The sequence below is a fragment of the Callorhinchus milii genome, unplaced genomic scaffold (assembly GCF_018977255.1).
Source record: "Callorhinchus milii isolate IMCB2004 unplaced genomic scaffold, IMCB_Cmil_1.0 Scaffold5, whole genome shotgun sequence".
Classification (NCBI taxonomy): domain Eukaryota; kingdom Metazoa; phylum Chordata; class Chondrichthyes; order Chimaeriformes; family Callorhinchidae; genus Callorhinchus; species Callorhinchus milii.
In genome coordinates, this window is record NW_024704746.1 from 39349240 (window position 1) to 39421328 (window position 72089).

At 41.4% G+C, this 72089-nt stretch overlaps 2 protein-coding genes and 1 long non-coding RNA gene across 3 annotated transcripts; all 3 read left to right on the forward strand.

Annotated features, from left to right (window-relative positions):
- The first annotated feature begins 23519 nt into the window (after positions 1-23519).
- LOC121849182 (extensin-like) lies at positions 23520-25587 on the forward strand. Its single transcript, XM_042335065.1, has 2 exons — positions 23520-23636; positions 24901-25587. The coding sequence occupies exons 1-2, from the start codon at positions 23520-23522 to the stop codon at positions 25585-25587; spliced, it is 804 nt and encodes a 267-aa protein (XP_042190999.1).
- A 202-nt stretch (positions 25588-25789) lies between these two features.
- Positions 25790-40209, forward strand: cand1 (cullin-associated and neddylation-dissociated 1). Its single transcript, XM_042335522.1, has 15 exons — positions 25790-25900; positions 29184-29327; positions 29506-29660; positions 30179-30302; positions 30748-31004; positions 31093-31198; positions 31578-31723; positions 32345-32637; positions 33215-33356; positions 33767-35260; positions 35873-35968; positions 37030-37199; positions 37333-37497; positions 38690-38797; positions 39424-40209. Exons 1-15 carry the CDS (start codon positions 25833-25835, stop codon positions 39646-39648), a joined length of 3693 nt encoding a protein of 1230 aa, XP_042191456.1. The 5' UTR covers positions 25790-25832; the 3' UTR covers positions 39649-40209.
- Positions 40210-43881: 3672 nt separating this feature from the next.
- Positions 43882-46473, forward strand: LOC103186135. Its single transcript, XR_006085172.1, has 4 exons — positions 43882-44259; positions 45156-45277; positions 45556-45646; positions 46418-46473. It is a non-coding gene; the product is annotated as an uncharacterized LOC103186135 (long non-coding RNA).
- Positions 46474-72089: the final 25616 nt, after the last annotated feature.

Consider the following 72089-nt stretch of genomic DNA (forward strand, 5'->3'; position numbering starts at 1 on the left):
GCATGCAAAAACAGATTCGAGTTTCACATTAATACTTGCACTTCCAACACCAGCCACCCTTTGGTTCTTATTGTGCAAAAATTGTACATTTCTGCAGCACCAAATTGTGGACATTTTCTGCTGCGCTTGATATAAAATTCATTTCATGTAGGACTTTTGCAGCCAGGAGACACAGGAGATTTCCATCCAATCATGGTGGATTTAGACTTGAACTCAGCAGCAAGTGATGTGCTAAGCCACTGGGTCGACCCAGTCCCGTCAAATCAAGATTCTGAGTCAAGATGCATGATGTTTTGAGATGTTTTTAATTTGAAAATCATATGAATGTTTGGATCTAAGTGTTTTATTTATTGTACAAATTCTGTGATCATTGTTGGACTTGAATTTGTTTATTTGTTCTAGATCAGTTTCAAAATACCTACTAGTCATTTTTTAAGTGATGTTTTAGGTTGGGCTATTATTCTGAGCCTAAGATTCTGGATTCTATCTACTTAACAGCATAACAAATTCAAGATGATGTGGTGGCTGTTTTGAATGTGTGTTGCAGCAGCAACAACAACAACGACTTGCATTTATATAGCGCCCTTCACGCAGGGTAGAGTTCTGGAGCGCTTCAGCAGGCATTGGTGAAGTAAGTTTCATCAATTCCTCAACAGAATCTCTTGCAGAATACTTATATTGACTAAGGTAACTATCTTACCTCAAGGGAAGGACAGCATGCATTTATATAGCACCTTTATCGGAGCACTTCACTGTACTTCACAGGGACAAGGTTGGACACCGAGCAAGGGAAGGGGGGAATTGGCAAATTGGAATTGACCCCCACGACTCCCCAAAAAAATGACACTTGTTGTTCGTCAAGAACACTTAATTTTGTCTGAATGATGAGAAATATTGATATTGCTGGTCATAAAAAATCCCACGAAGATCAAAATATTTGAGAAACCAAATAAGAAAATTCCTCACCATTCATTTCAACAGCATTGTGTAATTGGTGTAATAGGATCTAATTATTTGCAGTCTTTGTTGCAGCAGAATGGATTAACTTATGTGCGTATGAAATTTCTGATCATCCACCTGGGTAATAATAGATACAAATTTTCACAAGGGATATTAATTTGCATTCACTGTTGCTATATGTTACCACAAGGTCATCAGAATAATTTGCTGTGTGTTCAGCATTGAAAATATTTATTTTCATCTCTTGACAAAAAGCATGAATTGAAATCATGTCAATTGAAACCACGCTCTATGCTCTGCGGGATTCAATCAATTACAATGCCGGTACCGGCATTTACTGGCATTTCTCATTATTGATGAAAAGCCGGCAGTGAAAATGCACTTAGCCAGAAATTCCAGCTTGCCAGACCGGATCTCTTTCCCCACCATCCACCTATTAGTCCGGACCGCTAGCTGAAGTTTCAGTGTAGTACCTTATCACATTGTCGAGATGCTGCAAGCACTTCACGGTATTTTACTGTGAAGTGTAGTGTCTGTGCATTTATAGGCAAACACGGCAGACAATTTGCCTACAGCAATGTCCTACAAACAGCCACAAAGTGAATGACCAATGGGCTATTGTTGATCAGAACAATGAAGAAACTCCCTTTTTTTGAGAAGCTCCACAAAATCTTTAACGTCCACTTGAACAGGCAGATGGAAACTTGGTTTAACGTTTCATCTGAAGGACACTATAAACAAATCCTGGTACAAATATGTAAAAATAAAAGAGGGACCAAATGAAAAACTAATTTGAAATTAAACTGAGATGATAATCATAAGTCTTTTGCATTCATAGGAGAGTTATTTTGATGAGGCTGTAACTATGAAACAACTAATGAAGATAATTTTCTTTAGTAATATTTCAAAGAAGAGCATCGAATAAGCCCATTGTCTTGAACCAAATTTCCATGTCATGACTCTTTCATCTTGGCAGAACCATGACAAAGCAGTAGGTTAGCTGCTAAATATTATGTTACTACAGGGCCATTTAAAAAAGTAATTGAACAAAAAAGAGTTTAATGGACCTGCAGTGTAGCTCTGTAGGAAGCCACCCACAAATTGCACCAAGGACAGATTATTGGCTATGCTTCACTCAAACCGAGAAAAAAACATTGCCAAGAGTTCAATTTATTCCCAATCGTGATGAAATTGTTTGAAAGCATAGTGGAGACAAGCTCTCTAATGGTTCAGTGTTGCAATGCTAGGAATGTGCACTCCCAGGGCACAACTTGCAGAACAATCTGAATCTGCAATGTTCAATGTAGAAAAACAATCACATCCAAGATGATAAAGCAAAGTTCCATTCTTGCAACTAAGGCAATCCAAAGCAATCTCGGCAAACCAACATTGAGCATGATGGATTCTTTGTGAGGCTACAAAAATCTCAAGACTAAGTGAATCAAATGGGAATCCTTCTGTTTTTTGGTTCTTTTGGGACAATGCCAACAAGGAACTCTCTGACACAGATAGATGTGGAAATTCACAGGGGAATGCCCTTGCAAGTAGGTACACGTTCTGTGGATCCTGATAGTGTGAAAAGACTCATCTGAATCCCATTGTAATGTGTTAGTCATATCATGACCAAAACCAAAAGGGAAACACTCTGACAAAGTCCAGTTGGTTGCTGCTCCACTTTCCTGTTTTACGTAGAAGTACATTCAATCTACAGCGCCCAAACTGGCCTTTCTGCCTAACCATTCCACGCTGGTGTTTATACTCCACTTGAGCTTCTACCACTTTCGCCCTACTGTCACAATATTCTTGGATGTTGAAAAAGTTAGTGTGACAATATTAGTTGTACACTAGGCATCCACATTTAGTCTTTACATTATTCAGTGTTGAAGCTTGGCTAAAATGTGCACCAAATACATAAAATAAATTGATCTCAACCCTATTTGTGTTGATAATATTGGTTCAGCTTACTCACAGTGTTGGCACCAGGAAATCCTCTGAGCCAATATCATCAGTGATGGCATCAGAATTTATTATTTTATTACTCATCAAGAAAAAAATCAACAGAAATCAAAAGGAATATATTTTTACTTCTGATTCCCAGCCAGCTTTGTGAAGTGCCTTGAGATGCTTTCTCAATGTGGAAGGCTCAATATGAAAAACAAGTTGTATTGTACAACTTTTTTAAAAGAGGGAAGCCCTATAAGCAGCATTCACCAAGTTAGGTTCAGATCCAATTTTTAAAAAAGTTTATTCACTGCCTCAAAAGAAATATCCAAGTAAACATGTTTCCACGCCAACTGGCAATATTAATTTCAAAAATCATTTACAAATAATATTATTTTAACATGCATAGTGCTACGGTATATGAAGCAATTTGCTCGAGTGAATGATTTGTTCATCTGCAACATACATTATGGTTGCAAAAATGCATTAGGAAACAATTGATTTGGAAGAGAAATGTCAAATGACTGTCCAGCAAGTGAACACAGAACATCTGATGTCTGACAATAACTATGTAATGTCATATTGAATTAACCATAATCTATTACTGGCAGTGATTTTATTAAATCATCACAGGACTCTTCAATATAATATTTGACAGTTCCAGATAATGTTTTTCTAAGTTCAGTTGGAGGACTGATTTTGCCATTATCAAAGGCATTTTATATTGAACCAAATCCTCATGTTAATATTAGTACCAAACTACTGCCCTGAGCTATAGTCTGCATTTTGTGAAACTGCAAATGCATGTCAATGGACTAACAGTCTTTTTATATATCAGTAAAATGTGGTCATTTTTTGCAAATGTTACACAATAAAACACATTATTTGAGTGTGTAATTTGTTATCGTCTGAATGTAGTTCAATACGTTCCCCACCCCCCCCCACACACACACACATACACACAAATTTGCTGTTACTTAATGAGGTCCACAATTATGTTTTTAGAACACTTCTATCAGTGGAAACCTGGAGTTCGGATCTGACAACATTTGCGATATGAAAGCGTGAATGACAGACATAGGTTTAAAATAAACAGTGTTCAAGTGAGACGAGAGTTTGCAACATTTTTTTTCCCACAAAGTAGTGGATTATATGAAATGCTCTCCTTGCCAAAAAAGGCGCTGACTCAGTTATATCCTTCAAAAAGAAATTGAATTCTTAACTGCTTTAGAACAGTGAAAGTTCTTGGGATGGATGAGGACTGGGAGACTGAGGAGAACAAATTCTGCAAGAGATGCAATAATGTTGTGTGTGTCGGGGGGTGAGGTGGGGGAGAGAAACAATGGTGAGAAATGTTGTCCATGGATTGAAGAGGGTTCAAAGTTGAGTAATAACATTAATAATAATCCTTGCATTTTGATATACAGTAGTTCCTTATTGCATTGTCCAGACATCTCAAAGCACTTCACATGATTTTACTGTAAAGTGGTATGAGAATATGTGAGGATAGATAACAGATGAACATTCTGGCAGTATTTGATTGACGAGTGTGGGATTAGAGAGCATCTGTTCAGAACATTCCTTCAAGAGATTGAGTGAGTGGGAGGAATTTTCCAGGTAAATCTGTTTTTGAACAACATCACACAAAAAGTGTTATTATAATACAGTTTATGGTGTTCTGTAATCTTGAGCGATTTTCTACAGCTGAATTCTAAGGCTGTTGTGGGCTGATAAATGATGGCTGTCATTTGCACTGCTACAAATCTTGGTTCCTACTGATGTGCACATGGTTCAGGGATCCTGGTAATAAGATCAAGTTTTGAACAAAATACTGCATGTGTTGGTGTGAGCTGGATGGGCTGAATGTACTATTTTGTTCTTTTATTCTGAAGCATCTGAAGTAATGTGGAATAATGCAAATAAAGCTGTGTGGTTCAGAAAAATAGCTTGTTGCTTCTAAGGTTTTTATTTGAGTGCAAGAATCTAAGTGTATGGGAGAAAAATGCCAACAGCACACGTGTTACACAGGTATAATCACACAACATTAGGGAGGATTTATTGCAGGATGTTCTTGGTGACATTAATTGTCAGTTTTTATTGTCTTTTTGGTGGTTATTTTTTATGCCCAGTTCTTCTCTGCTCTGGTTATTGTCAGTGAGTTTCTTCATCTTAGATGTTTGAATAGCCGCTGATCCCTCTTCGCTATCAAATGTAATAAATGTGGCATTTCAGATTGATGGTTTCATCTGGTGACTGAGTGAGTTGATGGTCCCCATAGACCATGTTTGATTCCCTGGCCTGTGCTGAGATGTGTGGACCTCTTCAGCTCGTGTCCTCTCTCAACAGGTTTTGCGAGCCTATGAACCCCTTCCTTGCCCATATCCCTTAGCTTGGAGCCATCTGAAAAACTACTGTACATTGTTATAGTACTTCCCTGAAAATAAACATGTGCTAAGCATTTTAAATACAGTTTGCTTTTGATTACACAAAAATACCAAGTATTGCTATCTTTTTCAAATAATTTATACAATGGTCTCATGATGACTATTTTAATTTCAGGGTCTTTGTTCCTCCAAGCAAACATGTAATTTACCACGTCAAAACACATCAAATCTTCGAACATAATTAAATGTGAATTACTTTGCTTTATTTCATATCTCAATGGAGACATTTAGTTCTTACCTTTGAATTTTAATTTCCTTTCTTTTCCCTCCCCTTAACACACCACCATTCTCCAAATGCAAAGCCAGCAAGAAAGCAGTTTGCTTCCAGGGCTCTGCACATATCTCTCAGTTAACTGGCTGCTGGAGTAAAGTGTGAGTCCATGGTAGTTTCCCATTCCACTCCCTGTGGGGAAGCACTTAGCCTCAACGTGGCATCCCCCTGAGTGATATATCGGTGTTTGAAGTTTGTCATGCAGAGAATCAGCAGCATGAGTTGATGTCCTCTCTTCTAATGGCCTATCTTAGTCATAAACTATACACATCACCTTAAACCTCCTCAGTCAAATACATACTTAAAATTTACTCTGATGTAGGTGAATACTAGCACGTGGCTGAAAGTAACCGTCATAGCATTTTGTGCACAGCAAAAATACACTGTCATTACACATTACAGTATATCCTGTGAAGTGCTTTGAGACATCTTCTGATGCTATATCAAATATGATGATGATTATTATTGCGATTTTGGTTTTGGTCATTTTCCTCCTCTCCACCACTCCTTTGGCTCCCAACTCCGAGCTCAGGTACCAAGCCAGAACTGTCCTCTTGACATGAAAGACAGACACTATATAATAAATGTAAAATTGTATTGTATTGTTCATGTTTTTTGCCTTGCTACTGAAATAAAGGAATAGAAGGAATGAGGGCTGGGCTGAGCAATGTCCTATGTTCTTCCCTCTGTTTTCCCTATTTACACAGAGAGATGCTAGCCTATTTAAACACTGTAAGTTTGCCAAATGCAGATGCTGTAAATGGTGATAATGAAAAGCCATCTTGTCTGACTTTTGAGATAACAGAATTTCTCCATGTGAATAAGCATATTGTAGAAATAAAACAACATTTGGTTCTCAGCCAGACCAGGGGTTAGGTGCCATTGAAACTGCACTGGAGTGAAAATAATTCTGACTCTGAAGCTATAGAACTTAATTGTGAAAGTAAAACTCCTCTAGTGACCTACTAAATGCATTTTCGTGTAGCTACCGAAATGGTGGTGCAACCAGGAAAGTATGTTGCACAAGGAAAGGTCCTTTGCTGGCAATTCGCACAAGTACACGAAGGGTGAACAAGCTCCTTTGCCCCATTTGATCTCAACATTTCAGAACACCAAATCTACTGCCTTCCCGTTACAGTATCAAGCGGTTTCAGATATGAATCCAGTTTCCAGGCTGGTAAATCTATTGATTACCTTCTGTGTAAAAGAATACTTCCTAATATCTGTCCTACGCTTGTATTTGAACATAGTGTTTATATAAAAACAGTGGTTGCCTCACTGTAAATAGGTCTGTTACATGTATATTTCCTTTTTTTTAATAAAATATGGTAAGATATTTAAAGGATTATGTCTTAATAGATTTAAGTTTCCATTTCTATTGAAATGGCTACAGTCCAACATAAGTTGTTTCTGAGAATGAAATGTTTTGTTTATGACCACGGTAATCAATGGAAAGGAAATAGAATCCACAGATAATAGAACTCATAATTCAACCATCTGACAGAATCTAAGAATTCAACTTGCAGACAAGATAAATTGATCCAGGAAATGGTACTCTGTAATCCTCTGAGTTGCTCATCCATATGATGGCTCTCTCAAGTGCCTGGAATGTACACTCCCTCTAGTTTTTCTCCCATGGCCAAACACCACCTACAGCCGTGGGGACCAGTGAGCAGATGGAAGCCAGGGCTCTGGGATGCTGTTCTGAGCTGCCAATAAATGTATAAATGACAGCACCATAGGGAGGACTGATTTTTCATTCACTGGCTGTTCAGACACATCTGCAGCCTGAAATTATATCCAGCCTTGGCCTGTAAAATCATTTATTCTCAAAACGTAAGATCATCTTGAATTATGGAAAAATGTACATTGAGTTTGAACACTGGATGGGAGCTAACTTTCTACAGCTGAACGTCAACAAGACCGAGGTCCTCCTGATAGGCTCCCGTCAGTGCTTTCACACCTCAGGTACTGACAGCATCACCATCCAAGGTTGCACACTCCACCTCACTAAGCCAGTATGGAACCATGACATCTTGTTTGACTCTCAGCAGACCTTTCTACCCCACATCTGTACCATGACCTGCTCTGCCTTCCTGCACCTCTGCAACATCGCCTGACTCTGCCACTGTCTCATACCACAGGCCGCTGAGACACTCAAACACGCATTTATAACATCCAGGCTACTCAAACTCCCTGCTTGTCGGCCTCCCCAACTCCTCCCTCCATAGTTTGCAGATCATCCAGAAATCTTGCAGCCCATGTCCTCTCCTGCACTAGGCTCCACAACCCCATCACCCCCATCCTCGCCAACTCCATCACATAGAGGATGCAATTCAAGATCCTCATCCTCACTTTCAAAGCCCTCCATGGTCTTGCTCCGCCCTACCTCTGCAACCTCCTAACCCCCTACCAATCTGCCTGCACCCTCTGCTCAATGGGCTCCGGCCTGCTTCGCATCCCCCGCCTCACCCACCCCACCATTGGCAGGTGGGCCTTCAGCCATTCAATCCCCACCCTCTGGAACTCCATCCAGTCCCTCCGCCTTGCCCTCTCCCTTGTCTCTTTCAAGACCTGTCTCAAGACCGTTCTCTTCAACCGTCCCTTTGGTCACCATTCTCCACCCCCTGCCCTCCATCCTCCCTGATCCCAACCCTCAACTCAGATCCGAAGCACTGATTTTCCAGCACTTTGGGATGTCTTCCCGAAGTGAAAGATGCTATACAAATGTAATTTTGTTGTTGTTGTTGAGTTTTAATTTGGAAGCCAATTTTCCACAGTTCTTAAAAAGAAATTAAGATCAACTGTAAGAATTTTTCACAATTCTGCGCAATCTTTGAGAATTTTTGAGATAAAGTGATTTTACAGGGTAAGACCATGTGGATTTTCTAGCCTCTGGGTTTTTACTCAACACATTATGCTCACCCATCCATGTTCACTTAACTCATGCTGTCACTCTTTCCCACAAACATATTCAGTGTTTGTGTCTCATTTGTAATCTCGTAGAACTGCAGTTCTAATAATCTCACTTCTTTGCACACGCAGACTTAGTTCTGCCCTTTGCCCTTATCCCACTATGTTTCAGGAAGGAATCATTTATCTTCCAGACAAGCAGATCACTAACGCATAGGGAAGCACGTTAGCTCACAGCTGCAGGTGTTGCTGCTCCCACTGCTGCCAGGGTACTAAACCTTCACCCTTTATTTAAAAAAAGCAACAGAAGACTAAACACCAAAATAAATTCCACCTCCAGCCCATGAAAAATCTAAATTAAGTCTTGCAGAAGTCAAATGATCCGTGATATGCCTACATTCTACCTACATAAATACTGAATCTGGAAATGGGGAGGGCAGGATCATTTTAGAAGGTTGATCCAAAAAATCTAATGTCCAGCAACAACAATAACTTGCACTTACGTAGCACCCTCCATTTAGGGCAGCAATGTTAATGGTACATTAATGACAGGGAGCATTACACCTCCCCAACTTCTCTCTCTGTCTGCTCATAATTTGACTCAATCCCGCTATATGAGAGAGTGTGTGAAATGGAGAAGTTACCATGTGGAACTTCTCAATATATAGTAGGTAAAGGCACATTATCCCGATGCCTGCTGAGACCCAAGATAAAAAAAGTTTTAAGCAAAATGTTAGTATGTAAATATACTGCTCTCGCATTAGCATCCAATGTGGAACATTCAGAGGCTAAATGGCTTGTCGTGGCTTTCTTGATATACGAATATAAACTGTGTTGATTCCTCTCACACTGGTGTCCCTGTTTCTCTTTCCCTCACATCCACAAAAGCAAGACTAAACCACATAGGTCTGAAGGTTGTAGCTTTGAATCTCATCCTGTGTGGAGTTAGCTCATCGCAAAAACGGTCAGGCACTACACTCCGTGGGGAAAAGAGAATCAGGTATGGTTTCCACTCTTGGTTATTAATATACGGAACCCTTCTAGAATGTGTTGATGTTGTGTCAGAATGGGATTGGGTTTAGCAGTCCCCTGCAATCAAGGAGCCTACAAACACTTATTGTGTCAGTCAAGTGTCACTCTTTGCTCAGTTGTCAGCACTCTCACTTCTGAGTCAGAAGGTTGTGGTTTCAATTCCTGCGTGCGCTTCATTGTTGGAGGTGCGGCCCTTTGGATGAGACATTAATCCAATGCCCCATCTAGCTGTTCAGGTGCACATTAAAAATCCCATGGCACAATTTGAAAAGAGAAAATAATTTCTTCCAGCGTCCAAGCCAACAATCCTCCAGATAAAATTGATAATTAATTTCATGATTGTTTGTGGAATGGAATATTACCATGGGTAAATTGACTGCTACATTTTTGTCCACAAATACTTTAAAGCTCTTTAAGACATCTCAGCGATGTGTTGAGGCGCTATATCAAAAAAAGGATTATTATTGTCAAGGCTTATGCGTGAATTATAAGAACTTGGGTGAGAAACCAAAGGGTGACGGTCATCCGTGGAACTATATCTCAGTGGACAAAAAATGTCGTCAAAAGCTTTCATGAGAGTTAGGAACAGAGAGAAAATTGGAGGAGAAAACTTGGCAAAGAAAACACAATTCCACGGCTCACTTATTACTTTTTCAGTATTAACAATTTGCTGCAATAAAAATGATTAACTTCCCTGATCGATCAGTGTGATGGTCTGTGGAAATGTTCAGTTAATATTTATTTTCAGGTCAAAACTTTTTAAAATAAAAAACATGATTTTTCACAGATTTCACCGGTGGGGTTCTAAGGTTGGAGAAAATAAATCATGTCATGATGCTCCCTTAATTGAAACCATTGAATTTTGTTTTCAATTTCTAAAAATATTTCCACTAAAATATTCCCACTGGTTTTTGCTTTTACATCATTTTCTTTCCTAAGAATGGAAAGTACTCACCTCCAATAGATTATGTCTCAATATGGGGCTTGAACTCATTACTATCAACTAAGCCAAGCCATACAGTTATTTTACATTCATAACAAAATAAAGTTCCTTAATCTGTGATGTGGCCTTATCTGCTAATTAAACATGTTTTATTTACAAATGTTATTATGTAAATACACTGCTCTCCCAGCACAGGAAGGGGAGGACAAATAGTTTGTCATGGCTGCTTTGTTACACTAGCCATTACCAAACTCAGCACACAATATGGTGTTCTGATTTCTCTGGAGATGAAGCCTCTGTTTTTGTTACTTTGAATCCCACACACTCCAGATTTAAGCAGCTGAGAAGTCTGCCCAGTGTTATCATTGGCCTGAGTTCAAACCACCCGGAGTTGACAGGCTGAGGCCGCTAATGATGTTGCTGTATATGTGGTCAGAGAAAGTGACACACTCACACACACTGAACATTGAATTCCACTTTGTGTCCAAGGGGTTCTCCCGAGCTTTGGATGAAACTTGAATGGCAGCAAGTATGAGAGACTGGGGTTGAGTGAAGTGTGCTACTAAAATGCTGCTTTGTTTGTATACCCTCAACCAAAATAACTAAAAAAACAGATTATTTTGTGGTTGTGGTAAGCGGTACATAAGTGAGCGATTTTATTACATGACTGTTTGCGGGACATTGCTGTGTACAAATTGGCTGCCTTGTTTTCCTTCAAAATACATAGTAACTGTACTGTGTAGTGAAATTCTGTGAAACGCTTTAAGACATCCTCCCAAAATTAAAGGCATGACAACAAATACAAGGAGTATTAAAAGTTCTTAAACTTTAAAGTACAGTTCAAAATTCACTTACAATTACAGTTATTACACTTTACAGTAAAATCCTGTGAAGAAATTTGAAACATCTTGATGATGTGATAAGTTGCTGTATCAAATGCACAGATTATTATATGTTATTATATACTCAATGTGTGAGTGTTTCGAAATGTTTCAATGTCCAGTAATAATAATAAGGTGTTACATGAAAATCCAAGTATTATCCTGTGAGAGGAACAGAAGTATGTATGTTGGTGAGTGAGTTATATTAATATAATCTCTTGAGGTGCACTTATTTTTATCTGATTTAAAGGGAATTTGCTGCAATTTTTTCAGAAGCAAGTTACGTAATGCACAAATATCCAAAGAAAAATTGGTGAGTGAGTGATGAATGCCACTGCTAATACTCAGCACTGAGCTGGTATTTTGCTTTGGGTGGCACCTTAAGTGTATTTCATATCATGTTCAATCTTTGATACAGTTGGACAGCAGCCTGACAGCTTGATTAGTAGGTCGATTGGCTGGAAATTGTCTGTTTGTTGCAATTTGTAGTTAACCACAGAAGGATTACCTCAATTGCACACAATCTAAATTGCTAATCAGGTAATTATGTTGCAATTTTCTGTTGCTGCTCAGTTGAAACATTATGGTGGTAACACTGCAACACCGCTCCAGTTATGCAGTTTATCCACTATAAGTAGAGTTGCTGACTGAGACGCTACCCTACACTATAAGACCCTCTGAGATGCTACCCTACGCTATGCGCAGTTGGCTGCCGCGTTTCGCCCACAAATGTACAGACAATTCATTTTACAGTATATTCTGTGAAACGCTTTGAGACGTCTAGAAGACATGAAAAGCGTTATATCAAATGCAAAGATTATTATAAGTAGAAGACAGGAAACGTTTGGAAAAATGTAGGCCTGACAAATCTGCTCTTGCTTTTCTGACTGACTTCAACATCCCCTCACCCCGACCTATCTCTTTGAGGGTGTTTTGGCCATTTCCCTCACCCCACACCCTGCTAGCTAGAATTTCCAGTTATAAGGGTGAAATACTTTGATATGTCCTTCAACATGAAAGGTACTATACAATTGTAAAGTGTTGTTTGACTGCAACCCCACCTTTATTGATTCTTACCATATTTAACTCTTTCTTCTTTTTTCTTTGTTTTTTTTCTCTTGAACCAACTTGCACTCTTTGCTTTGGGCCTGCTCTTGTTTCTTATTATATTTCAAGTTCAGTTAATCTCTTTGTTGTTGGTTGCCCTTGTTCTTTTTGTTGCATAATGTCTTGTTCTTCTCAGTATTTCACGAAACACCCAGTCAATTTACTTTACCGCATATTCTGTGAAACACTTTGAGACATCTAGAAGAAGTGAAAAGGTGCTATATCAAATGCAAGGATTATTATTATAAGTAGGAGACAGGAACCGTTTGGAAAAATGTACTTCTGACATTTTATTATTATTATATGCTTTGCAACAGTGTTGTAGAATGGAATGAATCTTTCAACATTGGAGAAATGTGCTTTCACTGTTACGCAAAGACAAATGGAAAATATTCTTGCTTTATTCATAAGGCTGGCGTTAAGTCTCCATCTTCTGGGATATAGCATTAGTTTTAAAGAATTGGACTACAATCACACTGGCATGTCTCCTGATAAAAATAGTACCAATTTGTGCAATCTTCCTATCCTGTCATGACAAATCACTGTTAACGTCAGCAAAACTGAAGATGTCATCATCAGAAAGTAAAGCAAAGCTTTAACTTACTGTATGTTTTTATCAGAATGAAGCTGAATGCCACATGCTCTTTCAACAGCAACAACAACAACAATAACTTGCACTCCTGCAGGGTAGCGTCTCAGAGAGCATAACGGTGGCAGAGCCTGACTCTGAGCTGGGGGTGGGGGAGAGATGGCAGGAAGCACGGTTGAAGAGGAAGGTTTTCAGGTGGGACTTGAAAAAGGGAAGAGAGAGGGGGCAAGGTGGAGGAATTGAGCGAGAGTAACCTCATGAGATTGAGGGAGATTTCTCATGAGGGGCCCAAATTATTTGGGATTCTCATGAAAAATCTCAATAAGACCATTTAATCTTTAATTCCCTCTTTCCTTTAAAGCATTGGGGACCAACCTTCATATGGTTGGCCAACAAAATACATTTTTTTGATTGAATTTTTCTTGATTTATGCCATACTTCTTGATGGACGTGCGGACCACTTCTCACCCATGAATCACAGGTTGGCCACCACTGCTCTAAAGTCTTATAATACCACTTGTAAAGACTACACACAGAGGGTAAGCAACAGTTTCATTGAGTTTTCAGAAAGGGTGGTTGAGGCCAGAATACTGGACTTATTTAAGAAACAGCTTATTGAGGCAATGAGAAGATGGCAGGTTGGGTGTTATAATAATATAATTATTCTCACATTTGATATTTTATTATTATTCATTATTTCACATTGGGCGATGTCTCAAAGTACTTCAAGGGATTTACTGTAAGGGGTAGTGACTGTGTTTTTTATAGGTAAATGCAGCAATCAGTTTGTGCACAGCAATGTCCCTCAAACAGCCATGAAGTGAATTGATAATTTTATTTGGTTTTGTTTTGGTTCTGGAAGAATGAGAACAAATTGGCTGAAGGGCTTTTTTCGCCTGAACCTCTCTTCTGTTCTTGTAATATCTCAATATCCAATACCCAAACCAATGCCATATTTGGTAGTAAACAGAACAGTTTCTGGAATGAAATGCACTATACAGATGTAAATTGTTGTTGGTGGTTAACACTCCCTTCCCCAAACATACACATTTCTACATTCTATCCGCTCTCTCTCCCACTCTTTCCCTTGTCAACTTGCACAATGAAAGAAAGTGAAACAATGGCAGGGTTCATGAATTCAATGATTCCGATAGTATATTAAAATTATCCTTGTTAACTCCAATGTTGAAAAGCAGCACTTAATTTGTCATGTACTAAAAGGCAACTCAAGCTTTGTTACATTTAAGTGGTATTTAGAATTCAAAGTGAGCGTATTTAAAACAATTGGTTAATAATTATTTCAATGCCAGTGTACCAGAAAATGAGCTGAGATGCTCATAAAAATGACAGCTAACTTGGCATTGTGAGCCATTGTGAGCCTTCTGTACTATTGATAATAAAGTGATGATAATCTTATGTTACATAATTTTGGATTATGTGGTCAATGATTATGAGAGACATTCAAATCCTGACAATTTCTGCTTATTGTAAGAGTTTCTCCCTGTGTTTTGGGGTCTGACAGTCCCCCAACGTAAATGTGGTCATTCACTTCATGGTCATTTGTGAGACATTGCTGTGGACAAATGAATTGTTGCATTCACCTATAAATTACACAGTTGCTCCACTGCACAGTAAAATCCTGTGACACATACTCCTGACATGAAAGATACTATACCAATGCAAGGATTACTATTATTATTTTATTATTATTGCAATTTAGATCACTCTGTAGAGATAGTTTTGAAGTGTTTTTCAGTGATTGGTCAGCCAGACCAATAACACTGCCATGTTACACTTTAATTGATGTTGCTTTTCTTCTTCTTAATAATGGCGTAGAGCTGTTTTTTAAAAAANTACGAGATGATAAATGCCTTAATTGCACCTTTCATTCTGTGTTTCTGGTAACAAAGAATCAAACATAATTAAATCTTCTTCCAAGTCTTGCAGGTTGTCTGCGATGGTTCACAGAACTAGCTATATGATTTGCCTATTTTTACTTAAAATAAAATATTCTCTTGAAAATACCTTGACATCGTGCTCGCCACCTGAAAGACAATATTAAATAATAAATAATCTGACTGGGAAAGTATATATTTTGCTCTTTGAAAAATGAGTACAGAGTGCTACAATATGTCAGTATTACTGTATAAATAGGAGCAGGTGCTTTTAAAATCTTTTTTTAAACATAAACTGTAGTCTGCCTTGTTTGCTTGAAGGCATTGATTCATTCTGGGTTAAGATCCATGAGCATTGGTTCCCCTTCAGTGCATTTCTAAGTGGCAAGATTTTACATATTGTACTTACATATTGGGCTCCCACTTTGTCTCTGCAAAGAGCTTTGAGAATTTAACTATGTGAAGGGCCCTATATAAACGAAATGTGTTGCTGTAGATAAGAACATAAGAATTTGCTCGGCTAAAGAAGACCAAGGTCCATCTAGTTCACCTTCCAGCATCCTGGCAGTCTCTTGACATGTCATTTCCCAAACTATATACTGTATCCTGAGATATTATTTTCTAATAAATATAATAAATGCTAGGTTTGTTGTTGGACAATGTAGAGGAGTGTTATCGTCACGGAGTCCAATCTTGCCTTCACACGGAGAGGGAAGATGAAACAACACACAAATTAACTAAGTCAAATATTCTCACTCTTAACAGCATATTTTTAATTTATTTTGTTCTGAGCACTACAATGTGTTTCTTTTAATTGTAATAGGTAGAGATGAAATTAGTTTCCCAAACTGAAAATCTATCATTGTTTTCAAATATGTATTTTATGGAATCCTGTAGCTCAGTGGTTAGAGCACTCGCTTTGCAAGCGAGAGACCTGAGTTCAATTCCAGGCAGAAGGCGAAACCTTGGACAAGTTTCCTTACTCCACACAGAGCCTAATAATAATCCCTCCAAAACCAAAAACAATAATAAATTGGTCATTTTCAATCTACGACTGTTTGTGGGACATTGCTGTGCGCAATTGGCTGCCGCGTTCACCCACAAATATACAGTCAATTCAGTTTACAGTGTGTTCTGTGAAGCGCTTTGGGATGTCCTCCCAACTTCTGTGAAAAGCGCTATATCAAATGCAAGGATTATTATTATTATTATTATTGTTTATATGTAATGTTCTCAATCTTCTGTTCCAAATATTTGTATTGCTACATTGGTACTTTAATTGAAAAAAGCTTTAAATGAGATTAAAACCTGAAATAGATGCCAGTAAGTCTTGAAGTAGACAGCAATTGTGGTCTCATAAAACAGAATATTCCATAGTGGATTAATTAAACATAAGTATATGTCATTAACATGTGGAATACAAAATATAAGTGGCTTGAATCTGGTGAAACAAATACTGCAGTTCGTTTTTATTTTCAGTCTGGCTCTTAAATACTAGCTTATGTGGTCAGATATCACATAAGAATCATTAGTTGAATCGCCTTTAAGAACATTTAGCTCTAGAGAAAATATTTTGTTTTGTGATACTATGTTATAAATCATAATAACTGAAGAACCGCAACAATAATTGTTGATCCGAGGTTCTGTTGGATTGGTAATATCCAGTCCAGGGGGTAGTGGACTAATATCCCTTAACTCAAAAATGTTAAAAGTCTGAATCTCAATAATTGTTTCAACAAACAAATACAGAATTATCTAGTATTGTAGTTTGCCACCTGCTCTTTTGTATGAATCATATTGCCTCCTGCAAAATCTGGGGTAACCATTTGACATCTGGCAGACAATTTGCAATAGGGCTTGCTAAACGTCAGGTGAATGACTCTGTTTACTAGGAATAGGTGTGCCCTTTTGTGCGCTGCTCAGGGAAGCAGAACGCAATCAGTGGTAGCAGATTCATAATAATATTAATAATAAACCTTGCATTTCTTATAGCATTTATCACGTCATTGAGACCTCTCAAAGCGCTTCACAGAATGATACTGTAGAGTGGATTGATTACATTTTGTGGGCAAAACATTTCAAAATATATATTTTAAAAATTTGCTTTGAGGTAATAACAGCATCATGTAGAATTATACTGACCCAACTGTCCCAGCGCCTTGGGACCTCCTCCCGACGTGAAAGGCGCTATATAAATGGAATCTTGTTGTTGTTGGTGTACTGCATATTTATTGAAGTCATCTAAATTGTCATCTAAGAGTGTATCAGCTCCATCAATTGCACACATGGCAAAGTGTGCTCAGGTATCAGCCTCAGCCTGTGGGTCTATTTGCTTCTAATCCTTAGCAGTAAGAGTGCTGACACCTCCAGATGAGAACGGGGAATTGCACCAGAAAACATTCAGATATTTACAGTTGTGTCTGCTTAATGTTATATTCTGTCGGAGCAGACAAAATTATATTATTCTTACTATAACAAAAGTGGTATTTCCCTTATATACACTTGCAATCACTTCCAGACTGTTCTAACGGAACTTACAAATTCAAGGATAAGAAACAAATGTTTAAAATCCAATATTTTACTTTAGTTTCACTGTAATGAAGGTTTATAAAAAAATAAAGTCAGTTATTTTTGACTGTTTTACCTTGGAAATCGAATCACAAAAAATAACAGCTGCAATGGAAGCTAAAATACTATACTGTAACAACCTCTATTCAATGGGCCATCCACCTTCCATCAACTCAGCCTGTGCTCTCATTTGACCATCTTCGTTCCAGGTTTCAGGTGTCGGAGTTGTGCTCTAGCAGCACTACACTACATTATTATTATTCAATCTTTTGTTAATCGGGATTGCAAATTTGCATAGCATTAGATGAATGATAACATTGTACGGCCAAAACAATTCCCAAACTCAAATATGTAGAATATATACCAAGCATGGCCTAGACCAGCCATCAGTGTAACATTATGCGTATTATAACAATAGATGACTTAACATTATGGGAACTCAACTGTACATTAATAACTGGGATTGTCAACAAACACATTGAGGGTGCGCCACACTCTGGATTTCTATTGTTAATATTAGCCTTGCATTGGAAGTTTCCTTGATCAGTGTCAAGCAAACATGTTCAACAGGTGCTAACTTTGGGAGGGTTTGCTGTTTCAGGTGTGGTGTAGAAAGGCATTTTGAGTGAAGTTAATACAGATTATATTTAGAGGCAGAGAATCCATCTGGCATTTTATGTCATATTCTCTAATCTAATCACACTGAAAATTCTCTTGTAGCAAAGTCAAGCCTTCCAGTTTCATTTATTTGTTCGCATTTAACAGAAGGTAAACCGAGGTCCTGTGTGCCTGTTCAGATGGATGTTAGAGATCTCATGGCACTATTTGAAAAGAGAAGGGAGTATCCTGGCCAATAAATCCCCCAAATGAAATTGGTTGCATATTGGCTGCCACATTTCACCCACAAAATACACAGTGAATCCACCTTACATTACATCTGTGATGCTCTTTGAGACGCCTTGATAAAGTGATAAGGCACAATATCAAAAGCAAAGATTACTATTATTATAACCAAAACACCTGACAAATGCAAAGAACAGTTTTCATGTCATTCTCTACAGGCAGTAAAAGGGCAGAAATTGGTGTTCAAATAAGAGGTACAGAAGAAATCAAATTCCCCATCCTATTAGGACTAGTTGAGTCCTGTAGCTCAGTGGTAAGGCACTCGCCTCACAAGCAAGAGACCTGGGTTTGATTCCCAGCAAGGCAAAACCTTGGGCAAGTTTCCTTATTTCACACGCCTGATAATAATCCCTCAAGATAAAAAATCACAATAAATCAGTCACTTCAATACACGACTGTTTGTGGGACACTGCTGTGTGCATTGGCTGCTGCATTTCACCCACAAATATGCAGTCAATTCACTTCACAGTATATTCTGTGAAGCGCTTTGGTATGTCTAGAAGACGTGGAAAGCGCTATATCAAAATGCAAGGATTATTATTATTATTCATTCTATTCAAGGTCCTGGTGAAACAATTCATTAAATTATTAAAATATGCTTCTATATATAAAAAACTGCAAACATTGGCTGCCAAATGTGGAGGCAAATGGTTGCTAAAAATAAAGATAATGAAATGCCTAAAGTCACCAGATTGTGAAGGTCTGACACATAGAATAATTAATTATCTCCTAATGTTGCAAAGCAAAATGGCCACATAACAAAGCAGGCAGTGGATTTGACCCTTTTTCTTTACAAACTCTTTGCGAAAATGCCTTCGAGCTCAAAAATGTGAATCTGTTTGCAGTTGCGCTATGTTCCAAACAAACTAATTGTTTTATTTTTTATAAAGTATAACAAATTACAGTACTTTAAAATAAACATTTATTTCAAACAGCGAACTCATGGGAAATAAAGGATTTCCTTCCAGGCAATTGAGAAACATGAAATTAACCAAGCTTATTTTAAAACAAAATGTTTCACTCACTGTCCTATCCAAATCATTGTGTGGACAATATTATTTTCAGTTGGAAACTCACCTTGCAATCTTTTATGCACTCTATATATAACTGGAGTGAAAGAGGAGTGAAACTGGAGTGAAAAATCCCCAAATAAAAATTGATCAGTCACTCCTTGGCTGTGTGTGGAACATTGCTGTGCGCAAAGTGCCTCATTTCAACCACAAAATACATAGTGAATCTACTTTAAAGTATATCCTGTGAAGCTATTTGAGACATCTCGATGATGTGATGTGAAATGCAAGGATTATTATTATTAACAATGGTCATGGGTTTTTAATGCGTTGTCATGTGGAAAATCAGGTTATTACTGCACAATTTTCTTTATTGTTTGACTAATCCTGACTGACTAGTTGGGCTGAAGGGCCTATTTCCATGCAGTAAAAAATCTGTTTGTGCTGAACTCATTTTTTTAAGTCTCTCTGTTACTGTAAATTGTAACATTTCAAAATGAACAATAAAAAAATGACAACATAAATTATACTTGTATAGTGTCCTTCACGTCGGAAAGATGTCCCAGGGCGCTGGGCAATCAGGGGTTTTGGTCCTGAAGGGACAACCGAAGACGAAGGTCTTCAGACAGGGCTTGAAGGCGGTAAAAGAGTGGGTGAGGAGGAGGGATTGTAGGATAGAGTTCCAGAGTGTGGGGACAGAGATGGTGAATGCCCGACTGCCAATGATGGGACGGGAAATGCGGGGGACCTGAAGTAGGCCGGTGTCGGCCGAGCGGAGGGCGTAGACAGGCTAATATCGGGTTATGATGTCGGAGAGGTAGGGGGGGAGCAATACGGTGGAGGTCCTTGAAGGTAACTGTGTTCTGCCCAAAAATGTTCTTTCCCACCCTTTCAGTAAACATCTGCCCTGTGTTCTGCATTCGCTCTGATAGAACTGCTTAGAATGGGAGCTCATTAAGTGTACAGGAGTCACTTCAACTTTATAAGTGTACAAGGAAGTAACAATTTTGCTACATATAGATTAATAATTCCCCTCCCACACACACAAACATACATCTACACAGACTCAAACTAAAACCTGAATCTGAACCACTGAATGTAAAGAGTCAGAGTTATTAATAATAATCCTTCTATTTGATATAATGTTGGAGGACATCTGGGAGATTGTTGGCCAGAAGACCAGGAGAAACTCTCTTTTTTTGAGTCATGCCATGTGTTCTTTTTGCCCACAAAATACACAGTCAATCCACTTTACAATATATTTCTGTGAAGCACTTTCTCAACGACGTCTCAATCAAATGCAAGTATTCTTATTCTTCTTATTATTCTTTAATATCCACCAGAACAGGGAGACAGGATCTTGGTTTAATGTCTTATCTGAAGAACGACGCCTCTAAAGATACAGTTCTCCTGAACACTGCACTGGAGCATCAGCCTAGACTGTGTGAGTTCAAAGTCCCCCAAATTCTATAATGTGACTGAAAGCACATTAACCCAGCCAGTTACTGAATGGGGTTATTGTGCCTTGGTCCCTATGTGCAGCCAATCGTTTGATATGGGCTTTTCGATAGGAAGTCCCATTCTATTCACTACATTGAAAGATCGGCTACACACAGTGAACATAGAATAACTCCCAATGTGAGCAAAATGCATCACTGCTACAGAATTTTTAAACTCACTTGGAAGTTCTCACCTCGAAGATACAACAGAAGAGTTATCTTCAAGGATGTGACACAACTATAATATTCCTTTCAACTACATTTGTAACATATCACAACATTGTTATAGAGCTAGCATGGTTCTACAGTTCAAGATCAATCAGTTCCAAAAATGACTAATACTTAGTGTGAATCAACAGAATGTAAATCATCACAAGCACCACAATTACACTGACACAGCACTAGCTGTGATTAAATTAACACAGCATGACAGCTACCACCTGAATTAAAGTTCAGTTCTGCAGTCTATAATAACAAGATCACAATCCTAACCTTCGACATTTATCTCACAAAAATGTGACTTTAAATACACACAACCCCTTTAGAGAAACAATTGATATCATAGAATATTTCAGTACAGTATATGCTTATGATCATTCCAGCCTCTGCTGGTATAAATGTCTCTCTTGAGTGACTATACAATCAATTCAAGGCAATGTTGATTTTTTAAATGAATGACATTTTTCATAGGTTGCTTTTGCCATTCACATATCTTCTTTTTTCTTGTGAATCCTACCTCCATTACAAGTACAACTAAAACATTACCTCTGGAAATTTGATCGATCAGTCAAATATCTTTTGTTCTTCTGCCAGATGGCCCATTAAACTGAGGTCCTGCCTGCTTGATCTGGTGATTTAGGTGAACACTGAAGATCTCACACACTATTATGTGTTAACTTGCTATTCTGGCCATTATTTCTTTGTTGTCCAAATTCATCCAAAAAGAATAATTTTAAACATTCATCTTATCGCTGTCTCTGGGACATTGCCTGTACAGCATATCTTCTGCATTTTGCTGAGGAAAAAACTCACTGCATTTCAAAGCAGTTCATTGTGTAGAGTGCTTCAGAATGATGGGATAAGGCACCATAACAAATGTATTCGTTTTTATTATCCTTTTTCAAGATTTTTCAAATATCTGAAATAATATTGTGCAGTATTTCTCACAAATTGTAACTCTCCAGTTGACTTTATTTCACCGACACAATCCAGTGGCCCTCTGGTATTGTTTGCTGACAAAGTACACAGTCACTACACTCTACTGTAAATCATGTGAAGCATTGTGAAGTATTGTGAGACATCCTCCTGACATGATAATCCCCATTATCAAATGCAAGTATGATTATTGCTATAACTCATGTATTTTTCATTTTGGCAATTTAACTGATAATACTGTCTCAAGGAGTTGAAATCCTTTTCAGTCAATCAAACAACCTGCTCGTTACATCTGTTTAGTACAACTTCAGTATTGTTATTCACTGTGAAGTTTGGATTTGGAAGAAATAGCTTCATAGTTTGAATAGTTCCTACAACATTGAGGAATTCAGATCAGGAAGATTTACATCCCTGTTTGTAATTAGATTGTTGAATTCAACCAGGGTACAATGACTCAAGAACCTCTGGCTCATTAGGGGGAAAATTAACCAGATTTTCCAATCCAGCTCACTATTAAGAGACCTGCTAGAAAGTGCACTTGGATGAAGGACACATGAGGAAATATCCTGTGGTTAAATAGTCTGACAGCACTTGAAGTTGAGGATTACATGTGAAGAACGACCATCTGGGCAAGATATCAGAGGGCCAGTGAAGTGTGTGAAATAATACCCCAGAAAAAATAGCACATTTTGGACAGATGTAAAACAATGAGAATTTTGAAAAAGGCATCTGTACAAATTAGCTTAGGTTTCTTATGTCCACTTTATATTACAACAACAAAATTACATTTGTATAGCGCGTTTCACGTCAGGAGGATGTCCCAAGGCGTTGGACAGTCAGAGTTTCGGACCCGAGCTGGGGGTTGGGATCTGGGAGGGTGGAAGGCGGGGGGGAAGCAGGGTGATTGAAAGCACAGTGGAAGAGGAGGGTCTTGAAATGGATTTTGAAGGAGGCAAGGGAGGGGGTGAGGCAGAGGGGCTGTGGGATGGAGTTCCACAGGATGGGGGCAGAGTGGCAGAAGGCCGCCCGCCAATAGTGGGGCGAGCGAGGCAGGGGACGTGAAGCAGGCTGGAGCCCACTGATCGGAGGGAGTGAGCAGGATGGCAGGGGTTTAGGAGGTCGCAGAGGTAGGGGGGAGCAAGACCATGGAGGGCTTTGAAGGTGAGGACCAGGATCTTGAACTGTATCTTCTGAGTGATGAGAAGCCAGTGGAGTTGGGCGAAGATGGGGGTGATAGGGTCATGGAGTGTGGTGCGGGAGATGACACGGGCTGCAGAGTTCTGGATATTATACTTTTAATGCTGATTTAATGTAATTTCCATGGTTCAGCAATGGTTTAGGTGTAGTGCAACTTCAATATTAGACTATTGATTTGATATTAAGTCCTGCTCCACAAATCCCTTTCTCAATGGCTGAAAACACTGGCACTTGCCAGAGTCTGGTTTGCCTGAATGTCAGCTGTCCTCTGGCACCTTGCCACTATGCCAACTCTTCATACAGAATTCTAGATGGTGAATATCGGAGAGTGATTTCCTGACGTACCTACAGATGTACTTTTTGCTGCAGGAAGGCTGGTTGTTGTTTATTACCCTCTCTATTTTGTTTTTTGTAAAGTTAATTAGTTGTATTGCTGTTACTGGTAGCTTGACATAGATCAGCTAACTTACAAGACAAAGACCAGATTTAAGCTTGGTCTATACAATTGAATTGTCACACAATCTGATGCATGTTTTCTGAGGAAAGAAAGAGTTTGCAGCACCAAGAGGGATCTCAAGAGTGTAGTGGCAGAAGAATGTTCCTGGGATTCATTTTGGTTAGCCGGTGTCTGACACATGTGGAAAACCGTCACCATGCTTAGGAATATCCAAACCACACAGAAGTCCATTTATGTCTTGCATAGAAATTCCCGTGTCTGGAATGAAATATGCACTCTCTCCCTGGAGGGTTGCACCCTACTTAGCTAATTCCAGTGAGTATTAGCTACAGGTTGGCAAGAGCTAAGCCTTGGGGAATCCCAGATTGTGCGTTGGGATACTGCTGGAGTTTAATCATCTCAAGAGAATGACATGATGCAAGCCTTTTTAAAATGTTGAGAAGCGGAAGGTGATGCAGATGAAAGCAGTCCAGTGAGTTTGAATAGGAGCACAGAACAAGAGGACATGGGTTTCAAACTAACAATCTTCATATGAGATGATGAATAAGAATTGGCTGTGGGGGGCACAATATGCCAGTTATGGGAAACAAGAATCTCGACAAAAAGGATTTGTTCCTATATTGATTGCACACAGCAGTGTACCAACAAACAGTTGTGGATCGTTTGTGGGACCCTGTTGTGCGCAATTGGCAGCCGCGTTTTGCCCACAAACTGCACAGTCAATCTAAGTTACGGTATTTTTTGTGAAGCGCTTTGAGACGTCTGGAAGACGTAATAAGGCACTATATCAAATGCAAGGATTATTATTATTATTATATGTAATATATAATATTATTACATAATAATAATCCTTGCATTTGATATAGTGCTTTTCACATCTTTTAGATGTCTCAAAGCGATTTCATAGAATATGCTGTAAAGCGAATTGACCGTATATTTGTGGGCGGAACGCGGCAGCCAATTGCGCACAGCAGTGTCCCACATACAGTCGTGGATTGAAAATGAATAATTTATTATTGTTTTTTGTTTTGGAGGGATTTTTTTGGGAGGGAATAATTATTTTTATTGACTATAATAATAATAATAATCCTTGCAATTTGGTATAACACTACAGACACCCGCCACCCGCCCCCAGCCACTAGCCACAGGCACCCGTGACCCGCAGACACCCACCAACCGCCCCCAGCCACAGACACGCGCCACCGACCCAGCCACAGACACCCGCCCCCAGCCACAGATATCCACCCGCCACAGACATCCGCCCCCAGCCACAGACATCCGCCACCCGCCCCCAGCCAGACATCTGCCACCCGCCCCCAGCCACAGACGCCCACCACCCGCCCCCAGCCACAGACGCCAGCCCCCAGACGCCCGCCCTCAGCCGCAGACGCCCGCCCCCAGCCGCAGACGCCCGCCGTCAGCCGCAGAGGCCCGCCCCCAGCCGCAGAGGCCCGCCCCCAGCCGCAGAGGCCCGCCCCCAGCCGCAGACGCCCGCCCCAGCCGCAGACGCCCGCCCCCAGCCGCAGACGCCCGCCCCCAGCCGCAGAGGCCCGCCCCCAGCCGCAGACGCCCGCCCCCAGCCACAGACGCCCACCACCCGCCCCCAGACACAGACGCCCACCACCCGCCCCCAGCCGCAGACGCCCGCCCCCAGCCGCAGACGCCCGCCCCCAGCCGCAGACGCCCGCCCCCAGCCGCAGACGCCCGACCCCAGCCTCAGACGCCCAACCTCAGCCCCAGACGCCCGACCTCAGCCGCAGACGCCCGACCTCAGCCGCAGACGCCCGACCCCTTCCAAACACGAGCCACCAACACCCGCTAATACCCATCTCACCCCCAGCCCTCAAACCCCAGCTCCCCACCCCACCCCCACCCCACCCCGGGCACAGACACCTCCCCTCCCCCTCCACCCCGCAACAGATACTTGCCCCACCCCCCACTCCCAGTCATAAACACCCCCCCCCCCCCCCACACCCCCCCCGAGGGAGGGACTGTCTGTGCGCTCCGCCTCGAGCCCCGCCCCCACGGCCCGGGCTCCCACGAGCTGCGGGACTGACGGCCGCGGCCATGGCGAGCGCCTCGTATCACATCTCCAACCTCCTGGAGAAGATGACCTCGAGCGACAAGGACTTCAGGTGAGACCGGGAGAGAGAGAGAGAGAGAGGCCGGGGATGAGGGGGAGAGAGGCCGGGGATGAGGGGGAGAGAGGCCGGGGATGAGGGGGAGAGAGAGGCCGGGGATGAGGGGGGAGAGGCCGGGGATGAGGGGGAGAGGCCGGGGATGAGGGGGAGAGAGAGGCCGGGGATGAGGGGGAGAGAGGCCGGGGATGAGGGGGGGAGAGACCGGGGATGAGGGGCAGAGAGGCCGGGGATGAGGGGGAGAGAGAGGGCCGGGGATGAGGGGAGAGAGGCCGGGGATGAGGGAGAGAGAGAGGTCGGGGATGAGGGAGAGAGAGAGGCCGGGGATGAGGGGGGAGAGGCCGGGGATGAGGGAGAGAGGCCGAGGATGAGGGAGAGAGAGGCCGAGGATGAGGGAGAGAGAGGCCGGGGATGAGGGGGGGGAGAGGCCGGGGATGAGGGAGAGAGAGGCCGGGGATGAGGGAGAGAGAGAGGCCGGGGATGAGGGAGAGAGAGAGGCCGGGGATGAGGGGGAGAGAGGCCGGGGATGAGGGGGAGAGAGAGGCCGAGGATGAGGGGAGAGAGAGAGGCCGGGGATGAGGGGGAGGGAGAAGAGAGGCCGGGGATGAGGGGGAGAGAGAGAGGTCGGGGATGAGGGGGAGTTAGAGAGAGGTCGGGGATGAGGGAGGGAGAGAGGCCGAGGATGAGGGAGAGAGAGGCCGGGGATGAGGGGGAGAGAGAGAGAGGCCGGGGATGAGGGAGAGAGAGAGGTCGGGGATGAGGGGGAGAGAGAGAGAGGTCGGGGATGAGGGGGGGAGAGGCCGAGGCCCGGACCTGACCTGTTGTCGAGCGCGGTCCTGTTGTGAAACGGTTCGAGGCGCTGCCTTGGCACCTTTTTGTTAGTCTCAGGCCTGGTTGGAGCCGCGGGAGAGGGTGAGGCCTGGGGAGCGGGTGAGGGAGAGGCCGGGGCCTGGGGAGCGGGTGAGGCCTGGGGAGAGGGTGAGGGAGAGGCCGGGGCCTGGGGAGCGGGTGAGGCCTGGGGAGAGGGTGAGGCCTGGGGAGCGGGTGAGGCCGAGGCCTGGGGAGAGGGTTGGGGGGGTGGTTGCAGGTTGGGGGGCGGGGGAGCCGGGAAAGGTGTGTGTGTGTGGTGGGGGGTTGGTGGTGGGGAGGGGGGGTTGGTTGGTGGTGGGGGAGGGGGGGTTGGTTGGTGGTGGGAGGGTTGGTTGGGGAGGGGGGGGTTGGTTGGTGGTGGGGAGGGGGGGTTGGTTGGTGGTGGGGAGGGGGGGGGGGGGGGGGGGGGGTTGGTTGGTGGTGGGGGAGGGGGGGTTGGTTGGTGGTGGGGAGGGGGTTGGTTGGTGGTGGGGAGGGTTGGTTGGTGGTGGGGAGAGGGGGTTGGGTTGGTGGGGAGGGGTTGGTTGGTGGTGGGGAGGGGTTGGTTGGTGGTGGGGAGGGGGGTTGGTTGGTGGTGGGGGGTTGGTTGGTGGTGGGGGAGGGTTGGTTGGTGGTGGGTGGGGTTGGTTGGTGGTGGGTGGGGTTGGTTGGTGGTGGGGAGGGGGGGGTGGTTGGTGGTGGGGGTGGTTGGTTGGTGGTGGGGGGGGTTGGTTGGTGGTGGAGAGAGGCCTGAGGTCAGACTGAGTTTTGATCAGCCACAGCCTTTCACACTCCGGCTCTTGGGGTAAATAATAATATTTTTATATTGTGTTGATGGGTCACTTCACGGCTGTTTTGGGCGGCCGGTGCGGTGCGGTGCACAAACTGGACCCCACACATGCCTACGAAATCCACCAGTCAATGCAGTTGATGGTAAATCCTGTTGAAAGCTCCTTGAGAAGTCCGCTCCCTTCTTCACCCCCCCCCTCCCCCCAAACCACACCCAACTAGAATCATTTTATTTTGAGCTTCGTTAGATTTTATTCCCCCCTCCCCCCCCCCACGCCTGGCTCTACGGGTTGCCTTCATGCTCTTCCCTCGTGTGCGCCTACAGCACTCCAGGTCACTGCCAAGTCTGGGTCATCGGCAAGACTTGGAGGATCACTGCGGACAGGAGTTCTTCCCAGGCGACTCCTGTTAATTCTGCTAGCGAAAGCATTAACAGGTGATCCTAGCCGGACGAACAGCAGAAAACTACCCAGTGATTGAACTGTAGCAGTACCCCCATCCCTCCCATCCACTCTGGGATACCTAAGCTTTGGTACAATAGAATTTACATTTAAGCCTGGAGGATGACTCCAAGCGCTTAAATATTGCCAAACAAACTGCGCCTAATTCAGACTGTCAATCGGGGGAGAGAATGTACAACAGCAACAGCTTTATTTATATAGCGGGCTTCACACGGGTTAGTGTAGCGGAGTGAATACCCTGTATAGAGAAACAATACATAAGTGGAATTCTCTGTAGTTTGGTCTCGGGACTCTTAAGCTTGGGATCTTTAATGGATTGGTGTGAGCTACTTGGTTAGCCTCCCATATCAAGCTTATTCTATGTATGTGTGTAATTAGACAATAAGCATTAGCAAGATATTTGACTACAGAAACATTGCAAGATTAAACTTGTTTTTGCCTCTACATATACAAGAGGTCAAGGTAAGGCTTGGTGTCAGCCTGGCTCAATTGGTAGGACTCTCCCCTCTGAATCACGAGATCGTGGATTCAAGGATTTAACGAGAAACTTCCTCTCTTTTTGAATTGTGTTACGGATTCTTTGAAATCCACTCAAAACAATCGGAGGAGATCTCAGTTTAACATTCCATCCAAATGACTGCACCTCTGACAACACAGCACTCCTCCAACACTGCACTGGCGTCCCCAACGTGGGATTTGAACGCACAGCTTTCTAACTCTACGTTTTCATCTTAACAGAGGCAATAATTGGTAACTGCATCAGTGTCCCCAAGATTGATAGGGAATAAAACAGCCCGGACCAGGATTTCTGCTCTTGATCAATATGCATTGATTCACTGCTGGAAGCTTGTTTAGTTGGTTTTGGAGTGAAGGGAAGATTAAACTTGATTCTGTTATCAATGCTTGTTGATGCATTCTTTGAATTGTTGTGTAAAGCTAACTAGGAAAATGTACTGCCAATGGGACTATACTCCAATAGTGCACAGGGGCGAGAGGATTGAGGAGAGAAAGCTGGATGATCCTGCGAGTATACTGTTGGAATAATGGCTAAATGTGTGATGTGAATATGAAGTGAAAAATGTATTGTCAGAATTGTACTTGAGCTGGACTAGTTCTTCAGCACTGAAGAAGTTAACTGGAATTGTTTTGTATATTAATCCCCTTTCATTTGTAATTTGCAGGTTTATGGCTACCAATGACTTGATGACAGAATTGCAGAAAGACTCGATTAAGTTGGATGATGACAGTGAACGAAAGGTGGTGAAGATGATCCTGAAATTGTTAGAAGATAAAAATGGTGAAGTGCAGAATCTGGCTGTTAAATGGTAAGAGAAAGAGAAGGCTTGACACCATGTATCATAGCAGCAGCATAACTCCTGATGGAAAAAGGTTTTCTTTAGTATAGTAAATGCATCCAATTTATATTATTTATAAATGTATCTGATGCCTTTTAGTGCTTTTATGTTCAGTTGTAAGTGTGTCTGTTGAACATTTATATTTCAGCCTTGGTCCACTGGTTAGCAAAGTGAAGGAATATCAGGTGGAAACTATTGTGGACACCCTGTGTACTAACATGCTGTCGGACAAAGAACAGTTACGAGATATTTCCAGCATTGGACTGAAAACTGTAATTGGAGAGCTACCTCCAGCCTCCAGTGGTAAGCTATAAGGAATTCTCACCATTTAAAGAATGATCTGTTGATAAAATACTGAAGATAGTGCCAAATTATCATCAGTGCAATAGAAATAGTGTTTGAAGCACAATGATTTAATAAAATAATAATTATCCTTGCATTTGATGTAACGCCTTATCACATTATTGAGTCGCCTCAAAGCGCTTCACAAGATATACTGTAAAGTGTAGTGACTGTGTGTTTTGTGGGTAAAACTCTGGGGTGAGGCATCCACTTTGAGATTGTTTTTGCCAAGACACTGAATGGCATTAAGTGTATTTGTAGGGTGTGTGAATATATTTGCCCCCTGGTCAAAATTAGTACAGTAGTTTGACTTAGTTGTACATAGGTGAGTAAGTCAAGTTTATTTTTAAGACTCGGCATTTAGCACTCTGAGTTCTTCTGATCTGGGAACGCAGTAGCTATGGACAAAAGGTTAGTACTATATTAGAAATGTTTTAATTTATCAGTGACCTAAATGGAGATTGGGTTTTCTTTTCTAGGATCTGCTTTAGCAGCCAATGTTTGTAAAAAGATAACAGGACGTCTCACTAGTGCCATAGCCAAACAAGAAGATGTCTCTGTTCAGTTAGAAGCACTGGACATAATGGCAGATATGCTAAGCAGGTAGGTAAGCTAGCACGTGTTAGCACCATGCATTTCAGGTAGGCGTTTAACTCCATGCACTTTAAAAGGTGCAACCTGCACTCGTATTTGTACTCTTTACCTACTGGTGACGAGGGAAAGTTGCCATTAGATGATAAAGTGTAACTTATAATTCTTGGGACGTTTAAGTAAGTAACATTTTTGGAGTTCTATTAATGTTAGCTAACTGCATTCATGGTCGATCAGACTATTAAATGGTAGTTATGCTATTGCAATTCTCAGTTAACTACAGCATATAAAACCATTCGTTAAATGTGGACTTAGCATTTGTTCATATAGCAGTATTTACCTCTATTCCCATTCACTGATATTTTGTCAAGTGCTTCAAGACCTTTTTATTTTACATAAAAGGTGCTACATAAATACAAGTTGTTATAACTTTGGAATTCTTTTTACTTTTTATTAGGCAAGGAGGTCTGCTGGTTAATTTCCACCCGTCTATTCTGAACTGTCTCCTTCCTCAGCTGACCAGTCCACGGCTAGCTGTTCGGAAGAGAACCATCATCGCTCTTGGTCACCTTGTCATGAGCTGTGGAAATCTGGTTTTCATTGACCTAATTGAGCATCTATTGGCTGAACTTGCCAAAAATGATTCTATGTCTACAACTCGGACCTATATTCAATGCATTGCAGCTATTAGTAGACAAGCAGGGCACCGAATAGGTAAAGCAAAACTGCATTTATTTTCCCTTCAAATGTTTTCTGCTTAAATTTTGGAATTTCTAAATCTTTCAACTTGTCTGTTGTTCAGGGGAGTACCTGGAGAAAATCATTCCATTAGTCGTTAAGTTCTGTAGTGTAGAGGATGACGAATTGAGAGAATACTGCATTCAAGCCTTTGAATCCTTTGTGAGAAGGTAAGGTACAGTATATGGATTTCTTGGTGTTAAAAAGTACTGCAGACAGAAATGTTAGTTGTAAAATAATGTTTTTCTTAACTGATCTTTCATTCCAGTTTAATACTTGTGTACTTAATCTCAAATCTTAAATTAGTAACAATCTTGCTATGTTATGTAGTGTTTCCCTTTGTAGCCAGGGACGTTTATTATGACTCATTGGTTAACTGAGTACTTACCAGGATAAACCTGCAACCTGCTGGCTTGTAATGCTTAACTGTCACACTAGGCCTTTGGGATGTGGGGGGAAGGAGAAGCCCCAGTGACCATCTTTTAGATGCCACTCTCAGTAATGACAACACTCATTGGGATACGTTTACCAGTTGTCATAATTTTGCAGGTGTCCAAAAGAAGTATTTCCTCACGTCACAACTGTTATTAACCTGTGCCTGAAGTACTTGACTTATGATCCGAATTACAATTACGATGATGACGATGAGGATGAAAGTGCAATGGAATCTGAAGGTGGAGATGATGATGATCAAGGTATATAATTTTGAATGCCCCAATGTGTTTACAACCCGGAATATTTAAAGATTGCACTCACCCTAGTGAATAGGGAGGACTAACCAAATTAAGGGAAGAATCTCATTCACAACTGCTTTAACGTTGCATTTGACTAAACATTTTCCCCCTCTCCTGAAGATGCCCACATGTGGTGGGTGTATACTTCCATCAGTAGTGACTATTCTGCATACATGAACTCAGACTGCGAATGATGCACTGGGGAGAGGAAGTTCATTATATCCTGGTACAACAGCAGCAACTTGCATATATATGGCGCCCACTACACAGGTTAGCATAACAGAGTGATTGGCAGTGGCGGAGCACAACTCCGAGCCAGGGGAAGGGGGAAGTGACCATGGGCACGGTCAAATACTAAGGTCTTCAAACGGGACCTAAAAAAGGGGAAGGAAGTGGCCAGGCAGAGGAATAGAGGAAGAGTGTTTCAGAGGGTAGTGGTTGAAAGCGTGTTCAGTACGGATCGATGGAAAGTGATCAGAGGAGGAATGCTCTTTCCTCACTTCCTAGTACAGAGAAATGTAACCTGTTTGAATTCTAGTCTTAATTATCTACCCCCCCCCCCCATTTATTCCTTGTTTGTAGGAAGTGATGATGAGTATAGTGATGACGATGATATGAGCTGGAAGGTACGACGTGCTGCCGCCAAGTGTTTAGATGGGGTGGTCAGCACTCGACATGAAATGCTACCAGAGTTTTATAAAACTGTGTCTCCTGCACTGATTGCCAGATTTAAGGAACGTGAAGAGAATGTTAAAGCAGATGTTTTCCATGCATATCTCTCACTGCTGAAACAGACCAGGCCAGCTCAGAGCTGGCATCTTGACCCAGATGCAATGGAACAGGAAGAAACTCCTTTGACCATGCTTCAGAATCAAGTAAGCTTGAATGCGTTTTCATATTACTATTATTAGAACTGATTTTTATTAGATTTGAAATTAGTTTGCCTATCTTTTGTCATTTGTATGCTATCTAAAAGAGGGGTCTCTCTTTTAGATCCAGCTTCTTTTCAATCCCTTGAACTGAATGAAAGCTCTGCTGAAATAGTTTTGGTTTTAATGCTTAGTTCATATTCCGTGCTGAATGCATAATGTTAAGACCAGGTATTGTTTGCAAAATAGTTTTCTCTTAATCTGATCCAAATGAGGGGAAAGAATCATTTATGAAATATTACACTCTTGTGAAGCACCAAATGATATGTATGTAATGTGAACATCCTGTGACCGGAAAAGCTTTGCATTTTGTGAACCAAATGTGAATTTGTTTCCACCTGGCTAATTTCAAGGAATTTGGAAATGTTCCCAGACCTGGTGGTATATAAGAAGCTAAGTACTTTACTGAATGTTTTGCGTTACTTCCAGAATCTTATTTGAATCTAAATGTAACTCTTGAGGCATAGGGATGATGAATAGCAATGTAACTCTACTCAAACTTATTTTCTTTTAAAATCAAAAGGTTCCCAACATTGTCAAAGCTTTGCACAAGCAGATGAAGGAGAAAAGTGTGAAGACCCGCCAATGCTGCTTTCACATGCTGACTGAACTGGTGAATGTGTTGCCTGGGGCTTTAACGCAGCATGTGCCAGTTCTTGTGCCGGGTAATTGAAGTAGTTCTAGTTTTCTATTTCTAACTGTTTTCTAATGCATGCTTTTAAATCTATCCTGTGTATTTTCTGCTTGAATTGGATAGAATTTTGACGGAACGTATCTTGTATCATTTTTTACAGAAGGTAATGTGTAGTTTGTCAAGGTAGAGCTTTAAAAGTGAGGAAATGACACTTTATTTTGGTCAGTAAATGCATTAACTGCCTAATCTACCGATATTTACAATCAGTTACGTGTTCTTTACTGATGCTTTGAAATTGCCTTTTTTGGGTTAATCTAATGGGCTAGAATTGCTACTAGCCAAATAATGTTCTCTAGGATTTTTTTGATATAACATATTGACAAAATATAAAGAGAATGTTTAAACTGAGCCATTGCAACCAATTCTATTTTTTTCTTCCAGGAATAATATTTTCATTGAATGATAAATCCAGCTCATCCAACCTGAAGATTGATGCACTCTCGTGCTTGTATGTCGTCCTGTGTAATCACTCACCTCAGGTCTTCCATTCTCATGTGGAGGTTTTAGTCTTGCCTGTTGTAGCCTGCGTCGGTGATCCTTTCTACAAGATCACTTCAGAAGCTCTTCTGGTTACTCAACAGCTTGTAAAAGTGATACGGCCAGTAGATCATCAGTGTTCTTTTGATGCTGCTCCATACATTAAGGATTTATTCACTTGTACAGTGAAGCGCTTGAAAGCTGCTGACATTGATCAAGAAGTGAAAGAGCGAGCTATCTCTTGTATGGGACAAATCATTTGTAATCTTGGAGACCATTTAGGCAGTGACTTACCAAACACCCTACAGATTTTCTTGGAAAGACTGAAGAATGAAATTACTAGGCTTACAACAGTGAAAGCCTTGACTTTAATTGCTGGATCTTCTCTCAAGATCGATCTACGTCCAGTCCTAGGTGAAGGAGTTCCAATCTTGGCCTCTTTTCTGAGAAAGAACCAGCGAGCGCTGAAGCTAAGCACCCTTTTGGCTTTAGATATCGTGATAAAGAACTACAGTGACAGTTTAACACCTGCCATGATCGAAGCTGTTCTAGTGGAACTCCCACCTCTTATTAGTGAAAGCGATATGCATGTGTCACAGATGGCCATAAGCTTTCTTACCACCTTAGCCAAAGTGCATCCATCTTCCCTTTCAAAGGTCAGTGGTTCTATACTCACTGAGCTTATTGGACTTGTACGGTCACCGTTGCTTCAAGGAGGAGCCCTCAGTGCAATGCTAGACTTCTTCCAAGCTCTAGTTGGGACTGGAACTGCAAACCTAGGTTACATGGAATTGCTGCGTATGTTGACTGGTCCAGTTTATTCTCAAAGCAATGCATTGACCCACAAGCAGTCCTATTACTCAATTGCTAAGTGTGTAGCAGCCCTTACCCGAGCCTGCCCGAAAGAAGGACCTGCTGTAGTTGGACAGTTTATCCAGGATGTGAAGAATTCTAGATCAACTGATTCTATTCGACTCCTAGCTTTACTGTCGCTTGGAGAGGTTGGACACCATATTGATTTAAGTGGGCAGGCTGAACTTAAATCTGTAATCCTTGAAGCTTTCTCTTCCCCAAGTGAAGAGGTTAAATCTGCAGCCTCCTATGCCCTTGGAAGCATTAGTGTTGGGAACCTTCCTGAGTATCTGCCTTTTGTTCTGCAAGAAATAAGTAGCCAGCCAAGAAGACAATACCTCCTCCTGCACTCCTTGAAAGAAATTATTAGCTCTTCCTCAGTTGAAGGCCTTAAACCATATGTAGAAAATATTTGGACTTTGTTGCTGAAACATTGTGAATGTGCGGAAGAGGGAACTCGGAATGTTGTTGCCGAATGCCTGGGCAAGCTTACTTTGATAGATCCAGAAACATTGCTACCGCGACTTAAGGGGTACTTGGAGTCAGGTAGGTGTTTGCTTATAATGTCTTTATAAAATTTGTTTTTTATCATTGGTGTAAAATCCAGTATGATAAATAAGGTTTTAATAACTTACTCTGCTTAATCAAAAAGCTGCTGCTGCAGGGGAAATTATAACATTTCACAGAGTTTGTAATTAAAAATCTAGCTTCATCACATTGTATTGTAACCAGTTACTGTCACTGTTTGGTGATGTAAACATGTATTTACTGCTTTTCACAGTATGCAGTTTGGTACAGTGGGTGGGGAGAGGGAAAAGTATGTACCAATGATTAGAAAAAGTTAAAGGAGCAAAGTGGGTAAGAAAAAAAAATTGTGAAGATTGGGGGAATGAATAAAATGGAGATTTGAAATTATTGGTCCTGAACCTCAACATGGTTTTAAATTATTTAAATACAAATTTAAGCAGTTTCCTTTTGATTCTTGCCCTCGCAAATGGATGACTATAATAGAAGATAAAGGTGTTTTTACTTAATAACTGAAAATCAATGGAACAAATATCAGTAACGTTAATAGATGAACTTTATATGGTGTTGTAACAAAGTATGGCTAGTTTTCTTTACACCAGATAATGCTTTAATATTCTTGTTTTTTTACAGGATCTTCCTATGCTCGAAGCTCTGTGGTTACAGCTGTGAAATTTACCATTTCTGATCACCCACAGCCAATAGACCCTCTGTTGAAGAACTGCATTGGTAAAGTTGTTTTTCACCCTTTGGAATTTTTTTATATTAAAAGTGGTTAGTAGTTTTATAAGAAGTTTCTCAAGTTTTATAAAAAGATTAGAACGTTTATAGTGTGTCAGCCTGATTGGTAGCACTCTTGCCTCTGAGTCAGAGGCTTGTACAGTACTTTACTTTTTCTGTACATTCTTTCTGTTACGAGAATAAAGGTAGAGCACCCTCAATTCCAAGACCACTGCTTGTCCTCACAGACGGACATCAAATCTGGATGGGAGCTAATTTCCTGCAGTTGAATGTCAACAAGACCGAGACCCTTCTGCTTGACTCCCGGCCTCCATACCTCGGCGCTGACAGTATTTCCCTCCATGGATGCACTCTATATCTCATGGAGTCAATACGGAACCTCGGCGTCCTCTTCAACTATCCTTTCTACCTCACATCCATGCCATGACCCGCAGCGCCTTTCCCCACCTCTGCAACATCACTCAGCTCCACCGCTGTCCCACACCACAGGCTGCCAAGACCCTCATGTGGGTTCATAACATCCATTCTCCAATACACAAACTCCCTGCTTGTTGGCCTCCCCAACTCTTCCATCCACAGACTGCAGATCATTCAGAACTCTGCAGCCCGTGTCCTCTCCCGCACGGGCCCCGCCTCGCCCACCCCACCTCCTGACGTGAAAGGCACTGTACAAATGTAATTTTGTTGTCGTCGTAGAGCAGAAATCAGTTGGTCGGTGATCATGAAGGTATCAAATTAAATACAGCTTAAAGATGATTCATTTACATTCTGCTTTTGTGCACTACCGTTTTGTCAGCCGGGTGTCTGGCACACGCAGAATCTCATCACCATGCTTGAGTATCCAATCCAAACCATGCATGCCCTTACACATGGAAATTCCTGTGTACCACCTAGAAATTTAATTAATGCCTAGAAACTTAGGAAGTACCTTGGAACATGTCTGCTTCTCCTAAATTGGGGAATGATATGCAACACTTTAGAGATTTTAAAATGAGGAATAAAACTGTACAAATGATTGATTTTTTTTCTTCCACAAATGACTGTTTCAGGTGATTTCCTGAAAACTTTGGAAGATCCAGATCTCAATGTGAGAAGAGTGGCATTAGTTACTTTCAATTCAGCTGCACACAATAAACCATCGCTCATCAGGGACCTTTTAGATACTGTTCTTCCACATCTCTATAATGAAACAAAAGTTCGAAAGGAATTGATCAGAGAGGTCTGTATGCTTTGTTATATATTAATAAGATCTGTCTTTGCTTCTAAATGTCTTTATTTGGCATCTTATTGTAAAATCTGCATTTTAAACATGAGTTTCAAGGTGTTGCTTGATTCTCCCCTTTGATTGTTAGGTGGAAATGGGACCATTCAAGCATACTGTGGATGATGGCTTGGATATCAGGAAAGCAGCTTTTGAATGCATGTATACACTCCTAGACAGCTGTCTTGATAGACTAGACATTTTTGAATTCCTAAACCACGTTGAAGATGGACTTAAGGACCATTATGACATCAAGGTACTATATTGAATGTAGAGCATTTCATTTATGATGAGATATGGTTTTGGTTTGTTTAGTCATCTTTTAAATCACCCCTGAAAGCCACCTACCAAGTTCATATCAAGTTGTGATTACGCATAAGAAAATGTTGACTAAAAGGAGTCCGCATAGACAATAGTGCTTCTAGTTTGCTGTGTTCCATGTTGCATGTTAAACCGCATGTATTCAATGTGAATGTTGTATGGTAGAACATTTTATTTGTATTGGGAACATAGGAACAGTACTAGGCCATTCAGCCCTTCAAGCCTGTTCTGCCATTCAATTAGATCATGGCTGATCTGCATCTCAACTACTCCTGTCAATTCCAATTTCCTGCTTTTTCCCCATATCCCTTGATACCCTGACTTACCAAAAATCTTCTCAACCTCACTCTTGAAGATGTGGATGGATCCAATATCCACAGCCTTTTGAGGGAGATCGTTCCAGATTTCTACCACTCTTTGAGTGGAAAAAATGCTTCCTGATTTCACTTTTAAATGGCATGGTTCTAATTTTAAGAGTATGCCCCCTTTCATTTTAAGACCATGCTCCTTATTATTGTCTTGACACATGGAAACCCATCACCATGCTTAAGAGTATCCAAATCCAAGAGAGTACCAAGCATGCCACCTATAAATGAAAATTCCTGTGTTGGGAATGGAATATGCACTCTCCCTGGAGGTTTGCACCCTGCTTTCCTAATTCCAGAGAGTATTAGGCCTTGGTTGGTAAGAGCCAAGGCTTGGGGACCCCGGGATGTGGTTTGGGTACTGATGGAGTTTGACCAGCTAAAACTGCAAAGCTTACCAATGTGTCAGCCTGGTTCAAATAGTAGCAGTCACGTCTCTGAGTTAAACATTTAACTCACATAATCTGGGCTGACAGTCCAGTCTGGTGCTGGGGGTCTGTTGCATTATTGAAACACTCAGATGAGATGTTAAACCGAAGTCCCCTCTGCCTGTTTAGTTGTATGTTAAAGATCCCATAGTAATATTCGAAAAGTGAATGGAGTTTCCCCTGGTTTCCTCACCAGCAATCCTCCAAATAAAATTGGTCATTCAACTTCATCCAACGAAGCAAACCCAAAGTTGTAATGTACAGTAATTAGTACAGCACTTCAGAAAACGTAATAGTAATTTAATGTCCAAACTTTCTTCTCTACATTTAACAGATGCTGACCTTCCTGATGTTAGTCCGACTTTCGACCCTTTGTCCAAGTGCAGTTCTACAACGATTGGACAGGCTGGTGGAACCTTTGCGGGCTACCTGTACAACCAAGGTATGCAATTCTGCATTGCCTTTATCTAAGTGCATATTTATTGGAACAAAAGGGGAACCTGGATGTATAACTGTTATACATGTTAATTTACCAGAGTTTCTGTACACTCTTTTTCTAATCTTATTATATCAGAATGCTATTTGCTTGTACATACCCTTTTGAGAATTGATCTCTGCTGTTGGCATATTGTAAAACTCTCAATAAATTAAACAAACATGTGGGTTAGGAAATTATGCAATAGCTTTTAAACACGTTTGAGGTGTAGTTTCAGATTGGCACAACAGTAACATTAATACTGCTCCAATGACACATTACTTTACATTAGAAATGTGCTGTTTATGTAGAAAGTCTGAATTACGATCCACTTTTGAAGAGAGTAATAGTGTCAGCCATCAGGAGGAAAGGACTTAAATTAATGCATCCAATTAGACATTTTTCAAAATCATCGCATGACATACATGAAACATACACAATATCGTTGAGCTTAGATAGCCAAATCTGTTGGTTGTCTCGTGTGGTGCTATCCTAAGGAAATAAAAGGTACTACAGTATAAAAATGCAAAAAAAAGGTGTAAAATTAAACCATTTATATCCAATAGTTTTATTGCAATTGTGTTCTGTATCAGGTGAAAGCCAACTCTGTGAAGCAGGAGTTTGAGAAGCAAGATGAACTGAAACGCTCAGCCATGAGGGCAGTTGCAGCACTACTGACCATTCCTGAAGCAGAGAAGAGTCCACTTATGAGTGAATTCCAATCTCAAATAAGCTCCAACCCTGAATTGGCAGCCATTTTTGAGAGCATCCAAAAGGACTCTTCTTCCACTAACTTGGAGTCGATGGACACTACCTGAATCTTTTCTTCCAAAGGAGGAATCTTTCATTCTTGTTTTGATGTAATGCACTGGAATTTCAGTCTGTACGCAAGCAAAAAAAATCAGTACTTTAAGCTTCAAACTTATCCATTAATTTTTACTTTTATGGAAATTACAAGTTTGTTTCTTTCGTTTAATGTTGCTTTCTTAGTGTTTAATCGAGAAAGTCCTTGTAGTTAAAGTGAACAATGAGTGTAAATTACACAGAGCATTTCAGTTGTGATACCACATAAAATTCAGCAGTATTTTAGAAAGGAAAGGAAATTGTAGCAGTAGATTGTGAACTAGGTATCCACTAAAGATAGTGATGTGCTGACTGAACTTGGATTATAACTGTTGAGCTTTACTCTAGGATTTTCTTCCTGCAACAGAGTTCATGCCATTTATCTTGTTAAAATGTGATTTTTGTAAGAAAAAAAAGAAAAACTTTGTTCATCTCTGCCTGCTGTTTTTGTTTCAGCTTGCTAAACAAATAGTTAAAGAACTCTGCTTTGTGAGATTTATTATATTAAAATGGTTTGGCAAAGGCCTTGCATCATACCTTGGTATTTCCAACTTACAATCATAGTAATATTATAGCACAGAAGGAGACCATTTAGCCTATCAAGTCTGCACCAGCTCTCAGAGCAAGCTGCACTTTCAATCCCACTACCCTCTCCTATCTCCATGTCCCTTCAAGCATCTAAACTTCTCAGCATGAAGAATTATCTCCAAATGAATGTGGTTTTAGGGCACACTAGGGCCATCTAGCCTTGGCTCTTGCCAATATGTGCCTAAAATAAGTAGGTTGTGTCCTTCCAGGGAGATGGTATTCTGTTCCAATAAGTATCTCTGGAATTTCTATATGTAGGTGGGATGCATGAAACTGTTTGGTTTGGATACTCCAGCATGGTGATGTTTCCGCATGTGTTAGACATCCAGCTGACCCCCCCCAAAAAAAATCAATATGATTGAATAGGACAGAAAACTCAAGATGGCTTTACTGGTGTGGGGATAGGATAATGGCTCAAAACTAAGCAATGTGGAATCCAGCTGTTGTGTGTGCTGATCAGTCTGGAAACAGAATGACAACAGTTGATCAAAATTTTCAGTACAATTTACGTTCAAATAGTGCCTTTCATGGCGGGAGCGTGTCTCAAAGCATTTAAAAGATGCTTGTATTTGAGGGGTTTTTTTTAGGGTGGGGGGTAATTGGGAACGAAAGAAGATTTATACAAATAGATGAAGGTCTAGAATTGATGTATTCATAAATTCCATTTTTNAAATGGAGGTCACTACCCAAATAATATTTTCAATTTAAAAATTGATTGGAGGATGAGTGACAAGCTATAGGTGAATTAGTGAGCAGATAAATGGTTGGATCTGTCAATGAGTGGTTGGAGGATGAATGCTTGGGTGGTTAGGAGTTGGAAGGTGAATATTTGATAGGTAAGCGGTTGGAGCTGTCAGTGGAGGCTAATGAATGTTTGGTGGGTGTTGGGTGAGTAGTTGGAACATAGGAACAGGAGCAGGCCATTCAGTCCCTCAAGCCTGTTCCACCTTTCTATTAGATTATGACTTGTACCTCAACTCCAAATACCTGCCTTTGCTCCATATCCCCTGATACCCAAGGAATATCCAAGGGTTAGAGGATGAGTATTGGGTGACTGAATGTTGGATGGGTGAGTGTTTGGTCAATTAGTGGGGGGTTTGTTGGGGAGGTGAGTGGTTGGAGGGTGAGTGGTTGGAGGGTGAGTATTAGATGGGTGAGTGTCGAATGGATACATTCCAAGAATCTCGCACTCCTCTTCAAATCTCTTTGTGCCCTGACACCTCCCTACCTCCGACCTGCTTACCCCCCCAACCCACTACTCGCTGCCTCTGCTCAACTAGCGCCAACCCTCCTGCGTGTCCCTCGTGCTCTCCACACCAACACGGGTGGCCACGCTTTCAACCACTGCACCGCGAAACTCTGGAACACTTCCTGTACCCCTCCGCTTTGCCCCTTCCTTCCTTCCTTCCTTCCTTCCTACATCTTCAGATGGTGCCTGAAAACCTTCCTCTTGGGACCATGCCTACGGCCACCTCCCCCCCACCCTCATACTCCGCCGCTGGCAAGCGCTCTGGGGTGCTGCCCTGCCTGAGGGGCCCTGTATAGATGCAACTTGTTGTTGTTGTGGTGGGGGGTGGGGGGGGGTTTGGGTGTGTGAGTTCCAGGTCGAGTTTCTGGAGCTGCAGTGTCTCGGCGGGAGGTCCTCTCGGCTCACCTTCCCCCACCCTCTCCGTGGGGGGGGGGGGGGGGGTCTGACCTCCCGGGGACTGAGCCCGTCTCCACAGTCGGTCGGGGCCGCGCAGGGCTCTCGCCACATCCACCCAGAAAACACTGAGGTAAAGCCATCGCCAGACTAACTGCGCTGGAGGGGACGAGGGGCAAGTGAACGCCCGGCGGGTGGGGGGGGTGGGGGTGGAGGGGTGGAGGGTGGGGGGGGGAGCGGGTGGGGGGGGGGGAGCGGGTGGGGGTGAAGTGGAAAGGCGTCTTAACGCGTTGGGACTGCGTTGCGAGTCTCTGTATATGGAGTTCCCACTGAGGAGAAGTATCGATGAGAGGAAATAGCCGAGTGTCAGCGGCACTGGACTCGGGCTCCGGAGCCCCGGAGGGCACTGTGTTTGGTGGGCAGCGGAGGCGAAAGAACCGAAACCCCCCCAACACCCCACCACCCCCCACACCCCCCCCCCCACACACACACCCACACACACCCCCACACACACCCCACACACACACACACACACACCCACACACACACACACACCACACCCCCACACACACCCCCCACACACACACCCCCACACACCCCACACACACCCCCCCCACACACACACCCCCACACACACACCCCACACACACACACCCACACCCCACACACACCCACCCCACACCCACACACACACACCCCCACACCTCCACACCCACCCCCACACACCACACCCACACACCCCCCCCCCCACCCCATACCACCCCCCCCACACACACACACACCCCCCCCACACACACACACACACACCACACACACACCCCCCCCACACACACACCCACACACACACACACACACACACACACCACACCACACCCCACACACACACACCCCCCACACACACCCCCCCCACCACACACACACACCCCACACATACCCACATCACACGCGCCCACACAACCACACCCCCCACACACACCCACACACACACACACCCACCCCACACACACACACTCCCCCCCACACACGCACACCCCACACATACACACACACCCCCCACACACACACCCCCACACACCCCCACACACACACACACACCCACACACCCCCCCCACACACACACACCCACACCACACACCCCCACACCACACACACCCCCACACCACACACACCACACCCCCCCACCACACACACCCCACACACACACACACCCACACACACACCCCCCCACACACACCCCACACACACACACCCCACACCCCCCCCCACACACACACACACCCACACACCCCCCCACACACACACCCACACACACACCCCCCCCCCCACACACACACCCCCCACCCCCCCCCACACACACACCCACACACACCACCCCCCCCACACACACACACACCACCCCCCACACACACACACACCCCCCCCACACACACACATCCCCCCCACACACACACCACCCCCCCCCACACACACACACACACCCACACACACACACCACACACACACACCCCTCCCCGGGAGAGCTGAGCGGATAGACTCAAGAGTGGGAGAGGGACATTGTCAATAATGTTTATTTTCAGCTGTAGAATCCCCCCAACACTCACACACACACACACTTCACCAGGTGAGGGTAAAACCCCACGACCACACTTCACTTGGCACTGCACACAACCCCAAAGGCAAACCTATACATTCCTATAAATGTGCGCGTGACATAAAGTAGAGCAATTTCCTCGTTTTTTGTGTCTGTGTGTGTTGTGTGAGTGTTGTGTATGTGAATGTGTGTTGTGTGTGAGTGTGTGTTGTGTGAGTGTTGTGTGTGTGAGTGTGTGTTGTGTGTGTGTTGTGTGAGTGTGTTGTGTGTGTTGTGTGAGTGTTGTGTGTGAGTGTGTGTTATGTGAGTGTTGTGTGTGTGGTGTGTGTGTTGTGTGTGTGTGTTGTGTGTGAGTGTGTGTTGTGTGTGAGTGTGCGTTGTGTGTGTGAGTGCGATAACACCTCCAGTGCGATCGCTGGTACGGTGTTGTGAGCGCTTTTATTCGTAACGCGTGATAGCTGAGTTGTTGGGTTGTGCAGGACCTCCGCTGAGAATCCATGGGAACCCGAGAGGTGTGGAGATCATTACTGGCGATCATTGACAGACAAGGGGAGCCCTTTCAGTCGCCGGAGCCCAGGGCACCGCTTCCCGTGGGATTGGGAATGGATCCTGTTTTCATGTCTCCCAGTGATGTATGAGAGCAGAAAGGGAGCTCTGGAGAATCGTGTGCAACTGTACAGCTATCGATCTGACTCGACGACTCTCTTTATCAGGGGGTCCTGTGCCTCCTCGCCAGGGTTTGTCCTATGAAAATGACATTTGCAGGTACTTTAACATGACTGAGAAATACTACATAGTATGCATTGTTTGTATTTTGTACAAAATCCACCCCCCCCCCCCCACCCCCTCCCTCCCTCCCTATTAAGGGATCAATATCTAATAATTAAATAATTGCGAGGTGATCATTTGCATCGATTCATTTGCGGCAAACACCAGCACCAGTTTTTATTTACAATTTTAAATAGTATCTGAAGTTTGACACCACATATCCCCTGTTAAGAGGTAAACAGCAAATGTTAAATGCAAACCCACTGGCTAAAACAATAATAAATTGCTCATTTTTGATCTATGATTGTTTGTGGGACATTGCTGTGCGCAATTGGCTGCTGCGTTCACCCACAAATATACAGTCAATTCACTTTACAGTGTGTTCTGTGAAGCGCTTTGGGACGTCCTCCCAACGTGAAAAACGCTATATCAAATGCAAGGTTTATTGTTATTATTATAATAATAATTTTGAAATTCAATATTACTCAGTAAACGCCCCATGGACCTTATTTTCCATCATTGTTTTAAACTTAAATGAATTGTTGGCTAAGAAGGCTCAACACTAACACATTTATGCAAGCTGTTGTGCATTGCTCTAATGAACAGGATTGTTTTCTTTGTCTTATCTGCACTAAACCGTGTTTTGGAACAATTTATAAATGCTAACACAATTCAACTTGCAGGATTACATTCGTCAGGATAGGTAAATAATTGAATGTTTTTATTAATCATTCATTCATTTACATTGTCAATTAATATGTGTTGTAGCGTGAGTCTCTGTCAAGATGAACACTCATAATGTAAATAACCTTTTGCAAAGTATTAACTACCCTTAATATCTTCAGAATGCTTCTACTTTATGCTTCATAATAATATTTTGGTTTCGTTTTCAGTATACAGTTTGTGGGAGATCGTGCTGATGGCCATGTGATAGATCGATGAGATATTAAGCTGAGGAGTTCAGCTGGAATTTAAGATTCTGTGTTACTATTCACATTTCAAATGGTATAAAAGTGTAAGTTTGGCCTTTCTTTCTCTTTTGGATTAAGAACATGTCATATAAAAAAAAATCATTGGGCTTATCAAGCCTGCTCCTCTCCACAAAACATCAACACCTATCCTATTGCGGGTTGTCATCCAAATATATAACTTGAAAGATTGAATTGATATTCCCCGACCCTACAGAAATAATCCAGCTAAAGTATGCTGCACTGTTTTGTCACTCAACACTGACATTTTACCCTGTTTGTATGCTGCAACACTGATTTTTCATGCGCTCTTTGATTGCTTCAGGAAAAGACTGAAATAAAGTTGGACCATGGGGAGTCTGCACAAGACCAAATTAATAGATGTAATTGAACAAAGACTTCAGAGAGAGCTGTCTGTAAGTGTCAGTGTACAGTATTAATATGGAAACGAACAAAAAGTCATTTGGATCTTCCTATTGAATAGATGAGAATAAGGAATGATTCCTGTGATTATCCTACAAAGAATTTATTATTGTGTGTCAATGATTCAGAGGAAGTGTCCTTTTTTGAATGATCTAAATATTGTAAATATCACTTGCAATTTAACGTGCTCTTAATATAAATTCAGTGAGTAACATGATGAAGAGAAGTCAGTTGACTGTTAGTGTCAGGCTTCATGTTCACAGTAAAATGCTGGTCCTATGTGATACTGGAAAATTTCTTAAATATCACTTTATAATAATAATAATCCTTGCATTTGATATAGCGCTTTTCACGTCGGGAGGACATCCCAAAGCGCTTCACAGAACATTGTAAAGTGAATTGACTGTATGTGGGCGAACGAGGCAGCCAATTGCGCACAGCAATGTCCCACAAACAGTCGTAGATTGAAAATGACCAATTTATTATTGCTTTTTTTTGAGGGATTATTATTAGGCGTGTGGGGTAAGGAAACTTGCCCAAGGTTTCACCCTGCCTGGAATTGAACTCAGGTCTCTCACTTGCAAAGCGAGTGCTCTAACCACTGAGCTACAGGACTCCACTTTGGAGGGATAATAATGTAGCGCTAGTTATATATGTACCATATATTATACCAGTACCTTTAATCTATATTTGAATGCTTTTCTAATGTATACTTAGAATGAATGGTGAGAAAACTTCAAATTGCAAAATGTTTTGTATTTCAGAATCATGTTACAAAGCAATCATTAAAATCACAGCACGTACTGAGGACAATAACAAGTAAGATAAACACTTATGGAAATAGTATCTGTAAAATACAACAACTTGTATTTATATAGAGGCCTTCACATAGAATAGCGTCTTGGACGGTTGGATGGTGAAAATCAATTGGTATGAGTAACAGAATTGGTTTATGTAGTTTATGTACATAATATGTAGTTCTGAATTGGTTTGCAGGCATATACAATATCTACAAAGCAGAGTAATTATGGGATCCAGGTCAGTGGGATTGAAGGAAGTGCGGAGGAAGAGTGGGAAGTGAATGTGAAGGGTTTGCAGGTGACAATGAAGATCTTGAACTTGATCCCCCGGGGACTGAGGAGCTAAGATGGGGTTGATAGGCTTGTCGAACCTGATAGGGAGAGGACACAGGTTGTAGAGTTTGGGATAGTTGGCTAGATGGTTAAGGTAAGTAGGTAGATACTTAGGAAATAAGGCATTATTAAGAAAAATGGAGAAACAGTGAGGAAATGCTGTTAAAAATATAGATATTATGATATATTATAATATTTTCATATTGTAACTGGAAAACCATACTGGCTATTAATAAAATGCCAGAGCTGACTTGAAGCATCAAATGGCCTCCTTGAGTATTCTATAATGCTAAGGTATAGTTTCAAAAAACAATTGATAAACTCAGATATGGCATTAAATAATAATGATAATCCTTGCATTTGATATACTGCCTTATCACGTCTTCGAGATTAAATTAAATTACATCATTTTAAATGACTTGTTGGCCACAACAGAACATCAACTTGGCGGTGTTTCAGAAGCAAGGTCAAATGTACAAACTTCAGTTGCACAGCTTCCAAAACTCAAGTGTGCAATCATTGAAGGAGATGGTGCACAAGAAAGCAAAGTGCCGTTTTCCAGCCTTGTCGGGTTTATTATGGAAAGAAAGAGAACCCTTAAATGGAACGGAGTTCAATGGCATAGGACCAGTTACTCTATACCCAGAAGTCTCCCTTTGATCATAAGGTAAAAAGCATTCCACTGTTATGTTTACCTAGTATGAAAGTCACGGGCCATTAATATAGTTACTGCAACATCAAAATATACTCACTGGAAGCTTTGTCAAAAGCACTTTAGGAGAGGCTCTAATATATGGAGCTGCAACTCACAGACCAGGGGTTCACTGGTTCCTATTCCAAGCCATTGGGGAGGGGGTGGGTGTTGGGGGTTCCGAAGCACAGCCAACACCCAGAGAGAGCTGTACCCAGAGAGAAGAGGCCCAGTTACAGGAGCAAAGAGACTTGTGCCGGGGGGAGAAAATTAGAAAAATAATTGAACAAACATACTGCATTTATTAATTAAAAAAACGATTTGAGCAATGATTGGCAACATTTGCATCATTATGCTTGCTTTTGTTTTAGAATGAAACCATGTGTAGCACTCTTAACAACTGAAGAAAACAAGTAAAAATATAAATGCAAGTAAAATGATACATGGTATATTGCACCTTTCTAATTCTCCAGAAGTGTTATAACTACTTGACAAAATGCAACATTCAGTTCCATCAAGTGTTTCAAAATACCAATTGTTTGAATCCAAATCGGAGTTCCTATGAAATGTAACACCTTTCTCTGAAATACCAATTGATTCAAAAAGACAGTTATATGAAATACAGTACATGGATTTTGTGTTACGTAGATTATTATCAGAAAAGTTCAATGAGGGAATAATTAAAAATGTTACACAGTACCTAATGTTTGCATAGTACATCGGATAACATTTTAGTTTGCTCCCAGGATGTTTTGTCAACAGTTGCACATTGTATAAAAACAAACCTCTGGACCTTCTGTTACTCTGTTAATTTCAGGGGCTACAAGAAGAGGAATAATATGGGAGATGTTGAAAAGAATATGGGAAGACGAACAGGGAATGTGTCTGAAACCCACACGGACAGGTTTGTACTTTCCAGTTTAGTCCATTTGTTAACAAGACTGCCTGTTGCAGTGTAAAGAAAAAAAATAATTCTACAAATACATTTTACATGTAAATTTGAGCAACTATGAATGTTTTTGAACACAAAGTAACTCAAGCTGAAAAATAAATATTTTTTAAAAATGTTTTAAAATGTTTTTATTTATTAAATCTATTCAGCAGGAAACCTCTACAAAATTCAACAGAAGATTCAACCTTTAAAAATTACAAAAGCAGTGACTGGGATGGTGATGGAGAGACTTTATCCGCAAGCCCATGTCCCGTGTCAGTTTTGGAGCAGATTTCCAAGTCAACCTCACCTAAACATTGCAAGGTACAGTCATTTTGAAAGAAAATAAATTGAGCAGTTGTTATGTTTGTCAGGTGAGTAGCTATACTTGGGTTGTGTGGCTGGGACGGAGTGATTCTGATTCAAAACACATTTGTTTTTCTTTCTGTAAAATATAATTTCCATGATGCCAAATAGATACTATTTAATATGTGAAAGCCAGTAAAACATGTCTCTGTCACTCCTGATGGAATTGTGCAACACACAAATGCAACAGTCAGTGTCAACGATATTTGTTAAAATTAAATACTCAGCTAGAGTACTGTGCTCAGTTCTGGGCACCATACTTTAGGAAAAATGTCAAGGCATTGGAGAGGGTGCAAAGGAGATTTACCAGAATGGTACCAGGAATGAGGAACTTCAGTTATGAGGAGAGGCTAGAGAAGCTAGAATTATTCTCTATCCTTGGAGCAGAGAAGGTTAAGAGGAGACTTAATCAAAGTTTTCAAAATTATGAGGGAATACGATAGGGTGAACAAGGAGAAACTATTTCCAATGGCGGGTGGAGTGGTAACCCAAGGACACTGATTTATAATAGTTTTTAAAAGAAACAGCGGGGAGGTGAGGAGAACTTTTTTCACACAGCGAGTGGTTCGGATCTGGAATGCATTGCCTAAATGAGTGGTGGAAGCTGATTTGAATAACAACCTTTAAGAGAGAAGTAGATAATTATTTGGGGAGGACAAGTTTGCAGGGCTATGGGGAGAGCGCGGGGGACTGAGATTGATTCGGAAAGGTCTTTTAAAAGAGCCAGCACAGACTTAATAAGCCGAATGGGCTCCTTCTATGCTGTATAATTCTATGAAGCCCTCCGAGACACCATCCGGCGTGAAGGCTGCTATTTAAACGCAAGTTGTTGTTGTTCCAAAGCAGTGACATATCTTAGTGCTGAGTTAGATGATAGATGAACCATTCTGTGGTTTATGATTGACATAATCAGAAACTCAGCTATGTGTTACAGCCTTAGAATACATTCCAGACTGTGTGCTGTCCTAAATTGATGATACTTTCCTGTAAATTAAGGTAGGAACAAAGTTGCCAGGCAGGTCTCAAACAGAGCGTGGGAACCATTATCATGATGAAGATGTCAAACTTGTGAAGAGTGTGAAAAGCTCAGCAGGATCTGTTGCGAGCATGAATTGGCCAAAAGGATGCAAGAGAAAACTTGCTGTCGGCCAGCGACTTCCTCCAATAGCCTTGTGCTCAGAAGCAGAAAATAGCAGGTGATTGGATTTCATTGTTGAATATTGTTTCACGGTTGCTAAATAATGGCAATCTCACTTACAAAGTTTAAGCACATAATAGCCTGCTCCATCAACAACTACCCCGTCAATTTTACATTGATGTAGCACCTTTCTCATCAGGAGGACGTCTCAAATCTCTTCACAGAACCCACTGGAAGCCCAAGCTGGTGGTGAGGTGAAAAAACAACCATATTGTAAGATCATAGCAGATTTTTAAACCCAAATTCTCCCCATGTTCCTTAATATCCTTACCTCCCAAGTATGTATCCATCTCTCATTTTAAAAACATCTGAATGAAACACAAGAGTGGTATTCAGCTCAATAACATTTGAATAATACTATCAATACTCATTAATACTATACCTGTACAGTCACAGTTTCATGGTTTTGGAGAGAGCGAGAGAGAAACTTACACAAAACACCCAGGAGGGCAAACCGTGGCTGCAAATGAGCACCACGCACCAAATATATGGAAATTAAGTCAAAACTTCTAACTATTTATGTTCATTACTCTTTCCACTCTATCTTATAATCTACAAGCCTGCTTCTCTCTCTCTCTTGCTCAAGCATTCCTTTCTCTCTGGTGTTATTTATTTGACTTCCTACATTTCCTCTTGCCTATTATATGATTTTATTCATATTTTACTTTCTTATTAACTTGGCCATCACTTTTCTTCACTTTCATTCCAGTCTCCAGTTTTAGTGGGACCTCCCGAGTCCTGTAATACTGTACTTATAAGTAAAAATTAAACCTTCAAAATGTAGAGACCAACTAGGTATACCACAATCATTTATAAATGTTACAGTTCATCAGGATTTTTGTGATATTTTCTTTTTTCCAATTTCTTTGAAAGCTCAGGGATTAGGCTAGACAGCTTCTGTTTCAGAGTTACTTTTTTTCTCATCTTCCTGCTTCTCCACCAATTTTCTTTCTTCACTTGAAGGCATTTCACTTATTTTACCTTCTGTAAAGTACAAATTCAATGGGCTCAGGCTGCACTCTGGGACTGACCAAGTGACCATTATATTCTTGTGTGAGCCTTGGCAGTCAGGGTCGTTAGGATATTTGACCACAGGGTGGTGTCACAGCTGAGCCCCACCCTCTCCTTATGTGGCACCCACACACTCATTTCCAGCAAGGGGACGGTCGATAGATAGAGATCAGAAGTGAGAACTCTGGCACACAAGCTACTTTTAATACATTCACATATGCTTTCCTCTCTCTCTTAGATCATTTCCAGTATTTTTAGCAGGCTTCTACTTTTGGATATAGTTAAGCAATTGGATAAAGGAATTATCCATACATGGCTATTTCAGGCTATTTCTATTCAAGCAATGTGACCTGGGGAAAACACACAAGCTTTTAACTGGAGACTATGGGTTTAAAAGAAGCCCTAAATTGTGTTCAATCTCCAGTTAGGAAGTTTGCTAGTTTGTCTGTCTTTTGAAGGGTGTCTCACAATGGAGCTGGAATGTGACTCCATAAAAACTGCACTGAAATTACTGAACTGTAATCTCTGAACAGTGGAAAATTTGAGCATTTCATTGTTTGGCCCTTAAACTGCCAAGATTTTTCTTGGAACCAAAGCATTTCATTTTGCACTGAAAGACTGAATGGAAATAAAAAGAAAACTCCGTCCGTACTTAGAGATATACCTGGCCATGTCTTATTTTCCGCTCGGAAATACCTCTCTCCCCCTTTTTTTTCCCCCCCGGAAGTGGTGACTTGTACAGGGGTACAGTTCACCAGGTATTGAATGCCTTTGCCCAGGGGGCTAATCCTCTTGTGTGCAATTAGACAATGAGTATTGGTGACTGCAGCAGCCATCGAAGTCTGCACACACGCACTTTCCAGCAATAGTCCTCGATAGCGATCTGGAGCAAGTATCTTCACTGACTGTTCTACCCTCCCTAAACCAAGGATGCATAGGACTTTACTGAGATCAACTGATCCAACACAAAGTGAGCATCATCCCTGGAATTTTTCTGGTTTCTATGATTTAATATTGAAGATTGAGAGACTATACTTCCAGTAAGTGATCTATTATTCTGAGTGGTGGAGGGAGCCACAAACTTGTGTTTAACATTTGGTTTAAACAACTTTTATGATAGACCCCAGCATTTCCACTTGATTTGGACAGCTCACACAATACATCCCAGCATTTACACATGGTTTACACAACTTACATAACAAATATCAGAATTTGCATTTGCTTTGCGCAACTCACATGTTAGATTCCCAAAGTATACACTTGGTTTACAAAACTCACATAATAGACTCCCAATGGTGAATCAATTCCATATCCTAGCATTATTTGAAAGCTTATGACGCAACGTAAAATCATTTGCATGACAGTTAGAAATCTCTAATATATTGCTTTTCTGGTCCAAAATCTACAGATCAGGTCTAAGTGTCAGTGGTTCCAGCTGCCGCAAGTTCCAAACTGTTCCTTCAGAACGGAAATCAAAACCCATCTCGAGCAAAAGATTTGAGCAACCAATTCCAGGCAAAGGCTGCAGGTACATGTCCACGCATTCTCATTTTGATTTAGTGATCATTTGTACCACTGTAATAATGATTCATTGTCCTTTAGTCTAAATAATCATTTGTTCATAGAAATATAACATAATTTAACTTTCTTGATCTAATGCATCATCTCTAAAAACAAATTGATACTTCAATAATTAAGGCAACAAATTAAGAGTTTAGGTTATGATGCACAAAAACTTCTTGCCACTTTGATCCCATCTGATACACACAACCTTTCTCAACATCACTATTTAGCCATATTTTACGCAGATTCTCCCGTGCTTAGTTAACCCTTCCTCTCTCACCCAACGTGCTGCAGTTCTCTTCATTCTGAAGATTAGTGCAGCTAACCCTGTAAATATCTTGGGTGAGAACGAAGAGGGTAGGGGCATACAGCAAGCCTGAGATAGCCAAATGGAGGGATCAAGTGGAGAAGTTGGGTAAGAGAAGATCAGTGGGGAAGGAGTAGTAGGAGAAGGTCCTTCATTGTGAATAATGAATAGTATTTTCATTTGGATTATGTTTTAAAACATTTTTAAGATCCGAACTGAAGCAAATCTCTAGCCAGTCCTACCTGGAGGACGCCAGTCAGGAATTGGAGATGGAGCACAGGTCTGTGAGTCAGGCTAAAAATCGAGTGACAGACACTGGCTCTCACAGGTTGTGCTTTGATGATGACTCTGCTGAAAATGGAGAAAGTGTAATCGGTGAGAAAGCCACAGATACAGACTTTATTCAGCAAGTGGGACCTAAAATGACCTTCCATTGCCCTGTTGTGTTCCCTGTGACCCTGAGCTGCGATAAGCCAGAAGAAAAGAGTAACACAACAGCGAAGCAACCCGATGGAAAACTGCAGCGTACTGTATTAAACTCCTCATTGGCTACCTGTTTAAGCAAAATGTCTTATGCCAGCAAAACCTCAACTTCTTATAGCAGAGCCAGCAAAAGCTCTGATAACAAATCCAAAGTTAGTCAATCCACGAGTCAGGGTACGGAAGAGTGTCTTATCTCAGACTTGATTGATGTTGTGCATGAAAAGAGTAAGAGTCTACATATTGACCCTGGAAGGGCTGTTCCTCTGGTGAAGGGTGATGCAAGATACCACCGCCAGAGGCAACCACTGAAGTCTTCCATGAAGAAGACATTTGACTGGCGTGGTCATTCACAGCGGATTGTAGAAGAACCCAAGGCTACAAAAGACACAAAGCTCAACACTGTAAAGAAGGATTTGGATACAAATGTAGAAAAATCTTCTCCAAATAAGCAGCAAGCACGAAAGACTTTTCGACCTCTTGATTTAGCATCAAGCCAAATTGTGCAGGTTTGTGCATACTCGCTTCTTGAAAAATCTACAGAGCTTTGCATTCAGTTCAATTGCTGCCCGCAGCAATGTTTGAAGTTTGTGCACCATAGCCCTCCGCTTGCCCAGCAACAACAAAACCAGCCCAACCCATTGCCAGGTACAATGCAGCAGCATGATAGCAGTCAACTAAAACCAACTGTGAATATTGAATTGGCTATGGATACACATGCAACTCTGGATTGTTACTATTGCCCGAATTATAACGTTCAAATTCACAGGAACCAGAATCATTTGCGACTCCCGGAATCAGTGGAGTTGATGTGGTCCAAAGCATCTCCTTTACCAGAGCGGACTATTGAATTGTCCAGTTCTTGTGGAGGTAAAGTCCCTAAAATAACCATGACTTGCCCTACTCCGATTCCAGATAAACAATGAGACCTTAACAATGAGATAGGATCAGGTTGATTGTTTTGGTTTGTTTTATTTATGTAAAAACAAATTCTGAGAGATCATTCTATCCATATTACACTGATGGAACAAGAAATGTAACAGCTTCCAATGCCAAATCTTTCATAAGAACACATTTGTATTTAATTCATGTCAATTTTATTTGATTTTTTTTAGTGTTAAAAAAAGATATCTGAGAAAGAGAACCTTGTAGAAGCATTTAAGATACTAATGGGGAGAAATCCCATCAGAGTGCTTCACAGGATTTCACTGTAAAATGTTGTGACTGTAATTGTAGACAAACTTGGCAGACAATTTGCGCACAGCAATGTCACCATTTTATCAGGGGGAATTGTTGACCAGGACACCAGAAAAACCTCCTTTCTTGGAAGATTTACTCTTCCCTTAAATATTTCAGAATGCCTAGAATTTGGTAAATTATTAAATATAGTATTGATTTTAAGCCAGTTTTCTGCAAGTTCTTTTAAAAGCTAAAGAAACCAGCTTCAAAGTTAAGACTGAATTTAACAATTTGCTAAATTCAGGAAGCTCTGAATTCTATAAGAGAGTAAATCTAGACCCAGATGGAATTTCTCCCGTAATAACACCTGAAATGGGTAACCAGGAAGGGTGGTTATAACATTAACTCCTCCTTCCCCACGGTTTAGTGTGTAAATAAGCCCCACGATCAATCATTAGTTTATACCGAGTTACCGTTTTAACTGGATTCTTAGCGCGGTACTGTGGCTGGATTGATTGACCCTGGATTAAACTCAGAAAATTCAGATAGGATCATTATTCAGTGAAGGTCATCTTCTGGAAGTGCACATATTCAGATCCATAATGAAAACAGACAGAGTCTAAAATATGCTTTCCCCCCAAAGTATAATCCATCAATACCCAGTGGTTAATAATTGGATGAGTTACTGATGGACTGCTGCTGCCCGTGGATTGCTATTTTTACAAGAGAAGGAAAGCAGGGGTAAGTGGAAAATAAGAAAGATGTTTGGAAGAGAAAATAACAGCTAAACAATCCATTTTATTTGGTGCTAGTTTGCAAACAGCAATGACCATAAACAGCCAATGAAGTGAATGCTGATTTTATCTGTGGGTTTGTTGGCTATCATTCATAAATATCATGTAAAACTTTCCCTGAAATATTTTTTATATGGCTTTCCAAAACATCATTATATGTAGGATTATCTACTAACACTATGACTAAAAGCAAACATTTTGCCTTACTTTTCTGTAATAAAGGGAACGTACTTAATTCTTGTACAAAATCTTTCCACTATGCCAATGACAACAATGCGACTTGCATTAGCAGTTTTGCGTAAAATATATATTTAAAAAATGACCAATGTATAAATGCAGATCAATTAAATTAGATTCTACATTGTGGCACTAATCACAGCCTATTCCATTGACAACATAAGGCGACTTCTTATCCAGGAATCAAATCAGCAGGGCAGTCTTTGCATTAAAAGCACCTAGGGGAGTCATTGCACAGCCAGAACTGGCAAACAGAACCTTTGCGTTTGTGAACTCTCAGCAGCTGCAAATAAGATGTTTAAGCACAGTAAGGTGTTTCTGGGCAAACAGCCTGAGTCTTGGCTGCTCCCTCAAAATAGAACTCTAATTAACATCATCTCTGGGTTCAGATGAATTTGTTTTGACAGTCAATTTGTTCTCGAATGGTATCCGATGCTTTGCTGTCTGACTATATTTGAAATGCTTGTTGAAAGAATACAATTTATAATGTATACCAATATTTTGTGGTATGATAGGAGCAGATATGTCTCACATTGTCTTGAATAAAAAGATGTTTGTTACATTGTTTTGTCTTTTTCACAGTCACTGTGAGATGTGAGCTACATCATCATCACTTCAGTTTCGACGTGTTTAGAATGAATTCAATTCAGTCTAGTTTGACACTCGATAACATGGTACCTGAAATTGATGTGTATTAACACAATAGCGGGCAAACCCTACAGAGGAATTTAGCAATAGCAACAGCTTGCATTTATATAGTGTCCTTCACACAGGGTAGTAGCTTGGAGCGTGGCACAGTGTGGGTTAGACTTCGACAAAGGAGAATGGAGAGGTAACCTTCGTAGAGATTGAAGAGGTAAAAGCAGCAAACAAGACCAAATGCCACAACTCAGAAATCTTTTAAGGGAAATAAGAATTGGTCAGTGCAATACTTTATGCATAGATTGTAGTTAGCTTCCTCTGTGAAGGAACTACACGTGAACCATATTTATACAGCAGCTATTGTTTCAGATTCCTGTCAACTAATGGATTATTATATAAAAGCCACCCATGCTGGTTAAAGGTTACTGACTGTTTAACATTTGGGAGATTGTTATTTTATTAACATTGGAATGGAGGGGGAATTAATTTCCAGTTATGGATTATTCATAATACTCCCAAATTAACAACAACTTGCATTTATATGGTGCTCTTCATGTAGAATAAAGTCTCTGAGTGCTTTACAGGACACTGCTTATGAGCCATGTTCTTTCAAAATTATTTTTCTCGCTTCTGTGAAAAGTGTTTTACTTGCGTTCACAAAATTGTTTGACCTTTTATGTAACTGATTATCAATTTAATTATAATCTTTCCATTTGATGTAGCATCTACTCAACTCAAAACACATTTCAGATAGAATAATTACTGTCAAATGTCGTGACTTTTAGGTGAGCACAGCAGACAGTTTGTGCAGAGAAAGGTTCCACAAAGGTTCCACGAATGATCAATTAATCTAGTAAATTGTTCGCCAGAATGCTGGGAAAAACTGGATTCTCTTTTGGATAATAGAATATGCTATTAAATGTGCACCTGAACAGATAGATATTACCTTAGTTAGGAATTCCACTTGGCTCATTAATGTAGCATTTTCGAGTGTCACAAATGCAACCTTAAGCACAGAAATCTTAAATATAAAACAGTATTCTGTAAGTTCTTTTAAAAGATGTAGGCTTTGAATGAGTTTGACAACAAAAATAAGAGTAGATTTTATAGATGCATTCCTGATTTATTCTTTCGACTGATTTTTGTTACTTGATTGTTTCTCAAACCAGTTCCTTTCTAACTCCACAGTGATGCAAGGAGCTGTGAGCCTGTGTTACGCTCCTTGCCTTTTACAGGCATCAGTAGTAACAGTGGCCTCCTGCTGTTCTGCTGGGACCCCCACCTGTGGTAGCGCATTCCTTAAATGTTTTTGAAACATCGAGCCTGATCCAATAGAACTCTGGATCACAATGTGATTTAAGTAAGCATTTGAAAGTGTCAGGCTTGAGCTAAAATGATGAAAACATTTGAAAATAGCTATGAAAAAACTGAATAGGAAATGTTAAAGTGTATCTCATATAAAATGTCTCGGATTGCAAAAGCTTCCCTTTACTTTTCGTTTGTGTACACTTTCCTGGAAAGGCCACAAACAGTGGACCATGAAGGAAAGGACATAAGAAATAAGTAATGTGTATAGTACTGTGTATATATGAAAGTGCTTTTTCATTTCATTGCCCCTAAAGTAAAAAGCTTGGTTCGCTGTCAAGACTGTTCAATCTCCAAGTCGGCCTGATTCAGTGCAAGTGCTACTTTATAACTCACCCGTTCTGTGTTCCTGTAATGGCTGTTTATTTAGGATGATTCCACTTTAACCTGGGCCAGGCTGGAAGAAGAATAATAATAATAATCATAATAAAAATAATCCTTGTATTCGATGTAGCGCCTTATCACATCTTCGAGACATCTCAAAGCCCTTCACAGAATATAATGTAAAGTGAATTTACTGTATATTTTGTGGGTGAAACGCAGCTGCCAATTGCACACAGCAGTGTCCCACAAACAGTCATGGATTGAAGTAATCAATTTATTATTATTACAACAACAACAAAATTACATTTGTATAGCGCATTTCATGAGGGAGATCGAATGCACGGTCGAAGAAGAGGGTCTTGAGGTGGGTCTTCAAGGTGGCGAGGGAGGGGGCGAGGTGGAGGGACTGCGGGATGGAGTTCCAGAGGGTGGGGGCAGAGTGGCGGAAGGCCCGCCCACCAAAAGTGGTGCGAACAAGGCGGGGGATGTGAAGCAGGCCGGAGCCCGCTGAGCGGAGGGAGCAAACAGGATGGTAGGGGGATAGGCGGTCGGAGAGGTAGAGGGGAATAAGACCATGGGGGGCTTTGAAGGTGAGGACCAGGATCTTGAACTGTATCCTCAGCGTAATGGGAAGCCAGTGGAGTTGGGCAAGGATGGGGGTGATAGGGTTGTGGAGCCTAGTGTGGGAGTGGACATGGGCTGCAGAGATCTGGACGATCTACAGCCTGTGGAGGGAGGAGTTGGGGAGGCCAACAAGCAATGAGTTTGCATAGTCGAGCCTCGATGTAATGAAGGCATGTATGAGGGTTGAAAAGGAGGGGACCGAGGACAGAACACTATGAAACACCGCACAAGATGGTTTGGGGGTTAGAGGAGAAGTCGTTTGAAGAGATGAACTGCAGGAGGTGTGAAAGGTATGATCTGAACCAGTCAAGGACAGCGCCATGGAAGTTGAGATGAGAGGAGAGGCAGTGGATGAGGATAGAGTGGTCGATAGTGTCGAGAGCAGCAGAGAGGTCAAGGAAGACGTGGAGGCAGAGGGAGCTCAGGTCACAGATGGCAGAATATTATTTGTCACTTTGACCAGGGCTGTTTCTGTGCTGTAGGCGGCACGGAAACCCGATTGGAGGAGTTCGAGAAGGGAGTGGCTGGAGAGGAAGGAGTGAAGCTGAGAAGCAACAACTCGTTCCAGGACCTTGGAGAGGAAGAGGAGGTTGGAGATGGGGCAGTAGTTAGGGAGTAGAGAAGGGCTCAGGGAGGGTTTTTAAGGATAGGAGTGATGATAGCGTTTTTTAATGTGATGGGAACAGTACCAGAGGACAGGGAGAGATTTATGATGTCAGTGAATAGTGGGGCAAGGAGGTGGAGCTGGGAGGTAAGGAGAGGGGTAGGGATGGGGTCGAGGGAGCAGGTGGTAGGTTTCGTAAGGGTTATGGTGGTGATGAAAGAGGAGGGGGAGACAGGTACAAGGATGTGGAGGGAGGGATGGGTAGGGGCCAGGGTGGGAGGAGGAGATGGGGAGGGTATAGCAGTGGCAGAGGCAGCTGAGTGAATTCCCTCGACTTTGGATTCGAAGAAGTCCAGCATCGCCAGTTGGCATTTGAGGTGAGGATGAGTGAGGCATGAGAGGGTGGGTGGAGGAGCCAGTTCGTGATGGAGAAAAGGAGGCTGGGGTTGTCCTTAGCCTCCAAGATTGTCTTGGAGTAGAATGACGATTTAGCGGAGGCGAGGGTGGAACGGTAGGATTTGACATGGTCCAGCCAGATCTGCTGATGGACAGTTTGGCTTGATTTAAACCAGGTGCGCTCAGCAGAACGCGCCTGGGCTTTAAGGGAGCAGAGGTGGCTGGTGTACCAAGGTGATTTGCATGCATAGAAGACGGTTCGGAAAGAGAGGGGAGCGAGGGAATCGAGCTTCATCCCCCTTCCCCCAATTGTAAAAAGCTTCCATCACCAATGATTCACAGTAAAATCCTGTGAAGTGCTTTGAGACGTCTCCTAACATGAAAGATGCTGTATCAAATGCAAGGATTGTATTATGACTTTCTGATCCTGACCATACCTGCCACATTAATCAACATATCCCTAACTATAAGTTACCAAATAAGGTCTTTCAGTGCATTTTTCAGAAAGGCCATAGTTGATTTTTGGTTAGTGTGTCGAACACGCTTCCACTGATGTTATCACTGATTGATTTTTAACTCTGTCTGGCAAACTTCCTGCTGCTTATCCAGCTAGAAATTTACAGAATAGAAGAAGGCCATTTGACCCATTGTGTCAGCTAGATAGTCACCCTACCCATTAGCGTTTTGGGTTGCAGTGTTAACAGGAGCTGAGTGGGAAGAATCTCTGCCCCTAGTGACTGGTCTGCTCCCCTAAGGTCTGTCAATGAGCCAGGCTGGCTGATCTGTCATTAGCAAACCTCTGCTTTCCTGCCCTGGTTCAGGAACCAGACTACAGAGACTGCCACAGAAAATTGATATTGGAGCCAACTCAGCCGAGCTCAACTGATTTTTGACATGAGGTTTGGGAGGTGGTGTCCCAGTCACAGCTGTGTGTACTCATTGTTATTTTTTTCCAGGCAGGGAGAAACCTTGGGCAAGTTTCCTTACTCCACACGCCTAATAATAATCCCTCCAAACCCAAAAACAATAATAAATTGGTCATTTTCAATCTACGACTGTTTGTGGGACATTGCTGTGCGCAATTGGCTGCCGCGTTCGCCCACAAATATACAGTCAACTCACTTTACAGTGTGTTCTGTGAAGCGCTTTCGGACGTCCTCCTGACGTGAAAAGCGCTATATCAAATGCAAGGATTATTATTATTATTTTGAAATCATGCACAACAGCAACCTTAATCAGTATCAAATCAAGATTGAAAGGGAATATCATGTATGTTCACAACATATTTTGATGAGAGGTTAAAAGGCAATGCTTTGTGTCTTGTTGATGTGATGCCCTACAAATATGCAGTCACTACACTTGAGAGTAAAATGCTGTGAAGCATTTTGAGACGTCTCAATGTTGCTACAAGGTACTGTATTAAATACAAGGAATATTATTTTATGAGTTTCAACCAGTGTAAGGAAGGCCAAAGGGCCTCTTCGTTCAGACTAATCCTGTGATGTGATCTTGTGAGATGTTAGTCGTTGAAAAGGTTTGTGATTGGGGATGGAATGCAACATGAGGCAAGAGAATAGCAAACAAATATTAGTGAGGGGAGAATGTGAAAATATTGGAATACTTGTGAAAAACTGTAGAAATTGTTTCTTTCACAGTAGTTAAGAGTTGCGACCCCTTTGCCAACAGCTGTTGGATATGAATGGGCATCTAATGCTTCTTTCAGTCTGACTCCCTAGTCCTGACACAGCTGCGGTCTGCGACTGCTTAAGGGCAAATATTGAATTGTTGATGCAGCATTGAACATGGGAATGTCCACGTACTGGAAGGAGACCCCACCTGGCCAGTCCCAACAGTGGGTTGAAGATTTTCTACGTTTACTTACACTCCAGTAAACCCAGACCTGTATCTACATTACAACATGTGCCAGCTGTGTCAATGATCCTATTATCCCGATGTCCCGATGACTGTTATTCAAGACACTTTTCCATTAGCAGGTCCAACTTCCTCCTCAATCAACTGAGTAGAGGTCAGCAGATTCTCCACTGGGAGGGAGGAAAGAAAAATCGGCCAAGTGCACCCTAGGCTTTTTTTGTGCTGCTTCCAGGGTGGTATAGGCTGAGGCCTAGAGGCCATAGACTCAGAATATATAAACTACCTCCTGATGTGAAATTGTACTCTACCAACCCAGGAGGTTCCAAGTTGTATGAGCCAGCACAGACCAGGAAGTAGGACGGCTACACACATTGGTTTTACTTTCCACACTGCTTCTCACATTTCAGTCGTTGAAACGTCTCAAAGTGCTTCACAAGATTTTCACTGTGAAGTGTAATGACTATGTTCAACAATGATGTGCCTTTCTGTATAAGATTGTGTCATATACTTGGGTTTAGATTTAGGCAACAATGTAAACACGATATATATATATATAGTATTGTAAAATATGCAATTATATTCAGTAGCTCCAGAACTACATATCTTTTCTAATCTCTTTTCCTAATGAATGCTGTTATGTGTGCCCAGTCCACAGGGGGGCAGAAGTGGTACATTGGCTGTTTTGTATTCTATTGCTTTTCTTACATGTAAATCCTGTAATATTCAGTTGTCGATGTAATAAAATACTTTGGTTTCTTCTACTAAGGACGGTATCTCAAACAGCAATCTCTGCTTTGGTTTCTGACATTGTATTGAGATGATACATGATATAGCCTGAATGTTGTTGGAATTTAACAAGAAATACTCACAGCTTCTCCTCACTCAGCAGTCCATGGTACAAATGAAGACCTCATAATTTGATATAGCATTTGTTTTAATGATGCAGGTTGTGATTTCAGACAATCTTGTCAGCCCAGTGATACCTCTGTATTATTACAAGGCACCAAATACTTATAATATTCCAGTTCTTTAAAGAAATTAGTGTTCAGAAGGAGGGCAGATGAATTGTCTGTGGAAACAGTCAGTGCCAAGCCTTTTACTAAGTTGAATGCCAACACTACTAACCCTTCATGTTCCTCCAACCCGCCCCACCATCAGTGGTCAGGCTTTCAATATATCTGCTTCCACTCTCTGGAACTCCATTTCAGAGACCCTTCAACTCGTCATTTCCTTTGTCTGCTTCAAGGTCCGCCTCAAGACCTTACTCTTTGACCATGCTTTCAACCATCTTACCCCTTCCTCACTCCCATTGTCCCCACATCCTTGTCCCCATTCCCAGCTCAGGGGGAAATCTTGGACTGTCCCGCGCCTTGGGAAGTCTTGCTGATGTGAAAGCGCTCCCGACATGAAAGGCGCTCTATAAATGTAATTTTGTTGTTGTTGATGTGAAAGGCACCCCATAAATGTAAGTTTGTTTTGTATGAATAAAAAAATTCAATAGCAAACCTAACTCAGTGCATCTAATCTAATCACAACAACAATAACAAGATTACATTTGTATAGCGCCTTTCACATTGGGAGGACGTCCCAAGGCGCCGGACAGTGTACAGCATTTCAGACCCGAGCTGGGGTCAGAGGGGGAGAAGGGAGGGGAGGGGAAGGGGGTTGGCCGATGGCATGGTCGATGGCATGGTCGAAGAGGAGGGGAAATGGTTGAGGCAGGACTTGAAGGAGGCTAAGAAGGGGACGAGGCGGAGTGATTGGGGGATGGAATTCCAGAGGTTGGGGGCAGCGTGGCTGAAGGCTCTCCCGTCAATGGTGGGGCGGTGGGTCAAGGGATGTGGAGCAGGCCAGAGCCGGCTGAGTGGAGGGAACGAGCGGGTTGCTAAGGGATTAGGAGGTCGCAGAGGTAGGGTGGGGCGAGGCCATTGATGGCTTTGTAGGTGAGGACTAGGATCTTGAACTGGATCCTCTGAGAGATAGGGAACCAATGGAGTCGGGCGAGAGTGGGGGAGATGGGGTCATGGAATTTGGTGCGGGAGAGGACATTGGCTGCAGAGTTCTGGATTATCTGCAACCTGTAAAGGGAGGAGTTGGGAAGGCCGACAAGCAGGGCGTTTGTATAGTCGAGCCTGGAGGTGATGAAGGCATGAACAAGAGTTTCAGGTGCCTGAGGGGTGAGGTAGTGGCGGAGTCGGGCTATGTTACGGAGCTGAGGGAAGGCAGAGCGGGTCATGGCTTGGATGTGGGGAAGAAAAGACAGTTGAGGGTCGAACAAGACACCTGGGTTCCTGACTGGCTTGGTGAGTTGTAGTGAGCAACCATGGAGGTTGATGCTGCCAGAGCCTGAGGTGCAGAGGCGCTGGCGCGAGCTAATCAGGAGAGCCTCAGTCTTACTCACATTCAACTGTAGGAAATTTGCCCTCATCCAGGACTTGATGTCTGACAGGCAGTCTGTCAGGGCAGCAGTGGTCCTGGAGTTGAGGGTGGAGGCAGAAAGATAGAGTTGGGTGTCATCCGCCTACATGTGGAAGTTGACCCCATGTCTGCGGATGATATCACCAAGGGGGAGCATGTAGATATTAAAGAGGAGAGGGCCAAGGACAGAGCCCTGGGGGATCCCAGATGTTACAGTGCAGAGCCTGAAGGAGAAACCGTTAGAGGCAACAAAGTGGAGATGGTGAGATAGATAGGAATCGAACCAGGCAAGGGCAGGTCTGTGAAGATTGAATATTTAGATTAAACAAAAAAAACTTCTAAAAATGGCTTGCTAACTTTCTCTGCCCAACTATGTTTAATAATATATATAAAAATAATCCTTGCATTTGATATAGCGCTTTTCACGTCTTCTAGACGTCTCAAAACACTTCACAGAATATGCTGTAAAGTGAATTGACTGTATATTTGTGGGCGAATCTCAACAGCCAATTGTGCACGGCAGTGTCCCACAAACAGTCGTTTAAGTTTAATTTAAATTTTAACTTTAAATTCGAGTAATGCTATTTTATCGATTGCACCACAGTATGTATCCTGTGGATTGACTTCCATTAAACTAAATTTATAACCTGCTGATCAGCTGTAAATATTTTAAATGTTCCCTCGGTAATTGAGACACTTTACTGGCCTCATAAATGTTGTCAGAGAGTAGAAACAGTTCTATTAATGAAGGAACAAGTTGCTTACTGTGTAGAATTGGGGGATTTAAAGGTAGAAACTAGGCCAGGTTCTTAATTGACTTTCATGGTTACTATGCAGGATCCTGTTCCCCATTAACAATGTCTCCAATGGAAAAAAAATTGCAAATATTTGTTACTGATCAGCTTCCAGTGTAATAAATGTTACTTAGCAAACATGCTCTAAGAGGCTTAAGAAAGTATAAATTAGTTCTGTATTATGAACAACACATTTATGCACAACAGTCACCACCACATAACATTGCAACAAGTCACAGGAACAGATTCAGGGCATGGATGGCACAATATCATTTTTTAAAGAAATAGCACATCATCATTACACTGTTTTTAACTTAAGTCCTTATAAAGCAATAAGCAATTTAAAAAAAAATCCCTGATGCTTTATTTGCAAATGACACTCTATCTAGGAAGACATGGCAGTCTATAAAGGTCACCGAGGAATAGGCAGTGATTATACATTGGGTTAGTATAAATACACCAGAGGAATTAAATAGCTAATCTAATAGAGCTCAAATTAGAAGGGTCAAAGCAACAATAACCATTTATATTTCTACAGTGCCTTTCACGTCAAGAGGACATCTCAAACCACTTCACACAGATGACTGGGAACCCAAGCTGAGGAAGTGGGTGGGAGAGATCTGAGGAAAGGCAGAAATTGTGGGCAAAATCATGCCTGAAAAGATGAGTCTTAAGGTGGATTTTGATGCTGGGGGAAGGGGGCAAGGTGGAGGGACCTTCGGATGGGGTTCCTGAGGCAGAAAGGCAGAATGTAGGATGGATCGCGCTGTAGATGTGAAACAGGCCGATGTCTGCTCAGTGCAGCTAAACTGAGGAAAAGCATGATCATCATCATATTTGACCCACAGAATATACATTCAATCAATTTATATACAGTATATAGTATATTTTGTGAAGCACTTTGAGACATCTCGAAGACATGATAACGCACTATATCAAATGCACGTATTATTATTATGAGTTATTCTACAAAGTACCAGAATATGCTCACAAACATCTGTAAAGTACTTTGAGACATCATTCTGAAGTGAAAGGCACTTTATCAAATGCAAAGATTATTATTCTAATAAATTTTAACTGAAAGGAGAAATGCAGAATTTCAAATCTAAACCTCAATAATGCACACTCGCATTACATTAAACCACTGTATCGATTGGTTTTGCTTCAGCTCGTATATGTAGATGAGCTTTCAGCCTTGGAGAGGACATGTTTGCAGGGCTATGGGGACAGTGCGGGGGAATGGGATTGATTTGGGTAAGCCTTTTCAAAGAGCTGGCACAGACCCGATGATCCGAATAGCCTCTTTCTGTGCTGCATAATTCTATGATTCTGTATAGAAAGACCTGCAGGTGGTGCTGCAGTACTATTGAAACAAATTCTCCAACATACAGAAATGATGTCACTTGTTACAGCATGAATATCCATTTTTTGATAATTTCTTCATTTATTTTTGTATCATAGTGAGAAATCAGAGCTTGTGTAAAATACATTTAAAAATGGCTTACTCCATTTCAATAGAGCATAATTACATTTTGGGAGGGAAAATGGCTGGGACAATACGTTGCAATCAAATTAGAACACTACCATAATGTGTTTATGTGGAAAATGCAGGTTGAAATTGAGACTCAACTGAAGAATGTTCTTCAATTATGCCCGATCTGCAATTTTGCATATTTGCTTACAAAATACAGAGTCGCTACAACTTTATAGTTTATCTTGTGAAACACTTTGAGACAACCTCCTGATTTAAAAGGTGCTATAATTTTTTATTATTAATAATAATGTATTCTTTATTATTGGTAACAATTATGAATAAGAAGAAAAATGGTCTTAAGGCTGAGACAAGGTGAAACAGCAGGCCTTTGGAGAGCTGTATTAGAATATCAAATGCAAAGATTATTATTATAATAGAATATTATAATATACATGCAAGATCAGTTATCCCTCCCGCTTAGCATAACACGTCCTGCAACCCCAACATCTCTCAACCACAGCAATGTAATGTAAATGTGATATTTAAGCACCATTTACTCAGCTTTTCGCTTCTTCTCACAACCTACTGCAAATTATTCCTTTGAAGTTCAGATGCCACATTTTATTTCCCTTTCTCCTTGGCATTTGAGGAAGTGCAAACAAGCTGGTAAACATCATTAGGATATCTCAACATCTGTCACCCTTTCTTATTGTGCATCTTTATATGATGTACAGAAATGCAGAAATCTGAATTTGTTTTTTGACTGAAATAACAGGTTTGAAAAGTTTCTCGACTGAAATGAAATGTTTCTCAACTGAAAGTGGGTTTGATTCCCGGGCAGGGCGAAATGTTGGCCAAGTTTCCTTAATCCACACGCGTCTGTTTAACTAGCAGTAAGTAGGAACCCAATGTTAGTTGATTGATGGATCGCTTTTCCAGGGGTAATAATTCCTTCCAAAAAAATTAATAATTTGGTCACTCAATCTATGACTGTTTGTGGGATGGTGTTGTGCGTAACTGGCTGCCACGTTTCTCTCACAAAATATGCAGTCAATTCACTTTATTCTATACTATGTAAAGCACTTTGAGACATCTGGGAGACGTGATAAGGCACTGTATCAAATGCAAGGATTATTATTATTATAAATAACCAATGATTCAAATCATTGCTTTTTTTTTACTGAATTACATCTTGAAAACTCACTGGAATTCTTTCCCTAAACTCTTCACCTCGCACTCTGCATTTACGCTTTCAAAATCCCTCTGAAAACCTGCGACTTTGACTATTCCTTTGGTCACCTTCCTTCTACCCTCTTCCTCTCCAACTTGCTTAGGTTCCTACTCTGTCTCTGTGAAGCACTTTGAGACCTTTCCTATGTGGAAGGCATATTATAAGTGCATGATATTGCTGGTTTGGTTGAACTATAGGACATTTTTCTATTTCCAAAATCATTTTTGAAAGCTGAGCCATAATGGTAGCCTGCACTAGGAATGAATAAGGTGGAACAAGCTTAAAAAGGTAAAAGAGATGTTCCACTCTTCTCAGCCTCTTATATTCATTATTATTCCTCAACCATTTGTGGAAGATGCAAATCTCATTGAGTACTTCATCCAATGGAATCTGAGGTTTTCCTCCTATTGATTTTGTGAGCTCAATTTTGCAGGATTTCTTAATTAAGAAATGGATTCAAGGGAACCCAACTGAAAACAGGTTACGTTGGAGTTAGTGTCAGAGTCTTAATTAAGAAATCTGTTAAGGAATACAAAATCAAAATCAAGCCCTTGGATTTGAAAAAAACAGTCTGTGGCTTTAAAAAGGAATTAAGAAGTATCATTAAAAGGCAACTAGTCATAGACAGTGACACATCTATTTCAGTAGCAGGCAGTATTACTGCCAACCATAAGCGATAACTGCTGTCAAGTTCAAATGATTTTTTTATTTTTAGATGATTTGCTATATTAAAAAAAGTTCAACTTTTCAAAATGTCTGTTCTTAAATCATTACTAAAAGAACTCTCCAGTCAGCAAGAGGATATTTGTTTATGAGGATTCCAGTTTTGAATGTCGTTTGCCCCCCATACCCCTCCCCTTTCTACCTGTTATTAGAACAAACTTTCTGAGAATTGCTTCTCAGCTACTAATGAAGTGACAGACATAGCAACAGTGATCACTGATTCAGTACAGTACGGCACAGTTAACCTTGTTGCTTTGAAAGCAGGTCAGCACCTCAAGGCAAAAAGCCAAGTACAAGCTGTGGAAACTGGACCCACGATGCTAAAATTAGTTTAGCCACAGTGACAGAAAGTGAATAAACTTTGTTTTGGCCATATGTTGCTGGCAACTGGAGAAAAAACCCCAGCTTTTTTGGGGGGCAAATTTGAATAATTTCATGTAAATAAATTTTTATCAATTGATCCACAAAGATAATTTATTTTAAATCATTAGATACAGTCTCTGCACTTTGCAGTCAACTCATGTGAAGCTATTATATAAATGTAATAATTTCACATGAGTTAGGCAAATTATAGAAAATATATATCAAATGCAAAATACAACATGCAAATGTAAGTCTTTGCTTTTCATCTTCATTCATGCTTGATCTTTCTTCGCAAATTTCCCTCCTACACTTTTCTAACCTCCTCTCCTGAAGGTAGTAATTTACGTTGGGTTACAGTCATTGGTAGCTCCATGGTATTCTGCCGAAAAAGATATTTTGTACGTGTAACTCTAGACCGTGAACTAAGCCCAATTCTGTCTTCGCCCTAAATCCACACACGTGTCTATCCTAGAAAAGGTCACTGGATAGAGATCAGGACCAGTAACGCTGGCTGCCTCCGTAGATCCTGCAATTCCAAAGTTTGCAGTACTCCTGCTGTTGCCGTGTCTGAGAGTAGATCAAACCTTAGACCAGAGATCAATTGGGACCTTCCTCTTCTGTGTTGCTCAGTTTAACCAATAGTTGTAACAAAATGATAAAGTGAAAATACATTGCTGCTCAGTGGAAAGATTAAACAGTTTGCATTGTATGGGGTATTCATGTATCATTCACTGATCAGTCTTTCTATAAACTCACACCGCCAAGGTCAGTAAATTGCCCACAATCAGAGAATCATTGCTTGCTTTCTCCAATGCATAGATTTCTTATTGCAAAAGGGATTAAGGGATATGGAGATAAAGCAGGATCAGGTTATTAGCTGGAGTTAGATTAGAAGATCAGCCATGATTGAATGGCGGGGCAGGCTCGAAGGGCCGAATGGCCTACTCCTGCTCCTACATGTTATGTTATGTTATGTGTTTGCTTGAGTTAAATAAGAGCCAGAGGTCGATTCAGCTGGTGTCTTGTAACTTGCTGCCCATCTACAAACTCACGCACACAAATACATGTATACACACAACGTTAATCTGGAAACACACATATATACACCCAAACAATCCCAGATTGAAAAAAGATTACCTGATTCCTAGCTCCTCACATTGATATCAGTGCTGCATAAAGGACAAATGAGTGGTACATTTATTTGGGCACTTGATATTTTCTTCTTTTATGCCAATCTAACCAAGTTAGCCTATCTCCTTTGCAAGTTTTTATAGAGGTTTTGTGGTAATATCCAAAAAGGAAGGGATATAGCAAAGGTTGCTACATTGAGATGTTGATTTCCCACTGTGCCATTAACTTTCAAGTCGCTGACTTCAGGCACAACACACTTTGTACGGATGTGACTCGGGATTTCTTAATCCTATGGTTAATAACTTGAGTTAGGGATCTGAGGCTGGCTGCTATGTGACCAAGCTTCAAGTTCTCTCATGCTACAAGTGGAGTGGCTTGTGTAGTCCTGTAGCTCAGTGGTTAGAGCACTCGCTTTGCAAGCGAGAGACCTGAGTTCAATTCCAGGCAGGGCGAAACCTTGGGCAAGTTTCCTTACTCGACAAGCCTAATAATAATCCCTCCAAAAANCAAAAAAATAATAAATTGGTCATTTTCAATCTACGACTGTTTGTGGGACATTGCTGTGCGCAATTGGCTGCCGCGTTCGCCCACAAATATACAGTCAATTCACTTTACAGTATATTCTGTGAAGCGCTTTGGGAAGTCTAGAAGATGTGAAAAGCGCTATATCAAATGCAAGGATTATTATATTATTATTAAGTTAGAATTATAAGCAGCTGAGGGAGTCTCCCAGTGCACATTTAATTTTATAACCCATTGGGATACTTCATATTGAAAATCAGCTTGCTTATCTGGTAATATTTCTCAATTCATCCTAATATTTTGTTACCTCACTTGACGGGCGCTATATAAATGGAAGTTGTTGTTGTTCCATAGTAGCATAGGAACATCCTTGCTAAACACCCAGGGTCACAGCCCATGTGTCAAGGCAGCCCATGTTATTGATTAGGCAGCTACTTGTGCTTCAGACAACTGCTGTGGTGCAAAAGCAGAGTCAATCCCAGGAGAATTTTCTCTTCAATACATTAGCAGCTGGCAGCTTCACAGGGTTTACACAGGTAAATGTGACCCGAGACCACTGACTGTTCATAGAAAGAGCAAAGGACCAGAGAAAGAAACCAAGAACCTTGGAAGTTAAACCCATATATGCCCTTATCTTTATACACATCTAGCATTTAAAAGCATTAGTGTAGAAGTATTACAATTTTATAACAACAAAAATGTGCATTAATGTATACTTTTACATTAATGCACATTTTTGTTGTTATAAAATTGTAATAGACAATCTAATTTTCATTTCAGGAAGTCAGATGTAACCATTGGATTCTGTCATTATGAGGATCTTGTGCAGATTTCATTCATTTTCTAACAATCTTGCTTAAATGCGGGTTAATTCATTGTACCAGAGTCTATTAATGAATTCTTTATTGATGTGGAAACAGATGGCAATTGAGTTGTGTAAGTTCCAAAAGAAAACTGATGATACTGCATAATTTTATTTAGTTACAGATTTCATTGAAGGTCTTAGAAAACTGCCAGGAACTTGCAAACTCCAACTCTGATTATTGCACATTTTCTTTTTGCATACAAAATATACAGTTTACAGTATATTCTGTGGATGCTTTAAGATGTCCTTCCAACGTGAACCTTGGGACTAAGCAGTTGTCTGAAGCACAAGAAGATGCCTAATCAATAACACGGGCTGTGACCCTGGGTGTTTAGCAAGGATGTTCCTATGCTACTATGGAACAACAACAACTTGCATTTTTATAGCCCGTCAAGTGAGGTAACAAAATATTAGGATGAATTGGGAAATCTTACCAGATAAGCAAGCTGATTTTCAATATGAAGCATCCCAATGGGTTATAAAATTAAATGTGCACTGGGAGACTCCCTCAGCTGCTTATAATTCTAGCTTGTAGCATGAGAACATAACAATAGGTATAGGCCATTTAACCCAACAAATCTACTCTGCCATTTTACGACTTAATAGCAGTTCTTGAATTTCACTAGGTGCAGACTCTTGGTAACAGAATTATGCCACTGATTTGTGGGAACTCCAATCCAAAAGTAAATTGAGTTGCATCAGTGTTCCTGTAGAAGACAAGGCAAGACTCTTCAGTCTTGAAAAGAGTTGTCTCAAAAGGGGATTTTTTTTAGAAGTGTATAAAATTTTAAATGGGATTGAGAAGGTAAAGCCTGAACCGTACTTTTTGATGTACTACGAGAATAGGACAAGCGGACATAGATTTAAAGTTGCAAGTGAGTCAATTTTAGGACAGATACTAGGAAGTATTTATTTACCCAAAAGGTAATTAAAGACTGGAACAGGTTGCCAGGAAGGGTAGTTGAGGCCAGGGTGCTGGACCCATTAAAAAAATAAGCTTGATGCTATTATGAGAAGACAGTAAGGTGGGTATTTTGAAAGGATGAGACGGAATGAGCCGAAAGGTCTTCTGAATCCAAAACAATCTTGTGATCTTGTGAACTCTGCACGTTGTATTTTCAGTTTGCTCGTTAAAGAACCCAAATAGGAATCTCTGCAATTAGACCGCATTGTGTAAGGCAAAACTGTTCTATCTCAA

Bases quoted from the DNA above. Each gene is read 5' to 3' on its own strand.
- LOC121849182 (XM_042335065.1), top strand. From the start codon at position 23,520: ATGGCTGAAAACACTGGCACTTGCCAGAGTCTGGTTTGCCTGAATGTC. The intron at 23,637-24,900 runs GTGATTTCCTGA...ACCCGCCCCCAG, and splicing joins TAGATGGTGAATATCGGAGA to CCACTAGCCACAGGCACCCG.
- cand1 (XM_042335522.1), top strand. From the start codon at position 25,833: ATGGCGAGCGCCTCGTATCACATCTCCAACCTCCTGGAGAAGATGACC. The intron at 29,661-30,178 runs GTAAGCTATAAG...TTTCTTTTCTAG, and splicing joins GCTACCTCCAGCCTCCAGTG to GATCTGCTTTAGCAGCCAAT. The intron at 37,200-37,332 runs GTCTGTATGCTT...TTTGATTGTTAG, and splicing joins GAAAGGAATTGATCAGAGAG to GTGGAAATGGGACCATTCAA.